Genomic DNA, 68,501 nt, shown 5'->3' with positions numbered 1-68,501 from the left:
GCCACTTGATTCTTCTCAGATTTTAGCAAACACTTCTAACTTCGTTCCTCCCATTCCCCTGCTGAAATTTTGCTGCTCCTCAAAATACCACTTTAAAAAACCTTTCTTGGGCCTCCCCAGTGGTGCAGCGGGTTGAGCACCGTGCTGTGAAGCTGTCCACAGCCTCGGCAGTTGGGGTTCGATCCTGGCCTTGGCAGTGTGGGTTCCATCCCAGCCAGCCGTCGATAATCCCACATGCTGCCGCAGACCTCTCCTGCCGCACACACTGCTCCCCTCAGCAGTGTATTTCAGTCAGTCTGCCTGTTCTGCTCCCTCTCCTGTCTCTGGTGAATCCTCTCACCCTCCCGTGCCTCTGGCCAATACTTCAGCTCTTGTTGAAAAATAAATAAATCGGGCCTCCCCTGGTGGCGCACTGGGGAGCACTGGGCTGTGAAGCTGCCCGCAGCCTCTGCAGCACCGGTTCAATCCCAGGCCACCGGCGAGGGTCCCACATTGGCGCGCAGACCTCTCCTGCCCCACCCGCTGCTCCCCTCAGCAGTGTATTTCAGTCAGCCTGCCTGTTCTGCCAGAGCCACTCTGGCTCTGGTGGATTCTCTCACCTTCCCATGCTTCTGACTGTACCCAGTGCTTGTATAAATAAAATTTTAAAAAGATAAAAATAAAAAATAAAAAAAATTGATAAATCTTTAAAAAAAAAAAAAGAAAATCTTTCTCAGCCAAGGGGCCAAGCAGGAGACACAGTGACTGAAACAACTTCAATGGGGTGTATGGGTGTAGGAAAAGGGGGCTACTTGACTTGAGCTAGTTGTTGCCAAGAGTATGGATAGCAGGTGTGTCGCCAACGCCTTTGATTTTTAAAAAAGATTTATTTATGCATACAAGAACTGGGATACAGGCCAGAGGTTTGGGGGGTGAGAGGATTCACCAGAGACAGAGCGGGGAACAGAACAGGCGGATTGACTGAAATACACTGCTGAGGAGAGCAGCTGGCGAGGCAGGAGAGGTCTGCTGCGCCATGTAGGTAGCTCCCTGGCCCGGGATCGAACTCATGCTGCGGAGGCTGCAGACAGCTTCATAGGTTGTGTCTTAACCCCTTGTGCCACCAGGAAGGCCCTGATTTTTTTTTTAAGTGAAGCCAAAAAAGTGTTTTCTCTTTTTTAAGGTACACCATCTGATTTAGAACAGTAGGCAACTGATTCAAACATTTAACATACATTGTAGGTCAAAGAAAATACCCTGTGTGCCAGATTCAGGCCCCAATTGCCATTCTTGCCATCTACACACACAGTCCCTGTGCCCACCCAAAGGCAAGGCCAGCTACTCAGTCTAGGTCCAAGCATGGCTCAGGCATACGGGTCCCTGATTTCCTACTTCCACATCTTGCACATGCTGTTCCACAGACCAACACTTCTAGCACCTGTGATGTGTTCTTTTCCTTCACTAAGTTTCTACCATCTTAAAAAACACAAGCACCTCTGTCAGCTCCTTTGTGAAGGGCAGAGTCATCAGTCTGTCCTCAGCCTCCCCTAGCCATTGCACCTGTCTCTGTCCCAGAGCCAACAATGGGCTGGGGCTACAGCCCCAGTGGGGCTCCTACTGGATTAGGAGTCTCCTGGGGACACAGCCTCACCCTCACTCTGGACCTCAGCATGGCCAGAATTCAGAGGGGGGCACACAGTAGGCCTCAGAGAGTATATGTGTTAGGCTGACTGAAGCCCCAGGTTTCCCCAGTCTGACGGCCCTGTGGGTCTTAGGAAGGTGACAAGTGACAGTACCTTCCTCTCCATTTGGGATGCAGAAAAAGTTGTTCTCCACGGCGAGTCATTCACTGAATATCCAGAGGACCGTGAAAGACAATACTTTATTGAGGGTGATTAGGAGGTCAGGATTCCCACCCTCGGCCCAGTCTCAGTCCCTTAGTACAGTCTCATGGGTGGAAAGGACCAGGCCTCAGGGCTGCTCTGAGCCACCACCCAGGAAAGGCTGGGCAGTGGGGCAGGAGGGCTAGGGCTCCAATCCAGGGCTGAGGTTCGGGGCAACAAGGGTGATGGTGGCTGCGGCAGGGGCTGTGGTGGGCCAACTCCCCAGGGCCGGGGAGGGGGTGGTGTGGTTACCAGCCAGATGCTTTTCAGCAGGTCAAAGGCTGTAGGGGGGCCCCAGGCTGCTCCAGATGGGGAAGGCAGCGAGGGCAAGTGAGGTGGCCAGGAAGCTTTTGGTGGTGCCAGGCTCGCCCTGTGCGCAGTGGGAGTGCTGGAGGTGCGAGGCATGGTAAAGGTGACTTCTTTTGTCCCCTGTAGCCTTCTCTGCCTCCCCTCCCCTGGGGCCTGCTCAGGGCTATTGATCCAAGAGGGTGTCATCCTCCGTCTCTCAGGGCCCCGAGGCTTGGTCCCTGCCAGAGAAGAAAGAAGAAGGGGGGACAACTGAGCTAAAGCAGACAGAAAAAGGGAGCACAGCGGTAGGAGAGTGGCTCACCTGGTGAGGGTGACTTGCAGCCCTGGAGCACCTGGGTAAAGTCAGGTACACAGCCATGGCAGGCCTGTAAGGTGCCCATGATGGCACCCCTGGCTTCTTGCACTAGGTTCCTCCTGGGGAAGGCTTGTGGTAGAATCAGCTGGCACTGCAGTTCTTCCAGAAGCTGTCCCAAGTCAGGGAACTCTGGGGGACTGGGTGGGCCTGGGCCGGAGCCTCCAGGCACCTGGTTCTCCTTTCCCCTTGACTGTGGAGCTGGTTCTTGGACCCTGCCTGGGCTTGGGGAGAGCTTGGTGGGGAGTGCAGGGGTGCCTGGCTCCAGGGACTCACTACTAAGCAGTCGTGCCACATTCAGGGATTTCACCTCATGGCTGAAGAGACCCCTGTGCTCCCGGCTCAGTCGACCCTGGGTTATGACAACGAGCTTGGGGGCAGTAGGGGCCACAGGATCTAGAAGGGTGACAGGTGGATTCCTATTGGCCACAGGAGGATCCTGATGGGCCAGTGGCCAGCGATTGCCCACCAGAGCCTCATTACGCTCTCGCCTGGTCTTCCGACGGCGGACGCGGCCAGATTTCTCAGGCCGCTGGAAAGGCTGAGGGCCTGGCCGCTGGGGTTCCATGGTGTCCTATAAGACAAAGACAGGTTGATCATCAGGATACAAGTAAGTCAGGAATTAAAAGTAAGTAATGAGGGGCCTCCCTGGTGGCGCAAGGAGTTGTGATGCAGCACTATGAAGCAGTCTGCTGCCACTGCAGCACCGAGTTCAATTCCCAGCCAGCCAGGGAGATGACCCACCTGTCTCACCCACTGTTCCCCTCAGCAGTAGATTTCGATCTATGCTTGTTCTGCTCCCCACTCTGTCTCTGGTGAATCCTCTCACCACCCACACCTCTGGCCTGTACCCCAGTTCCTGTGTATTTATCATATTACATTTTAAGGATTTATTTATTTATGCATACAAGAACTGGGGTTCAGGCCAGAGTTGCAGGGGGTGAGAGGATTCACCAGAGACAGAGTGGGGAGCAGAACAGGTGGACTGACCGAAATACACTGCTGAGGGGAGCAGCGGGTGAGACAGAAGAGGTCTGCTGTGCCATGTGGGTAGCTTCTTGGCTGGTTGGGGATCAAACTCATGCTGCAGAGGCTGCGGATAGCTTCACAGTGCTGTGCTTAACCCCTTGCACCACCAGGGAGAGCCCTAATCTTTAAAAATAAATAAATAAATAAAATAAAAGTAAGTAATGAGAAGATGAGATGGCTGTGGGTGAGGTAGGAGCACGATTTAGAGACAAGCAGAGAGAATACACATGAGCAAAAAGGATTGTATGGGAATGGAATCACAGGGGTATATGGAATCAAGGGGATCATGGTGAACTGGAGAGATTTGCCAGGGAGTACAAGAACTTGATGAAAAGACTAAAATATGGGGAACAAGGGATCACGAGACCAGAGGGGTCTGGAAAACCACAGCCAGATTTGGACAGAGGAGTAGAGGAGATATCGGAGAACGCAGAACGTGAAGCAAGAAGATAGAGAAAGAAAAGCAGGAGAGAAAGACCAAGAAATCCTCCCGAAGTCAGAAGAGCCATCATGGTCTGGGGCCTGGTCGTGGGGGAGGGGCCGAGGGTAGAAGAGGCAGCGTGGGGCAGTTGAGGTGGGGAGACTCAGTACGGTTGGTAAGGGTTGGGCTGGTGGGGGTTGGGCGGGGAAGGGGGCCGCACCTTCTCCTGACTTAAGAAACCCTGCTCCCCGCCCCGCCGTTGTGGCTGAGGGCGCACTGGCTTGTTTTCCACGGTGATCCCAGGTCACGACGCGCCAGGCACTCTTCTGGGCGACACGCAGGGCGTCATGCGCACCACACGCATGCGTGTGCCCCTTTCACGCCCTTTGGCCTCTTGACGCCAGACACGCACGCACGAGGCCTGGGCACAGTGCCTGGGGCCCAGAGTGCCGGTTATAGCCCCGCCCCTCCCATCTCCCGTTCTTCGGAAACCTCCCTCATTTGTCCTTAGGCACCTCCACCCACCAATTGGATGTGAGATCTACTAGGCCCGCCCCCTTCCCGAGTGCTCATTGGCTTGGAGGTCTATAGCTGGGCTTTCAATCAGGCTCCCCAGATGAAGCTCTTGGAGGCTCAAGAGGGAGGAAGGACAATGAAGCCAATAGGGGCAAAGAATTCATCCTTAGAGAATCAGTGTGATGTTGTCGTTGAAAGCGAGACTCTGAAACTAGACAGTCTAGGTTCAAATGCCCAAACAGGCACATTTGAGGCCGTGTGAGTCTCAGTTACCTAACCTGTAAGTGGGCTTGATAAAAGTGGTTCTTCAGGGCCTCCCTGGTGGCGCAGGCCGTTGAACGCAGTGCTGTGAAGCTGTCCGCAGCCTCTGCAGTGCCGGTTCGATCCCCGCCGGCCTCGGAGCAACCCACTCGGCGAGCAGACCTCTCCTGTCTCTCCCGCTGCTCCCCTCAGCAGTATATTTAAGCCACGTCTGCCTGTTCTTTTCCCCGCTCTATCTCTGGTGAATCCTCTCACCCTCCCACACATCTGGCCTGTACCCCGTTCTTGTATAAATAAATAAATAAATCTTTTAACAAAAAAAATGTAGTTATTCATAGGGTTGCGGAATGAGCAGGTAGGATTGGTGAATGAATGAGTCCAGGCTGTTTCTCACTAAGCTTTGCTTCCAGAATGGCCTCTCTTCCTCACTAATGTTTCTATCCACACTTGTCCCCTCAGACATTAAGATCAAGCTATGGCAGGGTATCCCCCATGCCCTAATAAACTATATTACCTATGCAATGTTGCTCATTCAATGTTCACGGTGTTTCCTAGTTCAGATACTCTTCTAGATAACCCCTCACCCTCACACACAGCGCATGCACACACACATCCCCTGTCCCTCCCTTAATCACACCTTCATTAAGGTGTGATCTCAACTCTGTACCTGTATTCATCTCCCACAACACTTGGAAGAAAGGCCAAGAACTGATCCATTCATTTAATACTCATTCAGCAACTACTTGTGAGCTACATAAAACTTGGTAAGTGGGTTATACCAAGCAAATGAACTGAGGTATAATATAAACACAATAAATAATACTCATCTCTATACAGGTTTCCTCTTCTCTCTGAAAGTTGAGCGTTCTTATGAAACCGTTCATAAGTCAAAAGCCAAAATAACACGAAGAAGCTATTACCATTAATCTATGTGGAAAATTTATCATAGTGTTTACCAAACGATAAGAAATAATACATAGGGCCTCCCCGGTGGCGCAGCGGTTGAGCGCTGGGTTGCGAAGCTGCCCGCGGCCTCTGCGCCGCCGGTTCGATCCCCGGCTGCTCCCCGGCCACTGGAGGAAGGTCCCACATGGCGCGCAGACCTCTCCTGCCGCCCGCTGCTCCCCTCAGCAGTGTACTTCGGTCCTTCTGCCTGTTCTGCTCCCCGCTCTGGCTCTGGTGAATTCTCTCACCCTCCCGCGCTTCTGACTGTACCCAGTGCATGTATAAACAAAAACAAACAAACAAACAAACAAATAAATAAAACATGCCTCTATATATATAAAAAAAAAAAGAAATAATACATAAAATCTAAAGTAACACGAACATGGAGTAAAAGCAAAAGTAATATGATAAATACACAGCCTGCATAAAATAGTTCCCTGAGAAGGAGATTGGCAGTGCCACACTTGCTGCTTGGGGTGCACATGGTCTCCATAAAGGGTCACTGCCAAACAAACATGGAATGCTATTTTCCCTTTTTCATCTATGGATTTATTTTGGTTAGTGAAAACAGGTATTAAGGCCGGTCTTTTGTCCAAGCAAAGTGACATAAAACAGGGCCTCCCTGGTGGCGCAAGGGGTTAAGCCGTGGTCGCACTAAGAAGCAATCCGCAGCTACTGCAGCCCAAGTTTGAGCTGACCTCTCCTGTCTCACCCGTTGCTTCCCTCAGCAGTATATTTCAGTAGATCCAGCTGTTTTGCACCCCACTCTGTTTCTGTGCATCCTCTCAACCCCCTGCCCCGCACCTCTGGTCTGTACCCCAGTTCTTGTATGCATAAATAAATAAATATATTTTAAAAAGTGACATAACACAAACTTTCAAAAATTGGGGGATACCTGTATCTCAATATCAAGCTGCCTAGAAGGAATGGATAGGAAGACCCCATCTGGGATTGAAGCTATGGGAATATGACCAGGATGTTTAAGTTATGGGGTCCATACCTAGTCCTCGAGAACAATGAGATCTGGGAGGATGAGGTCAGAGATTAATTTGGGGCAGGATAGGAATGGAGAAAGGCGACCTTATGCGGCCTTGACTACGGATATGGGTTTCAGAGCCCAGACACACCCAAATGGAGTTGTTGGTCACCGGTGAGGGGAGCAAAGGCTGCAGAGATCTGCAAGATGAGCTGGCGGGAGGGGCGCCAGACTGGACCTGGGCCCTGCAACATCTCGTATTTCCTTTCTCTTTCTGCACCTTCTCCTACCCTTCTAGCGGGGCCTGTGATGTTTGTCAGTGCAAAGATAAACCGTTCCGATTTTATGGCGCAAAACCTGGCATTTTTTGAGCAGGCGCGACCCAGCAGTTAATTAAAGTCCTGGCGCTGCCTTAGTGTCTCCTTACCCCGGAGCCTCTAATTTTCACATTTTGCCTTTTTACTTTTCTCTCCCCCACACATTAGGAAATGGGAGCGTCCCCCTGTCGCCAGGTGTGTAGGAGCTACCCCTCAAGGGCTGCGATAATGGACTCGTCCACTCCCACCCCTCCCCCCACCACGTGAATGGGACACACCTCCGCACCCCCACAGCAGGTGGTCCCTTCCGCACTTGATTCGCCCCGCAGCAAATGGTTTCTTCCATGGAAGCAGAGCGCTAGCTTTGCCCCGCCCACTCCCGGCCGGACAGGTAGTTCGCCCCGCCCCGTGACGCCATGGGGTGGTTTTGCCCTCCTCCCCCCGCGGGCACTGGATGGTCTCGCCCCGCCCCGTCCACGCCCCCGCGCGCCAGCCGCCGCCGCCGTCCGCGGGAGTGGCCGGGCCGGGGCGGGACGGGCCGGACGAGCCCACAGCACGGCCGCCGAGGGGGAAGCGAGGCCGCCCAGCGCCACCTCCCCTCCTCAGCGCGGGTTTCCGCCTCTGGAGAGGAGGCGGCGCCCGGGTCCGCCAGTATCCTCCGCCGGAGCGCGGGCGTCGGGACCGTCCATTGTTGCCTGGGGGGTGGGGGGGCGTGGCAGAGCCTCCTCCTCCGGGAACGCTGGGCGCCGGCCTCGCTCGCTCGTCCTAGCAGGAGCTGCGACGCCGAGATGAGCGGAGAGGAGAACCCGGCCAGCAGGCCCACGCCGGTGCAGGACGTGCAGGGCGACGGGCGCTGGATGTCCCTGGTGAGCGACGCCGCCCGCCACGCTCGGGAGGCCTGTGGGGGGGCTGATTGGGGGGGGCTTAAGACAGCAGCTGGTTCGCGCTGCTCTCGCTGATTGGGAAACTGAGGGCTGTTGGGGTGGTGCTGCCTAAGAAAGCTGGGCGGGGTGGGCCCAGGAGAGCGCGTGCCATTGACTCCCCCTTCTGTACGTTCCGCAGCACCATCGGTTCGTGGCCGACAGCAAAGATAAAGAACCCGAAGTCGTCTTCATCGGAGATTCCTTGGTTCAGTTAATGCACCAGTGCGAGGTGAGGCCCATCTCCCGCCTTCTGCCCCACCCAGGCCTGTGCCGCGCCCTCCCTGACACACCTGGACTAGATCTCAGGTCAGGCGGGGCACCGGGTTCCCCAAATAACCTTAGAAAGCGCGCTGGGCGCGAGAATCCCCGTGTAAGGTGCAATATTCCACGGAGGAAATGTGTGTGCGCGTCCCGGGCTTTGTCAGATTGGCTTGGTGTATAGTGAAGCTTAAAAGGAAGCTTTCTTAGGAAATTAGCTCTACGGTGAGGCTCCTTATTGTTTGCTGAAGTACTGCCCAGTACTAATGGAGTTCTGCCGAGCTACAGAGGTTTCCACAAAGTGAAGGTCAACTGTAGTAGCTCTCCACAAGGAATGCTCAGTTATACTCTTTGCACTGAGAGGTTAAACCATAATGGCTTTCCTCAAAGTGGAGGTTCAGAAGTGTAATGCTGTTGGTCCAATACATGACTCAAGCAAAATGGGTTTCCATAAAGCAAGCCTTGCTTCTGTGGCATTTTGTGAAAGTGACACGGTAATACGTTTGCATAAAGTGAGGTTTGATTGTATTGGGGTTTGCTCAAGATGAAATTTAACCATACTGCTTCCATAAAGCAAGGCTCTTCCATAATGACATTTGGTTAACATGCTGATGATGCCCCCTGTGCCCACACCTTGTCCACAGATCTGGCGGGAGCTCTTTTCTCCTCTGCACGCACTTAATTTTGGCATTGGAGGTGACAGCACACAGCATGTGCTGTGGCGACTGGAGAATGGGGAACTAGAGCACATCCGACCCAAGGTGAGCAAGGCTTGGGGGAGGGGGGGCTAAAGAGCCCTCAACTTGCCCCTCATCACTGCATTATGCCTCTCTTTCCAGATTGTGGTGGTCTGGGTGGGCACCAACAACCACGGGCACACGGCAGAGCAGGTGACTGGCGGCATCAAGGCTATCGTGCACCTGGTGAACCAGCGGCAGCCCCAGGCTCGGGTCGTGGTGCTGGTGAGAGTGTGGGGAAGGAAAAGTAGTCTCGGGTCCCTGTCTGGTGGTATAGGGCTTAAGTCTCAGTGCTATCAACTCCATGGCCTGAGTTCCATCCCCAGCCAGGGAGCTGACCCACATGGCAGAGCAGACCACTTCTGTTTTGCCCGCTGCTCCCCTCAGCAGTGTATTTCAGTAAGTACACCTGTTCTGCTCCCCACTCTGTCTCTGCTGAATCCTCTCCCCCCACCCCGCCCTGTACCTCCGGGCTGTACCCCAGATCTTCCACTAAATAAATAAATCTTTTTTAAAAAAGAAAAGAAAAAATGGCCTTGTACTCAGCCCCTGTGGTGTCACAGCAGCTTGGAATAGGGCAGAGACTTTCACACAAAATTTCATGTTGACATTGGAGCCAGTAGGGTTCACAACATGTTTGGGGACCAATTAGCCTCCTTTGCCCCAAGGAACTGCTAAAGAATCTGGGGGTGTTGAAAAGCACTCCCAGGGAAGCTCCAAGGCTTTTAGCTGGGAAATTTTCCTTCTCAGCAGGAGGAACTGATCCCATGCCATCATGTCAGCCTTTTTGAGTGACTCTTGGGAAGAGGCCGGCACCCAGATGATTCTTGCTGAATAGGGTAGCAAACGTGGTGTCATGGACTACACTTCCAGTCCCCCACTTCCACATCCCTAGCATGTTCTACAGTTGGGGGCTTTGTGGTGAAGGGTAGAAAACAGTTTGGCACAGAGAACAGGATGCCCGGATGCCGGTTGGACGCCTAACAAACTCTCTTTGCCCCTCCACAGGGCCTGCTTCCTCGAGGCCAGCACCCCAATCCACTCCGTGAGAAAAACCGACAGGTCAACGAACTGGTGAGAGCAGCGCTGGCTGGCCACCCACGGGCCCACTTCCTGGATGCCGATCCTGGGTTTGTACACTCAGATGGCACCATAAGCCACCATGACATGTATGATTACCTGCACCTCAGCCGCCTAGGCTACACACCTGTCTGCCGGGCCCTGCACTCCCTGCTTCTGCGTCTGCTGGCCCAAGACCAAGGCCAGGGCGTCCCCCTGCCGGAGCTCACACCTTAAGCCTCTGCCTTCCTGCAACATTAAAGGCTCCCTCTCTAGTCTCCTGTTTGCTGCTTTATGGCAAAGCCTGACTGGGTACCTCAACCTCAGCCCTCATCTCTGGGACCCTACAGCTCTTTGGGGTAATTGTTTCTGCCCATGGTAGGCATACTGGCCCATCAAGCACTCTAGTTCTTGCAGACTCGGGGATCGAACAATAGTGCTGTAGATAGGCACTACCAGCCAATCACTGAAGGTGAAGCCAATTTGGCAACACTGCCCTATAGCCCCAAGCTCAGGCAAGAATTCCGGGAACAAAGTGTTCTAACTCCATCCAAGCCCCCCTGAACCTGCCCTTCCGTCTGTGCCATGCCCTCCCTGGAACTTTGGACGCTATCACTTCCTGTGGTGGCTTCTTGATCCACCCACCCCCAGCACTCATCCTCTCCCACAGGGCTCTGGTCTGGACTGTGTCTCCCCAGAGGCTGTGAAAGATGGGTGTAACTCGGGAGACTCCCTCCAGCCTGGCTGCACTGCCAGCTCAGGCCGCGTGGGGGCAGCAGGGGTCACGCTGAAAACCCTCACAGGACTAATGCCTCCCCACCCTGTGCCACCTCTTTGAAGTTGCAGGTCCAGCTGGAGCTTCTGGGTGAGCTGCCCTTCTCACACCGCAGTCAAGCCTACCCCGGGCCCTTGCGTGCTGGACAGCTGAGAAACAGGCAGAGGAGGCAGAACCTGGGCTAGAGGGGTGCCTGATGCAGTCAGAGCCTGGCACACGGGGTTCCTCTGATGTTAGAGGGTGCTGGAAATGCTGCCCCCCACCTCACTAGGGGAAAGTATAGCTCCACAGACATCTGGGGGCAGGACTAGCACAAGTGTGCTAGTCCCCTTCTCCCTTTAGAGTAGGCAGACACACAAGTGTGTTAAACAGCTTTAATCGCGGTCATTGTGGCTTCTCAGCACAGTAAGAAATATTGCACATGATCAACATGTTTTGTTCTGGGGAGGGTACAGGGTGGGGAAATCACCTTCTTAGAAAGTACAACCCAAGTTGGGAGGGCAGAGGGGGTGGGGAGACAACCCTCCCCGAGCCTGTGGCAAAGTGCAGGAGCCCCCACCCCCAAACTAACCTGAGTCCAGCCCCTCTGGGGAAAAAAGGGGTACATGAACTCCCCCTACTCCACAGGCACCTCCCTGTGGCCCACGGCCCGCACTGCCCTCCAGCTTGCAGCCCTCACACGAGCCATTTTGCATAAAGTACAAGTGAAAAGGTCTGAAGGTAACACACTCCAGGTTATATACAGGGGCTCTGTAGAGGGAGACTGTGCCCCTGCTTCCCCTCAGCTGCCCCCCTGTTACTGGGAGGAAGCTGTGGGGGAGGGGGATAGACAAGAGGAGCAGGTCTCATTCCGCCCCAAACTGGAAAGGACGAAATGGCTTTACTGGGGAGGAGGTAACCATTCTGCCCCCCCATTCCTGCCACCTACGTACTGTCCATGTCCTGAGGGGGGTACTATGGGTCCTGGGATCTTCTCAGAGGCCCCTCACCTGCCGGTGGCAGCTGTGGAAGGGCCAGGGGGTGGGGGGGAACTCTGGGGGGGGCCTTCCCAGCCAGGCTGCCCAGGTCCCGGCTCTGGGGGTGGAGGCAGTGGTGGGGCAGCCGGGGCCGTGCCAGAGTCCGAGCCAGGTGAGGTGGGGTCAGGGCCCCCAGCAGGGCTGGGAGTGGGGACAGGAGCAGCAGCGGTGCCAGTGGAGGGCGGTCCAGGGAGGGGGGCCTCGGCTCCTGGGGTCTGCTCTGTGGGAGTGGCCGCCTGCATGATCTTCTGGCGTACCTCCCGGATCTTCAGCTGGAGACACACCTTGGAGGGGAAAATGTCTGCGTAGCGGGCCTGGAAGGCCGCCGTGGCCTGGGCTGAAAGGCAGAAGGGCGCGAGTTGGCAAGGGCCGGGTGTGAGGAGCAGACAAGTCCTGTCCAAGACCCCCCGAGATTCTGAGACAGGCTCACCTGATGGGAAGAAGCCATGGTCCTGGAAGAGCTGCATGACCAGGGCCCGGCGCTGATCCAGGGTGCGCCGCAGGGATGAGTAGGGCACCTTCTCGTATTCCAGCTCCCCGAGCACATCCTCTGCCTCTGTACCTGGGGGCAGAGAGAAAGCAGAGTCATGGCTACAGTGGCCCCCTGCCACTGTCTTGAGGGTCTGTCTGCCCCAGTCCTCAATGAAATCTTCACAGTGGTGCTTAGAGAAAAGACCTGCCCAAGGTCACATAGCAACTTAAGGGCCTGTTAATACTCCCAAAGCCACTCTTAACCTGCTGTCCTTCCTCCCAGGAAACCCACTCCACCTCTCCCCTCTTCAACCCTTTTCCTTAGGCTCCACCCCTCTCGTAGGCCCCAGGCCCCCAACTGCTCCACCCGCCTCAGCACCAGCACCTGTCCGGTCGAAGGTGAAGATGTCCCCCTCACACTTGGCACTCTTGGGGGTATTGGGCTCGGAGCTGCAGCTGGAACGTCTCCTGATCTTGCGCTTAGGTGAGGTGGGGTCCTCAGGGGCTGAGTCTAGGTCTGACCAAACAGGAGCAGGCTCAGTGGAGCAGCCCCCCGCCTGCCCCTCACCTACCCCAAGTGCCCGGTGCTTGCCTACCAGTGGAATTCTTCCTTTTCTTGCGATAGGAGCCCAGGATGGCACGGGGTGAGGTGGCCAGAGACTGCAGGGTGGGCGAGGGCAGCACCTCTTCAGGTCGAAACTCAGGCAACTCAGCAAAGCGCTCTTCGAAGTCCACCTCCGACAGGACCCTGCTGGAGAGCCGGCAGGGTCACCTTCCCGGCTCCTCCTGCTGCTGCCCCCTCTCTCCCACCAAGCCCACACACTCCATCCAAGGCCCCCAAGCCCATGCTCACTTGTCCACAGAGTCAAAAGTCTTCTTCAGGGGCGGGGGCCGCACCTTCACCTTCTTGCCTGTGGTACTAGCTGCCTCCTTTCGCTCGGGGGTGTCCCCGGCGGCCCTCCCACTGCTGCCCTCGCTGTTGCCGCTGCTGTTACCAGAGGCTGGGGCTGGAGCTGGGGCCGGGCTGGGAGGGGTGGGGGGCTCCCCACGGCTCTCCAGGCCTAGTCCAGGGACACGCCAGTCTGAAGATGAGCTGGGGAATTTGCTGGCCTGGGGTGGGGGTGGGCAGGGAGAGGAAGGACAATGGGTTCAGATTAAGAGGGGTGAAACCCAGAAGCACAAAGAGATGGATGCTGAGACCATGCAGGATGCAGAGCCTTAGAGAAGGCCACCCCACAGGGCACAGTGCAGGCAAGCGTGGACAGAAGAGAAGCAGAACAGACAGGCAACCGACCAGGGGGCAGACTCAAGCAAGGACAGGAGCCCCAGGCCCGCTGGGTACTCACCATAGTCTCAGGGCCCTTGGTACTGAGCCGCTCCTCTGCAGGTGGGGGTGGTGGGGAGCTCCGGGGTGTGGGAGCCCAGGTCTCTGTGGGCGGTGGAGGGCCTGGTGTTGTTGGCGGTCCCTCCAGCTCAGACTCAGGGACAGGGGGCTCACGGGCTGGACCAGGTTCCAAGGGCTGCCGGGGTGCAGGGCCAGGCCGCCCAGGGGCACCTGCCTCAAAGGAGCCCACGGGAATGCTGGCGATGGCGGCCTTCACTTTCTGGGGGGCCTTGGGGGTGGGCCGCTGGGCCTTGGGGGCCACTAAGCTGTAGGTCATGGAGCCTGCTGGTGATGAAAAGGGTTCTTGCTGAGCCAGTCCTGACTGGGGCCCATCTCCTGGGTTCCCCAACTCACCCAGCCCTGGGGTGGCCCAGTACCCACCTGTGGCACTAGGGAAAGGACTGGTAGGGGCCGGGGTGGCAGTGGCAGGGGCCGGTGGGCCCTTGGGCAGGATGGCAGCAGCAGGTGGGGTAGTGCTGGTGGCCACGGTGTAGACCAGACCTGGGGGGGCCTGGGATGGCTGGGCCAAGGGTGCTGAGGAGGTGGGTGCAGGGCTGCCAGGGTAAAATGCCGTGATGACTGGACCTCCGGGGGCTGTGCAGGTGGGAGGCAGCTGGGGGCTGGGCACAGGTGACACGCCCACCTGGCCTGGAGCCAGCAATGGGGCTTGGCCTATAGAGAGGAAAACAGGAGAGACAAGGGCCCTAGTTAGGGCCTCAGACACAGTCCCCACAGGGTGCCCAGTTCTCCTGCCAGGCCACCTCTCACCTGAAAGCAGGGGCTGCACAAAGGCAGGGCCACTGGGTCCCAGTGAGGTGAAGCCGAGGGCTACAGAGCTTGTGGGCCCATACGAGGTGACTGTTCCAGCCTGGCTGGATGCAGGGCTGGTGCCCAGGGGCAGCGCATGCCCACCCGCTGACTGCACATAGGTGATTCTGCCACAAGGAAGAGACAACAGGAGTGAGGTGAGCCAGCCCCACCTAAGTCTCGCCCTGGACTGAGGGCTCAACTGCCATTACCTGGTGGAGGAAGGCAGCAGGACCTTCTGAGGCTGTGAGGTGGGTCCAGAGAGCGTGGCGGGGCTGAGGGGGGGCACCAAGCCGCCAGGGGTGCTCACTGGCACAGGAGTCAGCTGGATGATCTGTAGGCAAGGGCACCCACAGGCTGGGGTGAGCTGGGGACCCAGAGTGGGGCGGGGGGGCACCAAGACCGAGGAAAGCAGGTCTAAGCAAAGACAGGAAACATACAATTTGGAATGGAGATAAGGGAGAAAAAGGAAATTACAGCAAGAGGCGAGGACAAGGAACCAGCAAGAAAAGCGTGTAGAAACTGAGGACAGAATGGAAAAAGAACAGGGACGTGAGAAGAGCAGTGACACAGTTCCTGGAAGACCCACAAGACAGAGGAAAAGCAGACACACAAATGGTGGGACACGAGCCCACCACCCAGGAAGGAGATCAAGGGAAAAGGGGCTGAAGCCAGGATGCCCTCACCTTGCTGGGTGGCTGGGCGCCATTCTGCACAGGAACAGAGAAGGGCGGGCTCACCAAGGGCAGCGGCTGGCTGGCCCCGCCACCCCGCACTGACATGCTAGGGGCAGCCAGGGGCACCAGTACCTTCCCAGGCAGCAGCTGAGCTGAGCCACCTGGGGGTGGGGCCTGCACAGGAGAAACCGACTGGGCTGCAAGTTAAGAGGCAAGAGGGTTAGAAGGAAGATGAACAGGCCTATGGCCCCTCTCCTTGTGCTGTTGGGCTCTGGGCTCACCTTTGGGGGGTGGGGCAGAGGGTACTGACTGCAGGATGGGGATGCCAGGAGTGGGTGCAGTGGCGGCCAGGACTTTGCCGTTGGTGGAGGTGCCCGGCGGGAGGGTGAAACGGATGCTAGTGGTGGGTACAGGGCCACCGGGAGCTGCTGCCTTGGTCCCAGGGGTGGGTGCTGGGGCAGGTGCCACTTGAAGCTGCTGGGGCAGGGTGGGCAGGATGTACTGCACCTGGGTGATTCCCCCAGCTTTGCCCAGGGCACCTGGCTGCAGAATGCCCAAGGGCACCGGCCCATTGGGGCCACTACCAGCAGCTGCTCCAGAGCCTGCAGTGGCCCCACTGCCAGGGGCTCCCTGGGCAATGAACTGGACAGCAGGGGGCGCTGGGGCCCCATAGCCTGGGGTGCCCACCAGCAGGTTGGTAACGGTGGCAGGTGCCTTCCCCACAGTGCCCAGTAGGGGTCCAGCTACCAGATGTGGGGCTGGTGAGGACACTGCTGCCGACTTCTTGTCCGAATACACTAAGCTGACACCCAGGGGAGAGCCCCCAGGTGCCCGGGAACCAGTGACTGGCTCAGTCCTGGCACCTGCTGTGTCACTTGGAGACGCCTCTGCCCGGCCAGAGGTGGGGAAGGGCTTAGAAGCAATGGGCACGGGAGTGCTGCTGACAGGCCTCACCACGTTGGTGACCATGGTGGCAGCCGGACGGGACAGGGGGGCTGCAGGGGCCCCATAGGCCAGCGATGGGGCTGGGGCTGAGGGCATGCGGGCTCCACTGCCCTCTCGTTCCTCCTTGTTGGGGGGCAGGACCAGTGTCTGCAGGACACTTCCTCCCCCGCCAGGAGGAGCTGCAATGACTGAGGGGCCTGGTGGCTCCAGGCCCCCCACGCTTTCAGGTCTCTTGCGCCGGAAAGTGGCAGGATCCGTTGGGAGGAATCGAGTGACCTTGGAAGGTGTCACTGGGCCCCCAGCCCCAGCAGGTGGGGGCCGAAGAGGGCCTGCTGTGCTGCCCGGACCTGACTCCTGGGCCTTGAAGGTTCCTGAGCCCATTGAGAAGGATGTGGCTGCTGAGGTTGAGGAGGCAGGTGAGGACGAGGAGGACGGGGTGGGACCATATCCTTTGCCAAAGGCTGCAGGTGGATCCGGGGGCCCCGGAGGCTCAGGGTCCAGAGATGGACGGCAGTGGGTAAAGGAGGAACGAATCACAGGTGAAAACACCTTTCGGCCAAAGCCCTGGGTGGAAGAATAGACACACGACCACATCAGGGGAGCCTAGATACCCACATCCTGCCCACCCCCATCCTGCCTGGCAACCAGACCTGTGAAGCCTGCATCCCTGCCTGCTGACGGCCTCTCTTCATCCCAAGTGTGACCCAGTCTCCATGGGGCAAGTAGCTTGCCCTAACCAGGCCATGAACTCCCGCTCTGTCCATGCGCACACCCAATGAATCCCTCCTAGGAATGTCACTGGACAGCACCAGGTCCCAAATTCTCACCTTGTTGCCCTCTGGGTCCTCCCCAGAACTGTCTCCACTCTCACTGTCCGTCACCCGCTCCTTGCACTTGAGGTCAATGTCGGTGGTGCTGAAGCCATCGTCAGCTGAGAGAGTGGAGGGAGCATCAGAAAGGGGTTAGGTACAGGATACCCAGGAGGAACAATGTGGAGCCCAAGCTCTGGCCTGAGCTCTGCCCCAAGCCACCAGTGAGCAGTGCCCTGGAAGGCTGTTCTGCAGCCCGGGGTGTGCCCACCTGCCCACAGATAAACACACCTAACGCTAGGCCTAATGGCCATGCCTGTGTAATCCTGGTTTCCTGACTGACCGGGGGCTTCCCAAGGGCAGAGCTACATTTACTCAACAAGACCTGGATCCAATCTCTGCCCGCCCTCCAAGTCTCAGCCTACAGGACCCTGGGCCCTGCAACTGCTCACCAATGACATCGTCATCCCCTTCTTCCTCACAGATGACCATGCGCTCCTCGTCACTGGTCATGTCCTCGCTGGCCGCACGCTGGGAACGGGAGGCTCGGGTGGGCAGCAGGGGGGGCCTCCCACTGGCTGCCAGGGCACCTCCCTCACCAGGGGCTGCAAAGGGGCCTGGAGTCCCATATTGGGTGGAAGGTTTTGGACCAGAGTAGGAGGCAGGCCCAGACACCATCTGCAAGGCAGGTGCAGGGAGCCTTCAGTCGGGGCTGTCACCTTGGGCAGCCCTCCCTGTCCACCCGTAGCCCAGTAGCCTGCACCCCAGACCTGAGTCAGTTCCTGTAGTGCCTGGCTATCTACTTCCCCACCATCCAGGCCGTGTACCCCACTGTGGGAGAAGGCGCGAGGCCGGGCCGAGCCAGGTCCCCCAACGGTGTGCAAACGTTCTGCCCCACAGGAGCCGCTCCCCAGAGTCTTAGTGTCCGAGCTTAAGAGAGTCTGGGCTGCGACGGACAGGAGCTCCGAGGACACTGTAGAGGGAAGGGGAGTGCTGGAGTCAGGCAGCCCCTCGACAGCCAGACTGGTCAAACCATCCACCGTGAATCCAGGTATGGGCAGAAGCAGCTGGGAATTTGGGACCACCTGGCGGGAAAGAGGCAGCACCCACCAACACAGCAGCTCCTTTCTACTGGTTCCTGCCCTCCAGGCACGAGCACGTCCTATTCTCAAGGAGGCAGCCCTCTGAGAGTAAGAAAGCCCAGAGACAGGCTTTCTCCATCATAATGGCTAATGACCACTGGCCAAGGTCTCAGCGCCATCATCTCAGAGAAGCGACAACCCCACCCTCAGACTTGTGGGTCTAGACCCAGAGGCTTATTCCAATAAAACACCTCAGAACAATGCCGGCACACCAGACACCCCTACTCGGTACAAGCAGCCAACGAGGGGCTTCCAATTATGTTGGCGAGAGCCAGCCAAGCTGGGATTTAACATCTGGCTCTGCCACTCACTAGGTGTCTATGACTTCAATGATTCTGCCTCACTGAATCTCAGTTTTCTCATCTAAAAATGGGGCATACCTTTAGTAACAGAGATTACACCACACTTGTACCTGGTCAGTAAAAACAGCAGCTGAGAACAAAGTAGCTACCTGGAAATTTTAGTTGTCTGAACCCTCCTAGTTCTTTCATGTGAAATAACAAGTTTTCTTGTGGGTAAAAGTCCTCAAAAGTGACAGGACAGAGTAGCTCCTGAAACAAGGGGTAAGCGAGCAAGGGGGTACAGCTGATGGCTCTAGGGAGAGGGGGCAGACAGGAAAGCCAGGGCTCACTAACCTCCAGGGGCGGCAGCAGTGCCGGTTTCTGACATACTCCTCTCCCTCGGCTCCTTGTGGCCTCCGGCTAGCCCCAGGCTTGCAGGCTTGGCCTCTGAGCTGGACTTCTTCCGGTCCTTATTGCACCACTTCCAGTCTGGGTGGGCCTTAAAGTGAGCCTCTTTCACCTGGCAGGAGAGGGCAGGGACTCTTCACTCAAACATCCCACCAAGGGAAGCCAGGGGAAGAGCCAAGAGCGGAAGCATTACCTGGAAGGCCAGGTCGTGGTACTTCTGCTTCTCCTTGGGCCCCAGGGCGTACCACCATTCTCCTAGGATCTTGCTGACAGTCCGGTTATCCTGGTTGGGGTGCCGCTGGTGGACCAAGGCCCGGTGCCGCTTGCTAAAGATCATGAAGGCATTCATGGGCCTCCGGATATGGTCCTTCTCCCGCTGAAGAACAGAGGCCCAATGGGGACAGTTAGGATTGAGGAAACAGGCTTGGGTGGCCACAGGGTGAGCGGGGGACAGTGGAGATAGGCACCTTGTTGGGGCTGCGTCCATCCTTCTCCGAAGATGAATCTCGTTCCTTAGGCAGGGCACTGAGAGACTGGGTCCGGCGTTTTCCAGGTGGCAGAGGCAACTGAATCTCAGGAGACATGATGGAGAGGAAGCTGTGGTAGGAGCAGCAGAAAAAGTGAGGGCCAGGTCTCAGGCCACCACCACCTCCCAGTTCCAAGTCTTAGGGCACTCACGCATCATCATGGTCACTCTCCGTCTCACTGTCCAGTCGGGGCTCTCCTGGAGGGCCAGGAGCCTCCTCCTCAGTGTTGGGAGGGGGACCCTTCCCGGGTTCCACCACCCCCAAAGTGTGAGTGGGCCCTGGGCTCTCAGGGCATGTGGCTCCAGGGGTTCGCCCAGGGTCAGCATTCCCTGTCCCACCTGGTGGCTGCTCATGAGCAATAGCCGCTGACTCAGCAGGTTCTGGGGGGGCAGAGAGGCAGATCAGAGGGCTCTAGGGCCACCCAACCCCATCTTCATGCCTTCCCACAGACCCTCCTCAACCTCTCACCTTTGCTCTGATTGGAGGCCACTGGATGGCTGGCAGGTTGCTGCGCCTCACTTGGCTGCACAGAGGGGTCGGGCTGGCTGGGGGCCAGGAAGGGGACTAAGGAGTGCCAGGGGAACACGGCCACAGAGCGAGGTTCCACGTTTGTCCACACTGTGGGAAAGAACCAGCTGAGCCACAAAGCAGGAGAACCTGGCCTTGACCCCTAACACAAGTACTTTCCCCTCCAGACAAGGTAGCTCCACCCCTTTCTGACATCCCCATCCCCTGCCCCAGAGCCTCTCGGGCCTGCCCATGCGAATCACTCAAGAAAAATTCCTCTAAAAGGTTTCTAGATTTATAAAAAGGAAAACAGAAGCAGAGAAGGGAAACAGTGCTCACGCCCCACTCCCTCCTCCACCTCTACCAGCCCTGCCACCAGGGACCAGGCCAGAGGAATGACTGGCTCCTGTCACAAACCAGGCCATGTTCGACTGCTATCCCACACTCCCTAGGCCCCAAGATCTCAGCAGGGCTGGGGACTCCCCCCCCCCATCATGTCACATCCCCAGCACCCATGTTGCCATCTGACACAGCCCCTCACCTAGGCCTCACACTCCCTTTCTCTTTCCCGAGACAGATGGCCTGGTTGTCCCCTCCCCTCCTTTTTCCATTACCCACAGAATATGGGGTGTCAGGTCTTTTTCCCCCTACCACGGACCCGAGAGAGCCAGATCTGCCCTTCCTGGGCTGGGCATGAGTGGCCCCAGCTTCTCCCCTTTCTCTCCAAAAACATCCTATTGCCAACAACGAGGCCTCCCAGTCTCCCTCCGCCTAACCTCTGAGCATATCTTTAGTGCAGTGTCCAGCCCCTTGCCCAGATAAAGGGGAGGGTGTGGCAAACTTCTTGGAAGAAAAGTCACAGACAATGGGGCAGACAAGAAAATTGTTACAAATCTCTAATAGGGAAAGCAAACGTGCCAGGTGTTTCCTCTAGGATATGAACAGGAAAGCACTTTTCTTCCCAGGGAGCTGACCCCAAGGGTCCTACCTTGGGCCCCAGGCACTGGGTGGTAGGAGGGCAAGCCCTGGGCTGGGACCCAATGCTGGCTGGACTCCTGGGGCCGGCCCAGGCTAACAGAGGGCTTCCCTCTCACTGCTGGCTCCCTGGGGGAAGTGGAACCAGCAGAGGAGGCCCCTGCCTGGGGGAGACGATGAAGGGAGGAAACGCCCTAGCCCTGGTCTCCATCATTCCGAGCCTCCCCCTGATGCACATCAATCTGACATGGGGTGACCCTCCCCACAGTGGCTTCAGAAGCCTGGATTAGGGGAGCTCGATGTGAGGCACCAGCAATGAGACCTAATTCTTCCAGGAGCTGACAAAAGAAAAAAAGTAGACGACAAGGAACCCGGAGAGCAGTACAACTGCACTGGAATAGACTCAAACACTACAATCCTCTCCCCTTTGCCTGGGACACTGGGGGTGCAAAGACAGTTGGACACCCCCAACCTCATATGAGCCCCCAGGGATCTTGATCCATCCCTTTCTTTACAAAGATCTTTCTCATCAGGGCCTCCCAGTCTTCTGCTGGGTGGGAGAAGAAGGGCCCAGCAGACAATGGGGGAACAGTGCTTTGGTCCTACCCCTCGTGAACTCCTCCCCAACGCACTGCACTCCAGGTTCTGGAGTCTCTCTCTCTCCGAGAAAAGCACATCCCATACTCCAGCCCATCTTTCAAGGTTCCGAGCAAACAGTGCCTCACTCACTTCGCAAGCAGCTCTTTAGTCCCACTACTCAATCACCACCCTTTCCCTCTCTGGAGTCCACTCCTTCCACCAGCAGGGCTCACTCTGCTCCCATTCTCGTCGGTGCTTCGAAGCCAGTTACTCTGCGCCCCTCACCTCTAAGGACAACGGACCTGTTCCACCCCATCACCTAAACACTACAGCTGTCCCCAGGTACTCCCCACTCCCTGCGCGCTCCCACCTGCCGTCAGTAACCACTTGGCCCAGCTGAGCTCTGCAACTTTCCCCGTCACCCCTTCACTCTGCCTCTGTCGTTCTCCTACTGTATCCCCATCACGGTTACTCCGCACCTAAGACCCCGACACCTTGACCCCTGCAGCCCCAGGGCCCAGGCGCTACTGACCGAACATGCCGAGGCCACGGGAGGCCGCGCCGGACGCGGGCACCAGGGGCCTGTGGGCTGAGTACATGGTCCGGCGCAGGGGGGCCCGGCCGGGGCTCGCGCCTCCTCAGCGGCTGCCGCCGCTCCGCCCGCCGCCGGCTCCTCGGCCGTCGCCGCTCGGGCCCGGGGGGAGCTGGAGGCCGTCGCCGCATGCCCCCCCCCCGCAACCCCCCTCCGGCTGCCCCACGCGGGGGTCTCAGCCGGGCGCGCCTGCGCACAGCGCCGCCTGCCTCCCGCCGCCCGGGGGGCGGGGGAGGTCAGAGCGCGCCGGCCCCGCCCCGCCCCCCGGCGCGCGCGGGGGCCGTCACGGGGCGCGCGGCACGGGGGCCATCGGCGCCGCCCCCTCCCTCTCCCTCCTCCCGCGCGGAGCCCAGCGGGCGGGGCAGGCGGGGCGGGGCGCGGCGCGCGTGCGCGGGGGCGGCCCCCCTCCCTTCCCCGCTCGCTGGCTCGCTCGCTCCCTCCCTCGCAGCTCCGGCGGGTAACGGCTCTGGCCCCGCGCGCCCCGGCTGCCGGCGCCGCCGCCCCGCCTTTCCGGGCCCCGGGCCTGCGGCTCAGCGCCGGGTCGACCTCCTGCCCCGGGCGGGCAGACGGACCAGCGTGCGTGCGTCCGTGCGCTCCGAGCGAGCCCCGCGCCGAACCACCGCCGCCTCCCCGCCCCGCCACTACTACGCGCTCCCCTCCCCCCGCCGCGCCTCCCCCCGCCCCTTCCCCGCTTCCCCCGCGGCCTTCCGCGCAAGCCCGGCCCCCCGCGCACGAGCCCATTGGTTGCTGCCGCCGCGCGCGGGTCAGGCCCCGCCGCGCCCGCCCCCATTGGCCGCCCCGGGGGAACGTCAGTCATATGCAAATAGGGGCAGGGCGGGGCGGGCTCCGGTTGGCCCCAAGCCGGCCGGGGGCGGGACCGCAGTAGGAGGGTGGCAGGGAGGGCGCACTGCAGTAAAGGCACGGAGCCAGGGGGGCGGTTCGGGGCGCCGCGCTGCGGAGGCCCCGAAATTGTGTGTGGTGCTGTGTATGCCCAGTCCGCGCGAGGAACAGCTCGCGCGCGGCTCGGCCCTCCTCCCCTCACCAGCGCCTGGAAGCGCACAGCCCCGCAGGGGGACAACTGCGTGACGGGTTGGACCAACCACCCCTGTGCCCTGACCGAGGCTCACGCCAGCAGCCAGCAGCCTCTCACTCGCATACACACAGGTCCCGCTTACAGACTTCGCTGCCACACCCATTATCATTCACACCCCTCACTCAGCCTCGCACTCACACTGTCATGCACGAAGTCACACCTTGAACACCTGCTCACATATGTAACTACTACCTTCACGCACAGTCCACTCCCCACCCACCTTCATACCACTATGGGACTCACTCACCCATCCTCTTCAGGCCACCCAGTCCATACATGCCTTGTCATACATGCTTCCCCAACCTGTATGCTCATCACACATCCACCAGCCCACATGAATCATCACACAAACACAACACATCATAGGGGGAATTCTCTCACACACTTCATCACTACCACTGCCTGTCCGTCACCCCCCCAACATCCCCCACACACAACCACACAATCATTCTACCCACATTCTCCACTTTCATGGAGAAGGCTACCCCCATATAGGCTAACTCCTACAGACGCCATCATACTGACCCCACACTCCATATAAGCTCACCCCAATGGGCACTCACTACTTCAGTACCCTGACCCATCAGAGACCCAGTACCATGGCAATTCACAGTCATTTCAACTACCCTGCCAGATACTCAGCCGCCACTCAGGACTCACAAAGTCAGAGAAGGGACCACAGGGCACCACCACGGGCTGCCCCCACCACTCTAGGCTGGGAGCCACTTCTTCTAGAAAAAGGTGAGGAAGAAAGGAAATCAACACTGGGGCTGCTATGTGCCGAGAGTCTGTAGGTATTATCCTGTGCACTGAATCCTCATAGGGAATTCAGCCCCATAGCCACTAGGGAAGTACACTTCATGATGCCCATTGTTCAGATCAGAAAATGAGGCTGGGACAAGAGGAATAAATTGTGCAAGATCATGCAGTCAAAACATAACTACCCAGGGCTCCAACTCAGGCGCTCCTTCCACCACTCAAAACTTAACCTCAGGGTAGGCGCGGGTAAGACTCACAGGCAGAGGACAGGGAATACAGTCAGACAATGAATGATACAGAGACTGGTGCGCTTCAGAAAAGTCAGACAGCACAAACAGCCGCAGGCAAGGGTCCGGAGTCTACAAGGCAGAGATGTTGAGGTCTTGGATCACCCAAGGGGGCCACTGGGTGAGCAGTCCCCAGTAGAGACATGGGGTCACACTTGGGCAGGTAAAGTTTGCTCAAATGAATCAAGATAGAGCTACACAGGTGGAGTGAGTGACAGGTACAAACCCTTTCCCTGGCATGCCTCCTCCATTGATGGAGCTGAAGGCATGAAGTTGGGACAAAAACTAGTAACCTGAGCCCAGAGGAGAAGAGGAGGTCTGTAACCCTCTGACCTCCAGAGACTGAAGGGTCAGACACTTGGCTGTGAGCCTGAAGGGGCCACCAGGGGGACTATTAGGTGACTGCCCCTCCTCCTTATGCAGCCCCAGACTCAGACCCTCCATTACCTCACTGCCCCAGGGACTGCAATGTGAGGCAGAACTCAAGGCTGAAATCAATGTGGCCGGCTATCTCCCCACCACTGCCCCCTCCTCTCCCTGCCACCGGTGAGTCACCTACTGGCAAATTAACCCCTTCCCCACTGCAATGCTGCCCAGGGGCAGAGCTGAGAGGAACCCTACACACACACACACACACACACACACACACACACACACACACACATTCCCCCTTCTGTGGGGTAAGAAAAAGCCAGGCCTGGCACAGCAGGGAAAGAGGGCCCCACACATCTGGGAGGGCCGCACATCTGGTAGGAGACACATGCCCACATAGGAGGGATGGGAAGAGGCCCTTTTCAGGGTAGGGTGCAGCCAAGTGGGGGCCCAGCCTGGCAGGGAGGGGCCGGAATCCGGGCCGGGAAGGGCCCCCCTGCCCTGGGCACTGGGCCAGCCCTATACTTAGCTCCCATTGTTCAGAGTAGAGGAACCCCGGGTGGGAGTGATTGGGAGTGGAGAGGAGGGAGCAGGTCCTATCCCCAGACAGCTCCATCTCTTTGGCCTTCCCCAACCCTAACTGGGGCCTCACTAGTTGGAAAAGCCTGAAGGGTTCCGCAAGGCAGGGTCCCAGCCAGCCCCATCTGAGAGGGAGAACAAGGCCATCATCTATCATTAGATATCATTAGAGGCCGGTACTGGGCAGAATTGTGGCACAGCCCCCCCCCCCTTTTTGCAGGATAACCAACTGCACAAAAGGTGTGGCCCTAAACAGCCCCCACCGAGTCACCCCACCCCAGCCTGGGGACAGGGAGCCCAGACAAGACACCACCACCACCCCAGGCAGCACAGGCTGAGGCCTGCCCAGAGGCCTGGGGCATACAGCCAGGGATGCTGACAGACCAGGGACAAGCAGACACACTCTGAACTCCTGAGCCCCGTTTATTGAGCCCGCAAGGCACCGCGCCCCCGCCGCCCTCGGCTCCCCACCCAGCTCTTCAGGTCCGGGTCCCCGCCTCAGCTCACCACCCCGGTGTCCCTAGCTCCCCTCACCCGCTCTCCACAAACACACCCACCCACCCACCCCGGGCGGCGTCGGCGGCGGCCAGGGTTGCCTGGGGAACGAGCCCAGGATTGGGTTGGTGCGGCTCGGGGAGGGATGGGGGCCTAAAAATAGCACCGGGGTGAGTCAGTGCGAGTGGGGCTGGGGTAGGCAGGGGGACCAAGAGGGAAAGAGGGGCTCGGGAGAGGCGTGGGGGAGGGTCCCTCGGGATTGGGAGACGGGCGGGAGACGGACGGAGGGCGGGATGTGGGTTTGGGGGTGGGAAGGGGCGGGGGCGCGGAAGAGAGCACAGGCGCCGAGGCTGGGAGGGCTCGGGAGGCGCGGGCAGAGGGAGGCGCCACGGCTCGAGCGGAGGAGGGGGCGCCGCCCTGCGCTCCCCGCGCTCACGAGATTTTCCACTCGCCGCCTGGCTCCCCGCCAGCCCCCGGCGGGCCCCACAAAGCCGCTTTGTGCCGGGAGGGCGGGCGGGCGCCCGGCCGGCCTGACACCCACGCGGGCCGCGGCGGGGCGCGGGCCAGCTGGCACCCGCGCCGTCTGCGGGGGGAGTCGGCCCCAGCCCCGGGCCGCGGCCGCGCAGGGGTTAACGGCGCCGGGGCGGGGGAGCGGGTGTCGGCCAATCGGCGCCGGGGGGCCCGACGGCGCCCAATGGGAAGGAGCGAGGCCCGGCGCCGGGGCCTACCCCCTGGGGCGCGGGAACCCGCACCTCGCGGTGCCGGCGGGGCCAGGGCGCGGCCCTCACGGGCCGCCCGTCCGGGTCGACAAAGCCCTCGGCGCACCCCTTCTCCGGCTGCTTCTAAAGAAAACAGAAGGGGCGTGAATCTTGCAGTCAGGAGGCGGCACGATCGGGCTTTGAACCCGGGTCGATCTGACCTCAGTCAGCTTTTCCACTGAAACGGGGAGATGGGGTTCCCTGGGCCAGGGGGAAGAGGGGACAGGGTGCGGGCGAAGGAGGTGGCCCGGCGGGCTGGGGTCCAGCCGCCTGCGGTGCAGCCGCTGCCGCCGGTGGTAATGGGAGCCAGACGCCGTGGCCGCCGCTAATGCGCCTCCCTCCCGGCCACTAATGGAACCATTAATGCCCGGGCGCCGCGGGCTCCGGGCCGCTCGCCGCCACTCCCCGCTGCGCATGCGCGCGCCGGCCGCCCGCCGCCCGCCGCCGCCGCCAGGAGGCAGCCTGGTCCCTCGCAGCGCCGGTGCCGGGGGCTGCCGAGCTGGGGCGGCCGGGGCTCCTTCCGCCGAGTCTCACCTCTGAGCTAGATCACAAACGCACCTCCGTTCCTCTCCCTGTACCAGGTCGACCTCTTTTTCCCAGCCTAGACGTCCTTCCTCTCCAGGGAAGCCTCAGGGATCTTTGACACCCAGACCAACCTTTTGCCCTACCCTACTCTAAACTCTTGGCTCTTCACTGGTTGGCATTCGAGCCTGGCCTGGCTGGATCTGTCCTCCTTGGCACCCTCCCGCCTATCCTAGGCTCTGGTGTCAGCTCCGGCATCAGCTAGCCACTCAGAGGTCATACACTTCCACCCCTCCTGTCCTTTGCTCCTGTGGCTACCTTGACCTAATTCGCCCTTCCCTTTCTTTGGATGCCCTGAAATCCACTCATTCCCTGTGCTTCAGCTCAAAAGTCCTATTCAAGGGAAAGCCTACCTGAACCTACCTCACTGCACCCCCATGGAGCTCTGCCTTCCCCAGACTCTACCTCTGGCAGATCATCCTTGCCTGTGCCTGCATCCACATGTGCCCTCCCAACCCACTTACCCTGGGGCAGGACAGCTCACCCTGGGCCTGGTGGAGGGGTAAGGGAGGCCTTCTGGTGGCAGAAATAGGGTACATTGTTTGAGACAAAACAAATTCTGGTGGGCAGAATCTGGATATGGGGTGTTAGGAGACCCTCAGTTCCTCCTTTAGCCTCATTTTCCCCACCTGCCAGACAATAGTGAGAGGGTACCATCTGGTCTCTGACGACCTTGAGGTGGATCACATGAGGGACTCAGTTAAATGGAACTGGCACCAAATGTGTCTCCTGAAAGGCAGTGGGAGAAGGGTGTATGGTGGTCTGGGTCATGCCCTCTAGTAGGTGGGTGAGCACAGGAGCTGCTTTCCTGCTTCTCTCCCACAGCCGGATCTCCCAGCGTGGCCTACACAGCCCCCGCCTTCCTGCCTGTCTTGGGAACAGGTGCTTGGATGTAGATGGGTCCCAGAATGGCTCCCAATACCTCTCAGCAGCTTTCAGGAACAGTAGCCAGCAGTTAACTTGTCCAGGAGTGACGGGGGCTCCCAACACTCCCCAAGAAGGGAGTAGGGGACCAATGCTTAGCAACTGTCACTGACTTAAAGGAGCAGAGCACCTGACGTGCACGGGAAGGGTTCTAGGATCGGGGCAGCAAGTCTGTCTAAAGAACGGGAGGAGGTCAGGTAAGAGGCGACAGCTGGCCCAAAGACACAGGATCCCAAGAAAGGGATCCAAACCAAAAGAAGGTAGGATGAAAGCTGAGACAAGAACTGGTATCCAGAGAGGGACTAACCAAGAACGATAAATAGAGCCAGATTCCATAAGAGTCAGACAAAAGTCCAGAGAGTTTCAGGCCCAGAAATAGAGACCTACACAGAGTCGAGCCCAAGGGAGACACTGAAAGACATACAGTGGCTCAAAGATAGGCAGACGGGCAGAGGAGAAGGGACACTGCCTATCAATACAAGGAAACCAGGCAGCAAACAGAGAACTGGAAGGGAGGCCATGCCAGGAATGGGGGGCTGAGACATCTGGCTGGGGCTGCAGGCCTGGGACGGCTTCCTCTCCTGGGGAGGCAGCGGGAAGAGTCAGAGGGAGGTGGTAATGGCAGCTGGCTGGCTGGGCCATGCACAGAATGTGGAGAATGCGGGCTGCCTGCCCCGGCATGTCCCCCAGCGGAAGCAAATGCCTGGTTGGGGGGGGGGGGCAGGAGCAGGCAGGCTGCCCCAGGCCACCCCCTCACACCTGCTGCCCTCTGAATGAGGGTCAGGCCCTCGCATGGGTGGGTTGAAGGGACTGTGGCCTCAATCTGCCACTGGGCACCACCTATCTGGGCACCCTATCTGGGCCTCAGAGAGAAGGCCCCAAGGCACCTACCTCCCAAGGGTTTAGGGAGGCCTTGGGGAGAACAAAAGGGCCTGCTAGTTGGGAATATGAGGGCAGCCCAGATACCTCAGCATGGGTGTTGTCAGGGAGGCGCTGCTCAGAACCGCCAGGACAGGCACTGGACAAGTTCTGACGACCAGGCAGCCTCCAGCAAGGGGCCTCCCTTTCCTGAATCTCAGCACCCCCAGCCCGCTTATACACAACAGGGCTGGTGATTCCTACTTCACAACATGGGGTGGATTTGATGATCTGGCCCCAGGCCTGGGGCTGGGCACAGGGTAAATGCTCAGTCAAGAGTGGTTACTATTATTATCATCATTATCATTGGCAGCACTTACGAGCCCAGGCTCTGGAGTCAAACAGCCTCAGTTCAAAAGCTGCCTCTACCTGTTGCTAACTGGGTGACCTTGGGCAAGTCCCATAGCCTCTCGGGCTACACTGGAACTAATGCTTGTGTTGACTCCTGAGGCGTTGAGGATTCCGTGTTCATGTTCAGTCAGCACGGGCTGAGCCGTGTACCAGGCACATGCAGCCTGGAGCACAACAGTTATCATCACTGCAACTTCTAGCAGCAAGAGTCCTGTGAGGACCTGGATTGAGGCCCAGTCTCTCCTGGTATGGTGACCTTAAGCAGGACTCTTTTTCTGTCAGGGCCTTACTTTGCCTCACCTGGAAAATGGACCGGGCCCAACCTGCTAGGCCTCAGGTCACTTGTATCAGGAACATCTCCCCATGTGGTGGCAGAGAGGGTCTAATGAGATGATGCAGTGTGGGCAATGGCTGGGGCAATGTAAGCATGTGGGGGCGGGGGGTGGTTAGAGTCCTTCTGCTTTAGTTTTTTTATCTGCCAAAGGACAGAAATCCCTGCTGCTATGGAATTTTGCTCTTATCAACTACAATGACAAATGTAAAAAATGCTGAAAACGGGGCAAAAAAACACAGCTCATCCTATGAATGCGTGTCCCTGTAACCTGGATCTGGGCTGGAGCTCCTTGAGGGCAGTACCACTGGGGTTCCTTCCTGTGTTGGCCTCTTCCCAAACCCAAGTCGTAGGCCTTACCAGATCCACACCCTGGTCCCCTTCCCCTCTGGTCTCAGGGATTGGAACTCACCCTCAGTACAGCTGTCAACCTTCCATAGCTCCCTAGTGCCCCAGGACAAAGTTCACAAGTCTCATAAGGGCTCTCTGAGATCTGACCCTTGGTCACCAATAGTCTCACATCCCAGCACTCAGCACTCGCCCTCCAGAGCCCAGACTTCTCAGATTCAACTTCCCTCAACTACTGGCTGTCACCTCAAGGCCTTTGCACAAACTCTTCCCTCTGCCTGAAGGAGTTCTCCTTCAGCCCGCCTTGCTAGGCTCACTTCCATACCCTCTTCGGGTCTCACTAAAAAGGTTTCTTCTCCAGAAAGCCCTACCTAAATTCCCACAGCTTCATGGGCTTCCCCAGCCCAGTCATGATGACTCTAGACAGTCACTGTCTGAAGCTCTGTCTACTCCAGGGACTGTGAGGCCTGTGGGATCAGGGCTGTGTCCTCAGCACCCACCAGAACAGGCTCATAGGGGGCTGGGGAGGGACTAATGACAGGACTGTCACCCTCCCGAGAGTTGCTCTTACAAGGCCCAGCCCAGCCCAGGCTCCTGGCCATCCACACCATCTCAGAGTTGCTGTCTTAGCCCCTGGCCTCCGGCCACACTGGCCTTGCACTTCCTCTCCTTGCTGTGCTCCATCCTCAGTCTTTCAGTGGGCCTCCCAAAGAGGCCCGTCAGCTTCACAGCTGCTGGATCCCACCCATCCTTCAAATGTGCCCTGTCCCAAGGACAGACTTATGTGCCCTGTGCCGAGGACAGCTAGATGAGATTCACACCTGGAGGCGGGTCCAGCACACCCCAGGTTCCCCGCCACCACAGCACTGTGAGTTCTATTGGGCCCAGTGGTAAAAGCGAGGCTCAGTCCTGGTGCTGCCACCTCCCAGCAGGACGACCTATTGGCACTTCAGTTCTCTCATCTGTAACCCAGCACTGTGGCTGAGTAGTCACAAGCCAACCTCTCTGGATTCGAAAGCTAGTTCCAGGATTTACTAACCATGTGACCCTGGGCAAATTACTAACCTGGCCTCAGTCTCTTCTAACCAGCATAATTGCAGCACCTGTCTATTAGGATGGTTGTAAACATATCTGAAGGGGGTTTAGAGCAGGGCTGGGTATGTGGCCGGCTCTGAGAGTTGGGTGAGATAAGCCACGCAAGGTGCTTATCGCCCTGGTGCCTTGCCAGCACTCTGGATACGGGAGCCATCATGGTGATGATCATCTCTGCTTGTCCCATCAGCTCTGTGGGGGCCGGGTTCCAAGCCTGAACTCAGGAAAGCTGTGCTGTCTGATGGACCCCTCAAGAGTACACCTAACTGGAAGCCTCTGAAAACACCTCCTTAAGCCTTCAAAGTCCAGTCCTTGGCTGGTACGTACATTTTTCCACAACATCTGTGCATAGGAGGCAGGCCTCCCCCTGACCCCCTTTGGAGGTGAGGGCTCACCTCTTGAGAAGTCAGTTTGCAAGCAGCCCTGTTCACAGGGAGCCCTCGCCCAGCCCACCCATCTGCACCTCTTACCTGTCCCAGGCCGGCCCATGATGACTTCCTTCTTGGGAGCAGGATGGCTGGTATAGCTGCTGGGCACCAGGACGGGTAACAGGGCAGCAGGTGAGGGGTGGAAGGCCACCGGCTGAAAGGGTGAGGAAGCCAGGCCAAAGGTGGGCATCGGCTGGGCCACTGCCGTTGGCGCAGCTGGAGGCACGGTGATGGGCACGGGGGCCGACAAAGGTGGGGGCAGGCCAGGTTTCCCACTGGCCACCCCTGGAGGTACTGGGGTCTCTCGGCAGCCCCGCCCAGGTCCCCCGGCCCGTGCCTCACCGGCAGTGGCCACCTCCCCTGGGAATTTGGAGGGCAGTGGCACGTCAGGGTTGCGGACAATGACAGGTGAGTCCCGTTGCACAGCAGGCACCCTGCGCACGGAGGGCCCAGGATCTGAGGTCAAGCCGGCAGGTGGGGGCAACAGCAGCAATGGCGAGGGCTGGCGGGATCGGGAGAAGGGTACGGCAGGCGACACAGACCGGAAGCCAGCCGGTGTGGAGGGTGTAGGTGTGTGGGACACCGAGTCCACGCCAGAGTCTAGGCTGTCGCTCTTAGGGAAGTCTGGGGCAGCTCCTCCACCCCCTGTGCCAGTAGCCCCCAAAGTGCCTGGGTGGGGCAGCAGCTCTGTCTTCCGCCGCCCAGGGCTGATGGGCACGGTGAAGGTCAGGTTGGTCTGGAAGGTGGGTAGGATGCCGGAGGAATGGCGCTCTCGTGGGGCAGGCGGCGGCGGGTGGGGGCCCAGGTCTGGTGGCGTCAGCACACCTGCCTTAGGGGTGCTGGCGCTTAGGTGACGACTTCGAACAGCAGTGCGCTGGATGACTGGCGAGGCGGTGATGGGGCTGAAGTTGGCAGGACGGAAGCCAAAGAGTGGTGAGGGGGAAGGGGACGGGGCCGGCGAGAAGGGTGACTGTGTAGACACGGGTGAGAAGGAAGGTGTGCCCGAGCGTGAGCTGCCCAGGGACACCAGCATCACAGCCGCCTCACACTCATCGAATTCAAAGCGGGACAGGTCAGCAGGGGCCACCAGGCGTGGGCGAGAGTCACCGCGGGCTGCCACGCTACTGGCCTCACTGTCCCTGGACGTCTCATCACCCCAGTCAAACTCGGTGCTGCCCTCGCGGGCTGCCACCCCAGCAGGCCGCCCAGCCCCACCGGGGCCACTGTCCGCCAGGCCCTCCATCTCCTTGGTCCGCATGGACAGGTGGCGTGAGCAGTAGCCCCGCCGCTGGGACTCCTTCATGCAGCCATCCCGCGAGCACAGCCGTCGCCACTGCTTGCCGTTGAATTTCTTGCGGATTCCATTGGGCGTGCAGACCACGTCGCCCTTCTTGTACTTTTGCTGTGCAGCTGTCAGTGGCGTACGGGCCCGGGCAGCCGGTGCAGCCCCCTTCTCCAGGGAGGCTACACTGCTGCTACGGCTGCCACCCTGGCTCCCCTCCTGGCAGGGTGAGGGTTGCTCCCCGGGGCGGCCAGGGCCTGTGAAGGCTGGGGACTTGGGTGGAGGTGACAGGAGCTGGGGCGGGGGCAGTGGCAGCAGGGCTGGGGTGCCCAAGGGTGGAGGGTGCTTCTCCTCACTCTCTTCACAAGCCCCCAGGTTGCCACCAAAGCTGATCTTGGAGACCTCGGCATCCTCAGGCTGCTTAGGGTCCAGGGCCGCAGGGCAGGTGGGTAGGTTGGCCCCTGGATCAGCCTGCTCCTCCTCGGGCCCGGTAGGGGGCTTCCTCGGCAGGGCTTCGGGTTCCCAGGGGGGCCGCAACAGGCGCAGGCTGGAGCGGACCACCCACACAGCCTCCTCAGGCTCACATTGTGGTGGCTGTGGGGGTTGTGGGACGGAGGCTGGTGGGCCTGGTTGAGAGTTAGGTCCAGGGCTGAGGCGGACCTTGTAGGCTGCTGGCTTGGTGGCCACCTCCACCACCACGCCCTCACGGTAGGCAGCCACACCAGGTTCCACACAAGTACACACAGCCGTGCCCACAGCCAATGCACCTGGTGGTGGCGTGGCATCCAAAACCACATCCACACCACCGCCGGGTACCCCCTCGTAGAAAGTCAGGGCCCGGTCCCCAGGAAACTGCACACCCAGGTCCTGGCTTCGGCGCACCTGGCGCACCACACCTGGCAGGAAGAGGCCATCCCCACGCCGAGCCAGAACACGCTGGGACCGCAGCTGCCGCAGGTCATAGCCGGCACTGGTGCTGCCAGGGGGCCAGGGGCCTGGCCCACAAGCTTCGGCTGGCTCATCCTCCAGGTCAGCTGAGTGCTCACTGGCTGTGTCGGTGGAGGAGGAGCGGGTGGAAGTAGGTGGCCGTGGAGGCACACCTAGGGTACCGGCCTCCTCTGGGGTCCTCGAGCGCTCTTCAGAGCCCCCAGCTGCCCCACCATTGCCACTGCCAGTCCCATGCTCCTCCACATACTTCTTCTTGGGTGCTCGTGACTTGAATGTGGCGGTCTTGCGGCTGAGTGAGGGCTCCCAGCGGCCTCCCTCCCCCTCTACCTTGGGGTCCTCAGCTGGGCCTGGGGCTGGGTCATCAGGGTGCAGTTCCACAGGCAGCCCCTCAGCCCTAGGGCCCCTCTCGGCCTCCTCCTCCTCACCTTCCTCGGCCTCTTCTGGCCCTGGCTGTTGCTGCTGTTGCTGCTGCTGTGCCTCATCGTCGTCCTCCTCTGGCTTGTCGCCCTCCTCAGCCCCTCGCCGCCTCAGGGCCTTGGCCCTGGTGGCTGGTGGGGACTTGCCGCCACTGCCAGAACTTGGGAGGCCGGTGCATGCCTTCTTCATTGGCTTCATCTTTTGTCCACCTGCAGGGAAAGAAGGCAGACAGGGATCATGGCGACCAGATCAGAAATACCTCCAGATGTTTGCATTCCCCAAGATTTCCCACTTGCTGAGGCCAATACCTCAGCCCCATGATTCCCCAAGGTCTCCTCCAGGCTGGCCCTGGGCACCACCTAGACCCAGTCTGGCACTCATAACCCCTGAGCTAGCCCCTTGGGACACACATCCATCTGCTCCCACTGCAGAGGACACAGCAGGCACAGGCACACACTCAGGCTGCTCAAAGGGGAACCAAGAAGCAGAAACAGGTTACACCTATGGAGTACCCTCTTTGTGCCAAGCCCTGGCCACATGCCTTTATTAACCCATCTCACCCTCCCAACAGTCCTAAGAGGCAGGTGCTACTATCAATTCCATTTTACGCTTGAGAAAACAGGCACAGAGAGATCAAGCAACTTCTCCAAATTCACCCAGCTAGGAAATGGCAGAGCTAGGATCTGAACCCAGGCAACCTGGCTGCAGTCTGTGCTCCTAACCCCGTCAGTGTGCCACGTCACGTGATCCAGAAGGCACGCTTCCTTGCACTGTCACAGTCCAGAAAGCACACACACACACACACACACACAGAGACACATGGTGACAGAAAGGGAGGCGACAGAGAGGTGAGGTTAGCCACCTCCCCCCACCCCTCCGGGCAGCCTGGCATGGCCGGGCATTGTGGGAAGGAGCGGGCAGCCGAGAGTCCCGAGGGACAGCTGCCCACTCCGCTCTGCACCCTGGGCCTGCCAGGTAGAGCCATCTCCCGAGATCCTGGCAGGGAGCAGGCAGGGGCACGTCTGGGGCAAGAGCTCATACCCAGTACTGCCACAGGGCCGTGCATGAGCACACGCACGCGCACAAACACACACACACAGACACACACGTCATCACACAGTGGGGCACAGAACTACACCCCAGGGTTTCGCTGTCCCACTGGATAGGAGCCTGCCCCTCCTCCCACAGCACCCAGCGTGAGACCTACAAGCCCCAGCCCCCCCCCTTCTGGCTTGCATGCATCCCCACCCTGACTGGGCTGGCTTTGGCAGGGTGGCTGTGCTGCCGGCCCCCCTAACCCCCAAATATGCCCTCCAACTCCAGGTGGGGCTAAGTGGGAGAAGGTCAGAGAAAGCAGGACAAGCCCAGCAGGCCAACCTCACCCACTTCCTGAACAGTCATTATTGCCCGCCCCCTTTCAAGCTGCCCTGAGAAAAGAAAGGGGAAAAAACTTTACTCTGAAGTGACTAAGACAACCTGAGAGGCCAAATGTGAGCCCCTGGGAGGGTGGGGAGGGGGAGGGTCCCAGGACTGTAAGCCAAAGACAATCATAGGCACCCCTGACTCAGTCTTCTGGCTACCACGGGACCCCTGACCTCATGCTCTCCTAGTTGGTCGGCTCCCCTGGGGACTGTGCCGTCCTCAGCCTGTCCTTCTCTGGGAGAATCCTGGGGTCCTTATAACAGGCAGTGCCTGGAGGACTGGGGGTTTCTCACACTGGGGCACAAGCAAGTGCTGAGCAGTTGCCACCGCCTTCTTCCCGCTGACCTGCTGGGCCACCGTCCTGGGGACTGAGCTGGCCCCAGTCCTGCCCAAACACAAACCTTTACGTACCCCACCGAGGGCCTACAACCACAATGTCTGGCACCCCTGCACCCTGTTGCCTGGTCCGGCCTCTTCACCCCAGCAGCCCAGTCTTTTCCTTTCCCCTAGGGCCTACTCTTCCTGTCCACCCAGCTCTGAACAACTCCCACCCAAGGCCCATGGGCCCTCACCTCCCTCAGAATCTGAGCAGTAACTCATGAAGCCCAGGTCAGCACCGGCCCTGGCTCTCCAGGGTCTCATGCTCTCTGCTCCCACCAGCCCTCCTGGCACCAGTTTCCCTGCCACTCTCTCCCATCCTGTCACCATCTCTGTCTGTACCTCTCTCCTCACTGGCCCTAGGCCCCCTCCTCAGTAACCGGCTCCCTGTCACTCTCGTCTACCTCTGCCACCTCTTCCTCCTAGTCACTTTCCTGTCAGCCATCTCCGGACCTGTCACCTTCTCTCCTCATCACCTCTCCATGTCACCCCCTCCAACTCTGTCCCCTCCCTCTCTCTGACACCCTGATCTAGTCCTGTCACCCCTCCATTCCTGTTATCCATTCTTTGCCCCGTCATCTCTTTCCGTCACCCTTCCTCCCCAACACTTCCTCCACTCCCTCCCCTTACCCATCCCAGCCCACCTACCCCTTTTCCCCGTCCCCCCTACCCGTCTCTGCCACCTGTCCCCTCTCGTCCCCCCAGCACCCCAAAACCTCCTGCCCGTGTCAACCCTAGCCCCGCCCCTCACCTCGGGCTCGGCGGGGTTTCGGGGCGGGGGGCCGTGGCCCCGGCTCAGTCCGGTCCGGTCCCTCCCCGCCCCCCCTCCGGCTCTCCCTCTCGATTCTCCCTTTTTTTTTACTCCAACACACAAAATGGTGAATGGACCTGCAACAGCTGGAGCAGCCAGCCAATCAGTGGCCACAACCCCGCTGACCGGCGCCATTCTAGGCCAATAGATAGTCGAAGCCAGGTAAACTCCGCCTCTCGTAGACGAGCGACGCTCACCACCACCAATCGCGTCCACCCGGCAGCGCTAGTGGGAGGGGCCAAAGTCCAAGACCGGCCTCCCTCTGGGACCGACACCAACCTAAGCCTACGACCGCCTGATCTGTCTAGGTCCCAGCCCCACAACAAGTGATGGACACCAGCATTAACCAATTGAAGTCCTTCTTCATGACGACGGATGACTACAGTACCCAATCGCCCTGCATCCTACGCCGGAACCCAACCTCTGTGAGGGACAGTAGCCAATAAGCTGCAAGGAGGTGGGATTAAGGGATGGTTCTTCCAATGAGCAGGCTTGGAAGGCGTGGCTTGAGAGTTTGTTGACGGGGTGGTCGCAATGCCTGCTGGGAATGGTAGTCACCTTACGTCTCCGGCCCATAGTAGATAGTACAACGCAGACTACAACTCCCATGTAACAGAGTGCCTGGAGCACCAAAGAACCCGGGAGAGGAGAAAAAGTAGGAAAGGGGAGTTCCTCGTGAGTCTCACTGGACACCAGAAGCATCTTAGACCCAGGGCCCCAACTCACCCGGATTCCCGGCTCTGGCGTCGCCGGTGGCTCCTCTCAGTGGCGGCGGTAGCGGCACGAGGGGGAGGTGCAAGGAGCAGCCAACCGCCACCCGCGAGCCTCGCAGCCAATCATCGGCAGCCGGGGCGGCGCAATGACCTCACCGGGTTCTACTCTCTTACCCCTCCCCCACGTGGTTGTTGCTGCCGGTAGCCCAGAGTAGGGAAGTTTGGGGTGGGGGGGAGGGGAAAGCGAGCGAGTGATGTCACCTTTCCCCCGCTTGATTGGCTGTCGGGTGGCCGCGACTGCGACCAATCAACAGCCTCGGAAAGTCTGGCGCGGCCCCGCGGAAAGCCCTGTTGCCACCGTGAGGGGAGAGAACGCGCGTGTGGGGTGGCGCGCGCTGCAGTGGAGTTCGGGCGCGCGGCCTGGGGCTTGGGGACCCTGGGAGGGGTCACTCACCTCTCCCCAAACTTTGACATTTAGGGCGGCACAGTTTTCTGACAGCCCCCTTAGGCTTGAAGGAGGGTGGCACGAGATGCGGGCGTGCAAAGCTTCGTGGGTTTCACGCTGCATTCCATAGAGAGCTACATTTTGGGGGTGTTCACACCCGGCTGGAGCGAGATTATTTTAAGGTTCACACTGGGGATGAAGAGAAAAGTGTTATGCCCTGTCAGTTTATTACTGCTGATCAGCTGTGGGGTTTACACTAGACGTGAACCTGCCTGCAAGCATCCATACTCTCCCTTAGAGGGTAATGGGGGGCAGTCAAATGGCTGTAGGGGAGGCTTCTGCTACCTGGAATGGGTTCCCCGTAGCCAAATGGGAATCCCCCCACTTGTGAAGAAAATGGACCCAGCCTACTGCAGATCCATACTGTCCCTCTACTTGTAAGAGAGGGAGGTATGGCATCTGGCCAGTTGGTGAGCATCTCTGAAGAAATAAAAGTTGTCCAATGAGGTTCCCTGAGTATGAAGGATTCAGATTACGGGGGTAAGGGCAGGGGAGGGGTGGGTGAAAGGCCCCACCATCCACAGAAGTTATGTGTGGAAACTGGGGGTATATTTTGCTGTCCACAAGGTCTTCACAGTTACACAACTGCTTACACTAAAGTTTCTACTGTCACATGATTATTACTGTTTTCGAGATTCTGAAAGAGAGTTCATGTTGAGTGGGCGCCGGGGTTGAGTGGTTCCCAACTTCCATGTTGAGTGGGCCCTGGGGTTGAGAGAAATTTGACAGGGCAGTCTATACTGTGCACATTGGGCAGATGTTGGGTCTCAGGGGAGTTTGCACGCATCAGAGGGTCCGGTGGCCTAACTTCAGCAGACCCTGGGAGAAGAGGTTCACAGCAGGCACCAAAAGTCCCCTCCCCCACCATGGAGATGTGTGCTGTCCATGTTAACTTTGTCATGGACAGGAAAGAGATTGTACTGTCTCCGGAAGGCTCATACTGGGCAGCAGTTCACATGGCCCATGGAGGTGTGCATTGGTGGTGGAAGATTTCCACTGATTCGGCTGGTGTTTCTTGTTCGGCAGTTGGCATTAGGTGTGAGGTAGGGCTGAGCTCACTCTGCTCAGAGAGCATCCTGCTGTAATGAAAGGTGGTCTCTGCTGTGGGTCAATATTATCTCAGGTCATGATGTGTGTATGATATCCACGGAGGGATCCCCACTACTTATTGGAGTTCTACCATACATGAAGGACACCCATCTGTGGGTATTCACACTGTCCAAAGCCTATTTCTCCTATCATGGAGAAAAGGTGTGTACTGGGAGTTGTACCTTGCCCCTGAGAGAATTACATAAAATGTAATCAACTTAGTTACACAATTCATTGAAATGACATTGTCCTGGGTGTGGGGGGTGATGTCGCACAGGCTACTATGGTCAGATCCCAGCTGGGCTTCTTCCTAGCAATATGACCTTGGGTAAACCACTTAATCTCTCTGTGCCTTGATTTTTCCCTCTGTAAGGGTAAAAGAAACCCATAGCATAGGGGCCTCCCCTGGTGGCGCAGGTGGTTGAGTGCCACGCTGTGAAGATGTCCACAGCCTCTGCAGCACCGGTTCGATCGCGCCGGTTTGATCCCAGCCTGCCGGCCAGGGTCCCACATGGCATGACAGACCTCTCCTGTCTCGCCCGCTGCTCCCCTCAGCAGTGTATTTTGTCAGTCTGCCTGTTCTGTTCCCTGCTCTGTCTCTGGTGGATCCTCTCACGCTCCCGGGCATCTGGCCTGTACCCTGGTTCTTGTATAAATAAATAAATCTTAAAAAAAAAAAAAAAGAAACCCACAGCATAGGGTAAAGATGATGTAAAGAGTTAACATGGGTGAAGCATTTAAGACAGTGTCTCCAGCAGAGTAAATCCTCAAAAGTTATGATTCTTACTCTTTAAAAGTTTATCGTGGGCCTCCCCCGTGGCGCAGCAGTTGAGCGCTGGGTTGCGAGGCTTCCCGCAGCCTCCGCGGCGCCGGTTCGATCCCCGGCTGCTCCCCGGCCACCGGAGGAGGGTCCCACATGGCGCGCAGACCTCTCCTGCCGCCCGCTGCTCCCCTCAGCAGTGTACTTCGGTCCTTCTGCCTGCTCTGCTTTCCGCTCTGACTCTAGTGAATTCTCTCGCCCTCCCGCGCTTCTGACTGTACCCAGTGCTTGTGTAAATAAATAAATAAATCTTTAAAAAAAAAAAATAAAAGTTTATCGCTCCTGGGCCTCTCTGGTAGCACAGCAGGTTGAGCGCAGTGCTGTGAATCTGTCCGCAGCCTCTGCAGTGCTGGTTCGATTCCCAGCTGGCCAGGGAAATACCCACATGGTGCGGCAGACCTCTCCTGTCTCGCCCGCTGCTCCTCTCAGTAGCGTATTTTGATCTGTCTGTTCTGCTCCCCACTCTGTCTGTGGTGAATCCTCTTACCCTCCCATGCCTCTAACCTGTACCACAGTTCTTGTATAAAAATAAATAAATCTTAGGGCCTCCCCTGGTGGCGCAGCAGTTGAGCGCTGGCCTGTGAGGCTGCCCGCAGCCTTTGCAGCACCAGTTCATTCCCTGGCCACTGGCAAGAGTCCCACAAATAAATAAATAAATAAATAAATCTTTTAAAAAAAAGTTTACCGCTCTTGGCCTCCCTGATGACACAAGGGGTTAAGACACAGCAGTATGAAGTAATCCGCACCCACTGCAGCACAAGTTCGAGTCCCAGTCAGGGAGGTGACCCACATGGCGCAGCAGACCTCTCTTGACTTGCCCACTGCTCCCCTCAGCAGTGTATTTCAGTCAATTCGCCTGCTCTGTTCCCCACTCTGTCTCTGGTGAGTCCTCTCACCCCCCCCCCCCACCTCTGGCCTGTTCTTCAGTGCTTGTGTGCATAAATAAATAAATCTTTAAAAAAAAAAGTTTATAGCTCCCTGGAGATTCATGCTGTCAAAACCTTACCTGTAACAGTAGTTTGTCACTAGTCTGTAGTTCCTATGAGCTGTGATGGAATCATGGATGCTTTTGGAAGGATTCCAGAGTCCAGCCTATCTGGTATATTTATCAATCCATCTGCAGGCATCACAGTCCAGTACTTGATGTCCCAGCTGTAACGACTGTCAGCTATGTAATAACCTTGGATCTGTACCCCCTTACAGCCTCATTCTCTTCATCTGAAATATGGAGCTCACTGGAGTATCTACCTTGAATGGTTGACATGAATATGTTGTGAGCTGCCGAATCCAGGGGTTTGCATATATTACATGCTCAAATAATGGGAATAGTGATTTTTAGGTGCCCTCTCCTTCCTTAGGCCCTTAGAGATCCCTCATATTCAGGAAGTCACTATTTTTCACTTTTTATCTGAGATTTTACTATCCATGATGAATGTCAGGCTGTTTTAATATATATGTCTGTTGAAGGAGAGTTGAGTAACTTTTATGGGCAGAGGACAATATAATTTATGAAGGTTACCTTGGCTCAGAGGGTTTATTTATTTATTTAAGATTTATTTGTGTATACGAGAGCTGGGGTACAGGCCAGAGGTGTGGGGGTGGGTGAGAGGATTTACCAGAGATAGAGTGGGGAACAGAATAGCAGACTAATTGAAATACACTGCTGAGGGGAGCAGTGGGAGACTCAGGAGAGGTCTGCTGCACCATGTGGGTTGCTCCCTGGCTGACCGGGGATAGAACTCGTTTGGCACAGAGAGTTTAAATGGGGTTTCCTCCCTGGCTTTGGAAAAGAGTTATTTTACCCATGACTTAATGAAACTGACATGGTGACTTCAGGGTTTATTACATCCACTGGTGAATCTGTAACAGGTGGTCCCCAGGAAAGGGGGAGGTTCCAGGTTTCCTGCCCCACCCAAAAGAGGGTGGAGCTGAGCAAGGAGAGAAGAAGCTGCAGAGAAGGGAAGGGTAACTTTGGGTGCTTGATTTAGAAACTATATCCTTTGCCTTTCCTGTATTGTTTACTAATGGTATTAAAATTATTTTTTTCATTAAAGTCGCATGTTTTGTGCTGATGTGGCGGATGGCAGAACCTATTTAGAGCAGGCAGGTTTGCGGGGTCTGGGGTACCCCTCTCCCTGCCCTGTAACAAGTCCATGCTGTTCACAGGATGATCCACCCACGCAGGCAGACTTGTGTGTGTGGTGGGGGTGTGTGAGGCCACGTTGACTCTGCTACCACAAGGTTCACATGGAGGCACTGCTTGTGAGGGGGGGTGACCTCGTATACATGATCGTGGACACTGTCATGCGGTGTTGACCTAGGTTATGGGAATCAACCCTGTTTATGAGGGTCATACTGCCTGCCAGGGGTTCACACCATTTACGTGGATTGACCTGATACATAGGGTTCACAGAGTTTATGAAGCTTGCACTGTATGTATGGAGACTCAATTCTGGGTTCACCTGTCTATATAGGTTTGAGGGTCATGGTGTGAGGTTCACATTGCTTTGGAGTATTGGGCTATCTATTTGGAGTTTACACTCTCCAATAGGAGTCACACTGTCTATGGGGGTTTATATCAGTAATACCATTATATGACTGTAGGGGTTCTGCAGAATATGGGGTTCAATCAGCTGTACATGCACTCAGTTCATTTCAGCTAAGACATTCTAGGCAGCTCTCTAGCCCACTGTGACTATGCAGGTGCCTCTCATTTTTTTTTTTCCTAATTGTTTCTCTTCTCGGCCTTTTGGCTAAGATCAAACGTAATATCATTTTCCATTTTCTTTCTCCTTTTCCTAATAAACCTGTCCTTAAAAAAAAAAAGAAGATGTAGTCCAGGGGGCCTTCCTGGTGGCCTATAGGTTAAGGTTTAGTGCTTTTACCACTATGGCCTGAGTTCGATCCCCAGCCAGGAAGCTGACCCATACGGCACGGCAGACCTTTCCTGTCTCACCCACTGATTCCCTTCAGCAGTGTATTTCAGTAGATCTGCCTGTTCTGCTGCCCACTGTCTCACCCTCCCCACACACACACCGCTGCACCTCTGGCCTACACCCCAGCTCTTGCGTGCATGCCTAAATAAATCTTTTAAAAATAGGGCCTCCCTGGTGGTGCAAGGGGTTAAGACACACCCTATGAAGCTATCTGCAGCCACTGCAGCACGAGTTCCATCCCCGGCCAGGGAGAAACCCCCATGACGCAGCAGACCTCTCCTGACTAGCTTGCTGCTCCCCTCAGCAGTATATTTCAGTCCATCTGCCTGTTCTGTTCCCCACTCTGTCTCTGGTGAATCCTCTCACCCCCCACACCTCTGGCCTGTACTCCCATACTTGTATGCATAAATAAATATATCTTTAAAAAAAATCTTTTAAAAATAAATTAATAAAATCTTTAAAAAACAATGGAGGTTGTGGGTTTCTGAAATGGAGAAGAATGGGTGTGGGAGGGAGATGTTGGGGTGAGGCCATTTTGACTTGACAAATCAAGAAATCCAAATGATGGCCTTGCTGAGGCATTTTGATGTACGAAATTGGAGTTCACAAGAATTCTGGGCTGGAGGTAGGCATTTGAGTGTGAGTGGCATGGAGATGGTACATGAGCCACAGAGCTCATCAAGGAAATGAGCATGGATGGATGAGAGAAGAGGACCTGTGACTGAGCCTGGGGCCCTTCAGTATATCAAGTGGGGAAGATAAGGAAGGGTGGCACTCTAATGGGGTTACATTTTCTGTTTGGGGTGGTCATGTTTAGATCTATAGAGAGTGGGTCATACCATTTCTTTAAAAAAAAAAAGATTATGCATACAAGAACTGAGGTACAGGCCAGAGCTGTGGGGGGTGAGAGGATTCACAAAAGACAGAGTGGGGAGCAGAACAGGCAGATCTACTGAAATACACTGTTGAGGGGAGCAGCAGGCATGTCAGGAGAGGTCTGCTGCGCCATGTGGGTAGCTCCCTGAGCTGGGATAGAACTTATGCTGCAGTGGCTGCGGATAGCTTCATAGGTTGCGTCTTAACCCCTTGCGCCACAAGGGAGGCCATTTCTAAGGATCATACCATTTCTTTTTTTTTTTTTAAAGATTTATTTTTATTTATTTAGACAAGCACTGGGCACAGTCAGAATCGCGGGGGGGTGAGAGAATTCACCAGAGCCAGAGCGGGGAGCAGAGCAGGCAGAAGGACCGAAGTACACTGCTGAGGGGAGCAACGGGCGGCAGGAGAGGTCTGTGCGCCATGTGGGACCCTCCTCCGGTGGCCGGGGAGCAGCCGGGGATCGAACCAGCGCCGCAGAGGCCGCGGGCAGCTTCTCAACCCAGCGCTCAACCGTTGCGCCACCGGGGAAGCCCAGGATCATACCATTTCTAAGGGAAGTCTGACATTCATGGGTAGTAAGGGGTCATGGTTGCTAAGAGGGCTGATTGGTGAGTTGTGATTTTTATTGTCCCCATAGTTTTCTTCCAGGAGCGGTGTCTGTGAAGTGCTGTGGCTTCTGTGAAGATAGTTCTGTCCATGCCTTTGCCTGACCACCATAGGAGAATTGTTATCTGTGTCAGGACAGTAAACCAGACAAGAACAAGGAGGTTCAGAGGAGTGAGGTTCATCACACACCTGTTTTAGGGATATCTGAATTTTTCATAGCAAACAGGGTATTTGTGTTTTTGCGGTTGACATAGCTTTGGTTGGACAGTAGGTTTGCAAGGACTCGTCAGCGGTTGATGACTAGTTTCTGTTCCATGTTGGCAATATCTGGATGTTACACAGTGAACAGTGGGGTTCATCATTCCTGAGGATGGGTCTCGGTAACTCAAAAGACAATTGAACTATGTGAGAAGATCCAGACTTCTGTGGTAGTTTCATGGGGACCCCTGAGGTCTTATAATATCCTGTGGACAGGTCTGCACAAGCTGCCAGGGGTCATGTTTTCAGGGGACATTTTTGGCAGGGACCCCCATCCTCTAGGGATATTTCAGACTTTCCCATGAGCCATGCCCACCAACTTTGATTGGGTTTCATAGAAACAGTGGGACAGCGCTAGCCAACTGGGTGGGGGTGGGATTATGCCATGAATAGGCAATTTCACACAGTTGATGCCGTGTGTTTATGGTCTACAGTAGGAGTCTGTTGGGTGAGGGGTGCTTACATTGTCCACAGGGTGTATAGTTCACCCTGCTAATAGGATTTATGGCACTCTTACTTCATATCTCAAATTTCTCACAAACACCTAGTCAGGTAAGGCATATTAATATCCACATTTTACAGATAAGGAAGCTGAGGCTCAGAGGTAAACTCACTTGTTCTACTCACAGACAGGAAGTAGCAGAGTTAGGGTTGCAACCCAGGTCTCTGTCTTGCTGGTGGGAAGGTGGACGTCTTTGAGGCTGTTTCAGACCTGTTATCTTTGCAATTTTGCAGGACCCTTTTCTTTTTTTTTAAAGATTTATTTATGCATAAAAGATCTGGGGTGTAGGCCAGAGATGCATGTGTGTGTGTATGTGTGTGTGAGAGAGAGAGAGAGACAGAGACAGAGGAGAGAGAAAGAGAGAGAGGATTCACTAAGACAGAATGGGGAGCAGAACAGGCAGATGTACTGAAATACACTGCTGAGGGGAGCAGAGGGCGAGACAGAAGAGGTCTGCTGTGCCACGTGGGTCAGCTCCCTGGCCCAGCATCAAATTTGCACTGCAGTGGATGCTGATAGCTTTATAGTGCTGAGACTTAACCCCTTGTGCCACCAGGGAGGCCCCCAGGATCTTTTTTTTGAGGGGGGAGGGCAGTAAAGAAGGTAGGAAGTACAGTGGTTAAAGGGTGGTGATTTGGTGTTGGAGAGATCTGGGTTTGAATCCTGGCTCTTAACACTTGCAGGGTATAAGTCTGGGAGACTGATGCCCCTTCTGAGCCTTGCTTTCTTTATCTGTGAATGGGGATAACAGTGGCAATTCCCTTCTTTGAGATTTTGTGGGGATTAAATGAGAAGATGCACCAGACAATGCTTGGCCCTGTGCCTGGCACATCATGAGCGCTAGGAATTCGGGAGCTGTTATTAGAACAATGATGATGATTATTATTGCTGGACCACACTGCTCCCAGAGGGTTACAATATCCGTGGGGGAGCTGTACTGTCCCTGGGCAAGGTTACATAATTCCCCAAGGGGGTGCTGCTTCCCTGGAGGCCTTGGTCTCCCTGAGGAGAAAGGACGGCCGGAGACTTCTTCTGAGGCACCCATGAAGGGTTGGTTTAACATAGCCAAGAAGCCAGGTACCTGGGTTCCTAGGTCGGGCTGAAACCCTAAGAACCCAGAACCTGACCCTGCAGGCTTTTCCAGCCGGTGGACTGTCTGACTCTCCCCGCCCGGTTTATGGGTTTCAGTCTCTCTGAACAGCCCCCCCCCTCCCCTTTGGTACCTCAGGGTCTTTTTGAGACTTTGTTTCCAGGTTCTGCCTGTGAATATTGCTTCTATTTGCCCTCTATCTGGCTGCGCGCTTCCGCCGGCCTTCTGATCAGCGCGGATTTCCTATTTCCCGAATCTTCAGGCTCCATCCATCCCTCCGGCTGCGGAAAACGGAGACTTAACGGTCCTACGCGCGGCCTTCTGCCTTAAGCCCTGCCTTCCTCTCTCCTGGCGACCCCTCAGTGCCCCTTGAGCGCACATTTGTTCAGACTTTGGTCGCCCCCTCGCATCCTGGCCCCACCTCCGGAACCCCTAGCCCTGGCGGTGGAGGTGGGGTATCTCCGGCGCCAGCCGCGCACCCAGGACAGCTGCAGCCTGGGGATGGAGGGGGCGCTCCCGAACGCATTCTCTCTGGTCACTTCCTCCGCAGCTGGGATTGGGGCTATCTGGAAGGTCAAGACCCCATCCCCGGAGGAACGGAGGGCACAGCACAGCACCTCCCCATTTCCGATGCTGGGAAATGCTTCCCACCCATTCCACCCCACCCCTGGTCAGCTGCCCCCACTGAGGCTCGGGGGTGGGGGGGCAGGCAGGGTAAGGCCAGACTAGGAAGTGTAGTGATCCTGGGCACCTTCTAAGGTCCCGACCCTGCCCCCTGCAGAGAAGATCCTGCCTCTTCCCAAAAGGCCCATGCCCCCGCCATACAAAAGTTTCTGAACCCCCCCAAGACGGTCCCCCCTCAGTTCTTACAGGTTCCCAAAAGAAACTCCGGATCCTGCAGTGGGTAGGAGAGGAGGAGGGGCGGCAGGTCGCGAGTGCCGAGGACTTAAGTTATCTGCAGACTTGGAGCCTCCGAGAAGGGTCACGACCCCTTGGGACCCCCGCCCCATCCCATCCCCGCCCCCTTCTTCCTTCCTCCCCTGTCGCGCGGCCCCTTTAAGCCCAGAGCCGGCCGGTCCTCAGTGGCTGCGAGCCGGCGGGTGTGTGTGTGAGTGCGCGGGGAGGGGGCGGGCGCAGTGTCTCCATGGCGACGCGGCGGTGACGTAGCCGGCCGGGGGGCGTGGGCGTCCCGGCCCCGGAGTGCGATATTAACCCGGGAGGCGGCGGCGGGGAGGGGAGAGGCTCTGAGAGGCGAGGCCGGGTGAAGCGGCGAGGGCGGCCCGACGGGCGCGGGACGGGACGGGGCAGCGCGGGCGCCGGGAGCTGCGGCCCGGAGTCGGGGCGCCTCGCCCCGGGCCCCCAAGCATGAAGACCCCGGCGGACACAGGTGGGGGCGGGGGCAGCACGTGTGGGGGAGACTTGTTGCCCCGGGAAACCAGGCAGAGAAACTTTGGGGGGGGGTTGAAGGGTTCCGGGGTAGCCCGAGTGATCCCCAGTTCCGGGGGACCCCCAAGCACTCAGGACCTGTTGCTTCTTTCGGCGCGAGCTGGGGGTGCTGCATGGGACCCCCCAATTTCACACTCCCAGCGGAGTGGTGTGGGTGTTGCTCGTCTCGGTCCTCTCCCTGCCTGGATCCCCCAAACTGGGCTCTGCTCCGCTCGCAGGATCCCGGGGGCGGCGGGGTCCCTACCCGCCGTTCTGTCACGTTGCACTTCGGGGGCCGGGATGTGTGCGGGGCGTGGGGGGCCCTGGCCACGGGGCCCGCTATTCCCGGCTCCGCGCTGCGCGGTCCGGCCGGTGACCTTCACCGCGGCGCTGGCCCCGCACGATCCCCGGGGGCTCCGGGACGGCCCGCGGGAGGAGGGCGTGCGCGGGGCGCCCCGGCCCCGGGTCCGGGCTGCGCCGCCCCTCCCCCGCCCGGCCCCGCCGGCTCCTCGCTCCCCCGCCCGCGCCGAGTCGCAAAGTTCCAAAGCGCAGCCCGAACGTTCGAAAAAGGAACTTTTTGTTTCCGACCTTAGAACGCGCGGCTTTAAGGTGGCACGGGGGAGACCGGGCACCCTCCTCCCGCGCCGCGGGGCGCCGGGGCCGGAGGGGGTGGGGAAGCCGGGGGGCCGCGGGGGCGCTCCCCCTCCCGCGCCCGCCCTTTGAGCGAGCGGTCTCCTCCCTCCGCCCCTCTGCGCCCCGCCAACTTGCTCCTCCTTAAGGGGCCAAGGCTCCCCTCCCCCCGCGGCGGGCGGGGGGCCGCGGGATTAACCCCCCTCCCGCTCGGACTTTCCCCCCTCCCCTCCCCCGCCGCCCCCGGGCTTTCGCGGGCTGGACTTTGCGCCCCGGCGCGCGGGGGGAGGGGTCCCGCCGCCCCCTGCCCGTCTACCCCGTCGGAATCCGGCCCGGGGCGGGGACGGGGGAGGGGGAAGGGGCCGGGCGCCGCTGTTCAAACTTGTTTCCTTCCCCAGGCGGCGGCCGGGGCTCGGGCTCCCGGGTGCGGGTGTGTGCCCCGACCGGCCCACCCACCCTGCCCCCCGCCGGGGGGGCGGCTCTTAAAGGGCGCGGAGCCGGGCCGGGGCGCCTGGGGCCGGGGCCGGGGAGGGGGCTGGGGGTGGGGCAGGGGTGCGGCGCGCTGTAGGGTCAGTCACGTGCGTCCCTCCGGCTCTCCCCGGCTCCCGCGGGCTCCGGGGCCTCGGGGGTGGCCGGGGCCGGCCTCGCCGGGGAGGGGGCCGCGGCGCCCAGACAACCCCGCCTCGGCTCCCCGCGCCGCTCCTGCCCTTCGCCTGGGGGAACCGGCTGGGCCGCTCCCCGAGCCCCGTCTGGGGCGGGGGCGCGCGCTGTGGGGGTTCTCCGGCTGGCAGAGGGGGCGGGAGGCCGGCGAGGGCCTCCCGAGCCGCCCGTCGGTCTGTCGGGCCGCCCGCGCCGCGCGCCCGCATCCCGCCTGCATCCCGGCCGGCTCCCGGCCGCGGCTGTTCCCACTTCCTGTTTTCTTCCCGGCGCTGGCGCCACCGAGGGCTGCCCGGAGTGGGGGAGGCGGTGGGCCCCCCAGGAGGCTGGCGTGCTCTTCCTCTCCCACTACCCCTCCCTTCCGACCCCGCCGTCCCTTAAAAGTTGGGCTGTCAGTGAATTTGGGGGGTGCCCGGCAGTTGTGCGCCCTCCCCCCGCAGGTTGCCACGGTCTGTCTAGGAGAATCCCTGCCCTGCTTCTGTGGGAGCCGGTGTGCCTTCTGGGACCCCGCCATCCCAGCCCTTCCTGTCTGTCTGCCACCATAACTACTCAGTCTTGAAATGTTCTGAAGCCTTCTGTGTCCGCTGCTCGCTCCCTGCCTCACTGTCCTCGGTGCACCGGAGGTCCCACACCCCCAAGCTTTCTTGGTGCAGGCCGGTGGTTCCCGGTTTTCAGCACGTGGATCCATACACAACACACACTCACACATGCTCTCCTTGCCCGTGCCTGGCTCCTGGCTCCAAGGCCTGGGGAACAGAGCCCCATTGAGATACCCTGACGTCACCCCCCCCATCCATCTCCCCCCAAAGCTAGGAACAGGCCGTCATGTATGCTGGGGATGGGGTGGGCCTGGGAGTAGGGAGGGACCCTGCAGAAGTGGGATCCAGGGTCCTGGCCCCAGAGGGGGGTTGCTCAGGGAGGGGACTTAAAGAGGGATCCTGGGACAGCCCCCCAATGCAGCTTTTGCAGAGCCCCCACCTCCCTTCCAGTTCCCTTTGTGTTGCATGTAGTCTCTCTCACTCCTTCTCTTCTGCAAAGTTTATTTTTAGCCTCCTGCTCCCCCGCTCCCAGGACTGTCGCTGCACACACGTTGCCTGGTTACCGGGACAAGGAGGCTGGGGCGGGTGGGCTGGGAAGGGTGGCTTTAATTTTGGGGGGGTAGGGTGGAAGTCAGTACACCCCCCAACCCCAAACTGATGTCTCAGGGGCCATATCCTCCCCCCCTCCTGCATCTGAGAGCCAGATTGGGGCTTAGGTGGGAGGAGCATGGCGCTTGGAGTCCTAAAGGGGGCGAGGAGCTTTATGGAGGGGTTGGAGGGTATATGGAGCTGGTGGTTTGGTCACTTGGCTTCTCAAGGACCTCTGGGCCCTGATAGACCCTGGGTCCTGTAACAGGAGGCTAATGGGGTGAACACCTGGATTCCCAAGAGAGGGATGAGGCTACAGATGCTGGGGTCCTTGCAAGGTGCTTTTGAATGGAGCAGGGGCTGCTAGAATGGATGAGACCCTGAGACTGTGACTATTAGAGGTCACGTCCCAGGGGCCCAGGGTGTGAGCTTGTTTGAATCTGGGGATTTGTGAATGAGGCGGGGAGTAGGTGGCCATCCCTGTCCATCTAAGGCCAGGGGCCAGGGAGTCAGGTCCCTGTGGGGAATGGAGTCAGCTCTGCATGTAGAGGGGATGTGCCCCGTGTCCCCGAGGGGAAAGGTCCTTTTTGGATTCTAGACTGGACTGGAGTCTTTTGGGGGAGGCTCGGTGTTGCCCCTAGCCTTGGTTCCTGCTCGAGCTGGCGCTCGGGCCAGGGCAGTGAGGCTGACTGTAGCAACCTGACTGGAACTTGGGACCCACGCATCTTTAGCTGTCCACCTTGGTCTTCTCCATTTAGTGGCACCAGGGCCCCTGCCTGGCCTCCCCCTTCTTCTCTTCCTCCCTTTTCCCTCCTCCCACCCCTCCATTACCGGCTGCCTAGTGCTGAATTATTGATGGCCCCTGATTACCCGGGGGTTTGGGAAATGACAACAACCGCAGCCCCCCACCCCAGGCTGCCCACCCCCTCTAGGGACCAGCCAGCCCACCACCAACCTCTACCCAAGGTTAATGCTGGGGGCGGGTAGGCAGGTGGGCAGGAATGCTGGGGATGAGAAGGCAGAAGGGGGAAGAGGTGACAGGCTTCAGCAGGGCCTGTTCAACCTTCTGGCCTGAGCTGGGGCCCTGCAGCCAGGTGGGGCCAGTGTGCCCAGGTCTGGGGAGGGCAGTGCAGCGGAGGGTCCAGGGCTTGGGGGGGCTTCTCTCAGACAGTCTGAGTTTCACTCTCCAGGGAAGACAGAAGCCTCTGTGTGTGCTAGCGCTGACCTCATCGTCAACCAGCCACCCCACCCCTCCTGGTCCTTTTAAGAAAAAAAAAATTCCTCCTCTTGGTCCTGGGGTGGGAGAACGCGTTCTGGTAGTCTTGGGAGGGAGACAGCGAATGTTTCTAGGAGGGCACCAGAGGAGCTGTGTGTGGGGGATGCGATTGGCTCTGAGTAGGAGTGGGGGGGCTCTGATGGGGAGCTCACCCCAACCTGTCTGGCCACGTGTGCCCCTTCCTGCCCCTCCCCCACTGGCAGCCTTGCCCGCCGGCCTGGCTTGGTGCCTAGCCCCCTGGCACTGGCCCCGGGACCCGCCGCCGACGGTTTCCTGTTTCTCCCGGTGTCGCTGGAGCAGGCTCCAGCTTCCCCTCCCCCCAGCTCCTGTCTAGCCCCCCTCACATGGACAGATGCACACTGTTTCTCCCTAACCCAGGTCCTGATTTGGCTGAAGGGAGACGGATTTCCTCAAGTGCAGGGTGGGGTAGGTGGTGGTCCCTGGGGTACAGTACCCAGAGGCCCCCCCCCCCACGCCTTGGCATCCTGACCCAGGCCGCCCCCCTGCCTCCATCCCCAGGGTTTGCCTTCCCGGATTGGGCCTACAAGCCCGAGTCGTCCCCGGGCTCCAGGCAGATCCAGCTGTGGCACTTTATCCTGGAGCTGCTGCGCAAGGAGGAATACCAGGGTGTCATCGCCTGGCAGGGGGACTACGGGGAGTTCGTCATCAAGGACCCTGACGAGGTGGCTCGGCTCTGGGGTGTCCGCAAGTGCAAGCCCCAGATGAATTATGACAAGCTGAGCCGGGCCCTGCGGTGAGGAGGGCAGATGGGGATACTCCTGGGTGGGGAGCACCTGACCTACAGGAATCGGCTTGGGGTTTGACCCTGGCTCTGCCAGAGCACAGCTGTGCGACCTTGGGCAAGTCCGAACCCCTTTCTGAGCCCATGTCACACACAGGTGACCTGAGGTGAGAATACGCTCATGGGTGTGGCCTCTGGTCTGACTCCAGCCCACAGGAGAGCTGGTCCCCACCCTCTGGGCACCCATGTTTCTCGGTTGCCCTTTGGGAGCAACACCTGATGCTACAGCAGAGTGTGGGGGTCTAGAGTGTTTCTCGGTTGCCCTTTGGGAGCAACACCTGATGCTACAGCAGAGTGTGGGGGTCTAGACTTGGTCTCCCGTGACTGACCGCCCACTGGTGTTTGTGCACCCACAGCTATTACTATAACAAGCGCATCCTGCACAAGACCAAGGGAAAACGGTTCACCTACAAGTTCAACTTCAACAAACTGGTGCTGGTTAACTATCCTTTCATCGACGTGGGCTTGGCTGGTGAGTACCAGGACTGGTGGGCATGGCCTCGGAGATAGGAAAGGGTCCGTCTCTCTGGCCAGGCCCAGGGCTTTGACACCAACTCTCCCCTTCTCTGCCAGGGGGTGCGGTGCCCCAGAGTGCCCCGCCAGTGCCATCGGGCGGCAGCCACTTCCGCTTCCCTCCCTCCACACCCTCCGAGGTGCTCTCCCCCACCGAGGACCCCCGCTCGCCGCCGGCCTGCTCTTCCTCCTCCTCGTCCCTCTTCTCGGCTGTGGTGGCCCGACGTCTGGGTCGCGGCTCGGTCAGTGACTGTAGTGATGGCACGTCGGAGCTGGAGGAGCCGCTGGGAGAGGACCCCCGGGCCCGTGCGCCCGGCCCTCCAGAGCTGGGTGCCTTCCGAGGACCCCCGCTAGCCCGCTTGCCCCATGACCCTGGCGTCTTCCGAGTCTACCCCCGGCCTCGGGGTGGCCCCGAGCCCCTCAGCCCCTTCCCTGTGTCGCCTCTGGCCGGGCCTGGCTCCCTGCTACCCCCTCAGCTCTCGCCGGCTCTGCCCATGACGCCCACCCACCTGGCCTACACGCCCTCGCCCACGCTGAGCCCTATGTACCCCAGTGGCGGTGGGGGCCCCAGCGGCTCAGGGGGTGGCTCCCACTTCTCCTTCAGCCCCGAGGACATGAAACGGTACCTGCAGGCCCATACCCAAAGCGTCTACAACTACCACCTCAGCCCCCGCGCCTTCCTGCACTACCCTGGGCTGGTGGTGCCCCAGCCCCAGCGCCCCGACAAGTGCCCGCTGCCACCCATGGCACCTGAGACCCCACCCGTCCCCTCCTCAGCCTCGTCCTCTTCTTCCTCCTCTTCCTCCCCATTCAAGTTTAAGCTTCAGCCGCCCCCGCTGGGACGCCGGCAGAGGGCAGGTGGGGAGAAGGCTCCGGCGGGCCCTGACAAGAGCGTGGGCATTGGCGGTGGCGGCGCTGCCGGCGGGCTGGCTGAGGGGGTGGGGGCGCTGGCCCCCCCACCGCCACCACCACAGATAAAGGTGGAGCCCATCTCGGAAGGCGAGTCGGAGGAGGTGGAGGTGACTGACATCAGCGATGAGGATGAGGAAGACGGGGAGGTGTTCAAGACGCCCCGTGCCCCGCCTGCGCCCCCCAAGCCCGAGCCCGGCGAGGCACCCGGGGCTGCCCAGTGCATGCCGCTCAAGCTGCGCTTTAAACGGCGCTGGAGTGAAGACTGTCGCCTGGAAGGGGGTGGGGGCCCTACTGGGGGCCTCGAGGATGAGGGCGAGGACAAGAAGGTGCGTGGCGAGGGGCCCGGGGAGGCCGGGGGGCCCCTCACCCCGAGACGGGTGAGCTCTGACCTCCAGCACGCCACAGCCCAGCTCTCTCTGGAGCATCGAGATTCCTGAGGGCTGTGGGCAGGGGACCCCTGTTCCCTCCAACCCCCCAAGCTTCTTTTGCTGCCTTAACCCCTCCCCCCCATTCCCTGGAGGTGAGGGCAGCCCTCTAGTCTCCTCCCTGCCTCCCTCCTCTCCCCTCCCCATGTTTTGTATACAACTTTTCATTTTTTTTTTTTTAAATGGTGAGGGTGGGTGGGTGTCCAGGGCTGGAGGCTGCCCCTGTTTCTGGGAGTTTCTAAGCTGTGGGCAAAATGGTGGGGGGAGGAGGGGGGGTATTAAGGGGTCACCTCCACTCTGGGGAATTTATATTGAACTGAGGCTCTGGCCTCAAGGCCCAGGAACTTTTTTATTACAATCGCTTAGGAAGTAAAGCCTTGTCTCCCTGTCCTCTGCCTCCTGCACCCTCCCCTCCCCCTCCATCAGCACCCCACCATCCTCAGCCCCAATCCTGCCTTCCCTGCCCCTCCAGGGGCCATGAGTGCCTGGGTTTCTCATATCCCACAAGGTTGCAGCAGGAGAGGGAGGGACATTTTATGATGAACCAAAAATTCCATGTTGGGGGGAGTAGAGGGTGGAGGAGGGTGAGGGGTGCCGCCCATAGGCCACAAATCTCTACAAGTGCCTGCTATCCCTCTCCCACTCCCCACCCCAGCACCAGTCCAACCCCTTCACCCCCAGCTGCTCCTAGGACTAGCCCATAGACAGGCGGGTGGGGGGTGGGTAGGGGGTGCCCTGAAACCAAACTGGAAGCCCCCTCTGCCTCCTAGCTGGGGCCCCTGGGGTGGGGGTCTGTGGTCAAGCCTTATTCTGTATTGGGGATGGAGGGTGGGGGGGGGAGGGAAGTCGGGGGACTGCTGGAGAATGTATTCAAAACAATAAAACTTTGGACCTTTGGATGCAGTGATCTGTCCTGGGTGCAGCTATCACCGGCTTGGCTTGGATCAGTGGCCAGAGAGCCTGACCCCACTGTAGCAGATCACCTCCAAGCCCGGGAAATGGTGTTATCTGGGGGGGGGGAGGGGGGGGAGCATGTAAACCCCAGGGCCTGATGATTAAGGTCTTGGGCATAGGTCTAACCTCTGACTGCTCCCCTATTCCATCTAATGCCCCATGACGCTTGTCCTTGGAGGCACTTAGACTCCACCATGCCATTGCCCTGAATCTTCCCATCCCTGGAAATGCCTTTCCTTTCGGGCTCTGATTTTCTACTCGTGCTCCCGTGTCCCTGGTGAAAGCCAGGAGCTCCTTTCTGCACTAGGTCTAGTCCTGTTCACCTCACGTCTTAGGACCACCAGGAGTTGTTTGATGTCAAGACCTGTTCAGTCTCAAGACCTAGACCTTGCAAGGTGCCTTAGTGACGTCGAATGGGGAAAGACACTTCCCACCAGTAGGTTGAAAAGGGACTGGCTTAATTATAGGGGCTGCTGACTGACCTACCTTGTACCCAGTACTTTAGTACCTAGTGAGCGGCTACAGTACCCACTTTTGACATCCAGCAAGGCAGGGCAGGAGCCTCCGGTAAATGACCTGCCCAAGGCCTTAATCCTGTCTCTGAAGCCCAAGTTCTTTTAACTCCTGAGTTTTCCTCCTGAAGCCAATATGGATGGATATAGACTGGTGTCAAGATTGTAGGATCTTGAGAGATGAACTGGTAAAGCTAGAAGCCAAGGATGGGGGAGCTGGATCAGGGATAAAAGAACCTGAAAAAAGAAATCCAGGGCCTCCCCGGTGGCGCAGCGGGTTGAGTGCAGCGCTGTGAAGCTGTCCACATCCTCTGCAGTGCGGGTTCTATCCTGACCGGCCACGGAGATACCCACATGGTGCGGCAGGCCTCTGCTGTCTCACCCGCTGGTGTCCCCTCAGCAGTGTATTTCAGTTAGTCTGCCTGTTCTGTTCCCTGCTCTGTCTCTGGTGAATCCTTCCACCCTCTCACGCATCTGGCCTGTACCCTGGTTCTTGTATAAATAAATAAATAAATAATAAAGAAATCCAGACGAAGTGCCCTGAGAGTCCAAAACCCTCATGCAGGTGAGAGGCCTGAGGCCCACAGAGGGGAAAGAGTTCCCCAAGGCCAGACAGCTGCTAAGAGATGTGGGGATTGAGGACTCCAGGCCTGTTGGACTGGCTTCACCATGAAACCCGACCCTGTGCTCTGAGGGGGAAGGAACTGGCAACTGCTACCCTGTCTCCATTCAGCTTCATTTCATGCCAGCCCAGGGTGGGTGGTCTTAGATGATGTCGGTTGGCAGCGAAGAGAGGATCCAGGGCTGGGGGACTGGCAGGAAAACGGCTCCTGTGGCGGCCTGTGGGCAACTGCTCCCTCTCCTGGGTGATGTAAGTCACTCCCTGGGGTGGGGGCCGCTGGGCTATTTCTGGAAGTTGGGATGAGGCATGTCTCCTGGCAACATAGATGTAGCTGAGTTGGTGGTGGTGGTGTGATGGAGAATGGGGGATGTCATCACTGTGGAGGGGGAAGAGGGGGAGGACCCTTCAAGAACTAGCATTCTCAGCCCTGATTCCAGTGCCTTCAAAGCACCTCTCACCAGATGGATTAAAAAATGCTCAGTTCCAGAACTCTCTGGATCAGGCCGTGGCCCAATCAGACTTGTCGCCCCAGATTCTGGATGACTGGGTGGTCATTTTGGCATCTGGTCTTGAAAACTCCAGAGGCTCCTCTAATCTTTAATGACCCACCGAAGTCTCCTCAGACTTTAGGCAAAACCACACCCTTGTTTCTTTCCACATCCCCCGAGATCTCTTTCCATAGAGAAAGCCCTCTAGAGATCCCTGAGGACGCTTCAACGGTTAATTCACCCCACTTCACGCCTACAGCCCCAGCATCCCACAGTCCCCCAAAGTCCCTTCCTCATGCTTCAGACTCAGAGACGTCTTCAGTCACGTTTCTCAGTTTCCTACACGCCTTTTAGAGACACCACGAGTTTCCTCTGCCGATTCTCCACTGGTCCCCAGGAGCTGTTCTCAGGTGTCTGCAGCCCAGCAAAGACAGTTCTTACTGACTCCCCTCAGCACCTCAGACACCGTCGGTCCCTCAAACCACGACCCGCCCTAGCACCCCTCTGCAGCCATTCTCAGCCCCTACAAATAACCTGGTAAGATTCCCTCAGGTCGTCGCCCTGACTCCCACGGACCCCACACCCTCGTGGCGGTTGCCCACGCGCGGCCCTCTGCGCATGTCTCCGGGGTTCAGGCCGTTAAGTAACTGCCGCCACTCCGCCTCGCTCTGCTGCTCTGGAGGGTTTTCTCGGTCCAATTGGATTCCCCAGACTTTGGGACTCGACTAGGATTTTTGCTTTCCGACCCTAAGCTGCCGTCAGAGGGCAGCAGGCACCCCTGGCCTGGAGAACTACAATTCCCAGCAACCCCCGCTCCGAGCCGGTCGCGATGCAGACACATTCCTCGACAAGGGAGCGGAAGTGCGTCCTCGCTTTGCCTTCTGGATAATGTAGTCCCCAAAGGACGAGCGCTGGATTGTCATGCCACCGGGGGTCTGTGTCCCCTGGAAACTGCAGTCCTGAACAGACCGAGTGGATAAGATTTTCTTCAGGCTTCAGAAAGGGCAGGACAATTAATATGAACACCGACGCGGATTAAAGTGAAGTCTGGAGACTCCATTCCCATCATTCCAAAGGAGAGGCGGGGCCGAGGGTGATTTTTATTGTAGTTCGAAGTATTTCCGGGAGGCAGACAGACACACAAGAACTCTGTCTCCCAGAGCCCTTTGGGGCTACTCTATTAATCGATAAAAATGGGGCCACCTAATGCGTGCACACTACCCGAGTCTTACTAACTGCCAGCTTCTTTATTTGGGCCCTCCAGGATCCTGTAATTTAGGAAGCGGGAGGTTGCTAAAAGCTTGAATGTGGGTTCAATTTTATTTTCTTCTTTTAACGCACCCCCCCACTGCTTGAACAACCCAGACTGTATCCAAAGAATCCAGTGTTCTGGGAAACTGCCCGGAACTTTGTTTCCCAAATCGTTTGCGGAAGCCGAGGGCGGTCTCTCCCTCCCGATTTGTGTAAACTTGGAAACGTAAAAGGAATACTTGGACTCATTTTCCAGCAGTTCCTGATCGATTTCGGCGCTTGGGACCTTGGAGGCGGGAAGGAAGGCGTGGAAACACCCTTCAGTTTTCCCGGGAGACTAACATCCTTCACTTTTCACTCGCACGCGCCTAAGGTACTCTTTGGACTCCATTTCCCGGCAAGCCTCCGCAGTCTCGTCTCACAAAGGGCCAGGATCCTGACTGGCCTATTCCCTAGCACGCTTCGGGCTCAGGGTTGATCCCCTCCCATTCGGTCAGCGAGGGAGGCCGGCTGGAACTCCAGTTCCCAGAAGACACCAGGGCTCTGTGTACCAACTACTCTGAAGCTACGGTGTTGACTACATTTCCCGGCAGGCGCTGCGGCCTAGTTTTCGTACCCACTTCGCTCCCCAGCCTATCTCCGGAACTGCAGAATCCAGTTGGGGGGTGGGGGTGGGGGTGGCGTTCAGGGATCACATGGGACTCCATTTCCCGGCGTGCTTTGGGAGTCGCTTTACACCCGCAATGCGGTGAGGGCGTGGCGTCGAGTCCACTTCCCGGCTTGCCTCACGGCCCTAATCTACGGGTCCCGGCGCAGACTCAATTTCCCAGAGTGCACCTGGCGCCGATGGCCATCCATCGCCAATCGCTTAAGTGAACGACTGGACTCTGTTTCCCGGCGTGCATCAGGCTCCATAGCGCGTGACGGAGTGGCTGCGACTAAAATTTATGAGGCACGCCTCTGCCTCCTGTTGTCGCAGTGGAGTGAGTGCGATTCTGACTTCGCTTCCCAAGGCGTTTCAGAGCCCACTGTCAGCACAGGTGGCCGATAGATTGCCCAGGTCTCTTTCCCGACTTCCAGTGCGACCGATTTTCCCCGCGGTGGCCGCGGAGACCTCTGTGGACTCCACTTCCCGGCGTGCCCCGCGGCTGTCTGTGTGGGCTGAAGGCCGTGACGGCGGCGCGGAAGGCCGGCGGACTGCATCTCCCAGCGTGCCCCGCGGCGGGCGCTGGGCCGGAGCCGGAGCCCGAGCCCGAGCCCGAGCGGCGCGGCCTGGAAGAGGCCGGAGCCCGGGGGAGGCGGCGGCAGCGGCGGCGGCTGGGGCAGCCCGGGCAGCCCGAGCCCCGCGGCCTGGGCCTGCGCTCGGCGCCATGAGCGGCGGCGCGCCTTCGGGAGGCGGCCCTGGGGGCTCGGGCCGGGCGCGGACGAGCTCGTTCGCGGAGCCAGGCGGCGGAGGCGGCGGCGGCGGCGGCCCCGGGGGCTCGGCCTCCGGCCCGGGCGGCAGCGGTGGCGGAAAGGCGTCGGTCGGAGCCATGGGCGGAGGCGTGGGGGCCTCGGGCTCCGGGGGGGGCCCCAGCGGCAGTGGCGGAGGAGGCAGCGGCGGCCCTGGCGCGGGCACTAGCTTCCCGCCGCCCGGAGTGAAGCTGGGCCGTGAGTACTGGCGGCGCCTGGGGTGGGTGGAGATCGGGGCTCCCGGAGCCCCTCCAGCGTCGATCAGGGGCTCCCAGACCCCCGGACGGGAGCTTGAGGTCACTGTCCTCGCAGCACTGGGGTTTGCGCTCCCTCCCTCCCTCCCAGAGAAAGCCAAGGGGCGGGGGGTGGGGGGCGCCTGCCATCCCTTGGAGTTTAAGGTGAGAATAATCCTCGAAGAAACGGGGGTCACAGGTTCTTCATCTTGACGTGTGAGACCTGGGGTTTTTGAACCTTAAAAACAGGGCTCTTGGGTTGCCATCCATTAAAGAACAGGAGCAGGGGGCGTCTCTTGCGTCCAAACGAGGCTTCGGGGTTATTGTTCCCAAAGAGGACAAGAGTAAGATCACCACTCATAAAGGGGGGCTCTTAATTTGCTCCCCTTTAGAGGATGGAGATGTGGAGTGAATGTTACATGGAAGCACGGTGTGTCCCCAAAGAGCAGGGCTTTCCAAAGTTGGTCCCTAGGTCATCGTCCCTTTTAGCGCGGGGCCTGATGTTGTTACCCACCCTGTAGTAGGTCAGCTCTACCCTGATGGGGGAAATGAATGGTTACTGCTGTTTAGGAGTCATGACAGCTTGGGGTTACTCTTAAAGCAAAATCATAGTCACAGTTCTTCAAAGAGCAGCTTTGGTGGGTCATTTTTCACAAAAATGGAATGGGGGCCACGGGGGTCACAGTGCCCCATAGAATAGGGATCTGAGGTTGTGCCCCTCTTATTGAGGTAAAGTGTCATTTGCTTTGAAAAAATAGCAGTGTAGAATCATCTCGCTCCAAAAGATGTCACTGGCTCCTGAAAATCGATTTGGTTTATCAGTGATCTCTTCGGGGAACCATTCGTTGGTTCCTTGAAGAAGAGGGGTCTCCAACCCTTAGTAATGGCGCCAATGTTTACTGTCATTTGGAGAATGTGAATTGACTGGATAACTGCCTGGGAATAGAAATCAGGCTGACCACTCTCACCATGGAGTGTTTGCCCATTAGAGACCCCACGCGTACAGGAAGGAGTCTGGGGCTCTGGACCACACAAATGAGGAGTCGGGTCAGTGCCTTTTCTAATCCCAGAGTATTTTGGATAAGAGGTAACTGTTCCCCAGAAGTGAGGACTAGGGCACTAGTGAGGCTTAGGCACTCCTGATTACCAGGAGGAATCATTAATTTCTGTCACCAAAAAAAAAACAATGGTGAATTTACCAGCTCTGCCTGGGAGGACTTGGAGGTCACTCTTCCCTCAGTTGTAAGAAAGGTTAGCGCTTTCCTGAAATAGAAGCACCTCAGGGCTTCTACTCGCTAAAGTGGAAGAGGTTAGGTCAGGCAGGGCAGTAAGCTGAGAGGATGGATTCAACCTCTGCGGGGGCAGAATGTTAGGGTTTTCTGGAGGGAAGAGAACACAGGGAGGCATCCAGCAACCACCTTTCCTCAAAGACGAGAAAGGGACAAAGAGACACACAACCCTCCCCCTCTCCTCAGCCCAAGCCCAGCTTCCTGTAGAGGATCACCACCCACAGCGTGAGGATGAGGTGGTGGCCAGAGGAGAGAGGTCAGTGGGTCTCGTGTCTCCTTTATTCCGCAGGTGACTGTGGGAAGGTGACCACAGTGGTAGCCACCCTAGGCCAAGGCCCGGAACGCTCCCAGGAGGTGGCTTACACAGACATCAAAGTGATTGGCAATGGCTCCTTTGGGGTCGTGTACCAGGCACGGCTGGCAGACACCAGGGAGCTGGTGGCTATCAAGAAGGTTCTCCAGGACAAGAGGTTCAAGGTAGTTGGACGAAATGGGGACGAGGAGTTTGGGGGCTGGGCATGGCTGGCCAGAGATCTCCAGCAAGGGAGCTAGACTTGGGGTTCCACAGGGTATCTGAGCATGAGCCAGAGGAGAAGGGGAGAAAGAAGGGAATGCCTTGTGTGGAAGGTGAGGATGTGGATTCCAGGGAAAACCCAGAGATGAAGCTGACTGGGCTTGTGCTCTGTGTAAGTGCTTTACAAGCGAGTTCTTGTGTAATTTACGCAAAGCACTCTAAGGGTAGCTACTGTTGTTATTCCCATTCTAAGTAAGCAGAAACTGGAAACTGAGACTCAGATAAGAGAATTGCCCAAGGTCAAGACTGGAAATCCAGCAGTCTGGTTCCCAAGCACTCCACTGGGTTACACTTCTGCACCTAGAGGAAAGGAAGCTGTGGGGTGATGAGTCTGGTTACGAAGGTCGCCTTCTGCCCCAGGTGCGTGGCAAGTGCTGGATGTGATCCAGCCTGCCCTGTGCTCACCCAAGCACGTGCTTCGACGTGGGGCTCTGTCCTCCTGAGGAAGGGGCGGCCTTTCCTCGTTCGGGCAGAGGTGCCCTCAGAGCTGGAGGAGGCCTGTGGATGAGAAGGGCATGGAGGTCCAGGGCGGACTGGTGTGTGAAGGAATTGTGTGAGGGAGCACAGGTTAGCCCATATGGGGGAGGACTGAGCCCAGGTTGGGAGGGAACCAGGTCCGGGCCTGGGTCTTGGCCTTGAGGACTCTTAGGGAGGAGTTGGGTGTTGGTCAGAATTTGGTTAGGGTTGAGTCCCAAGGGGGAGGGATCTGAGACTAGGATTTATGAGACCTTAAAGGGGACAGAGAACAGGAAAGAGGCTGTGGCTGGATTCCCTTTGGGAGGATGGAAATTGGGTCTGTAGTGTGGGACTTGGGATCAGGCTTTGCGGCCCAGAAGCTCTAGGGACAGCTCTAGGGAGGAGCAGACTGATGCCCACCACTTGCTCTTGTCACCTGTGCCATGTGGGGGTGGAGCTCATGTAGTCACATTGTCTGACTTTTCAGACAAGCTGGAGAACTGGATTTATACGTGCTCATTTGATTTTCAGATGTCAACAGTAATGGAACATTTTTTAAAAATGGGCTGAAGAGAGCACATCTGTGTATGAGGGGAATGGGTTGGGGTAAAGAATTGGGGCTGCCCCAGAGGGGCCTTGGAGCTGGGACCAAGGGAGTAGCTGCCTGGCTCAGTGGGCAGGAATTGGGGAGTGGGCGTGTAGTGAGGGGTCATAGAGCAGGGGGGCAGAGAGAGTGGGTGTTCTGAGGCTCTTTCTCTTTGCCCCCAAGAACCGAGAGCTGCAGATTATGCGTAAGCTGGACCACTGTAATATCGTGAGGCTGAGATACTTCTTCTACTCCAGTGGGGAGAAGGTGAGATCTCGGATGTGGGGGGAGTAGTCTACCTTCACCCATTTTCCTGCTGGTCTTTCTCATGACTGCCAGTCCTCCCCGCCACTGCTCCCCACAAACCTTCCCTTCCTCCTTCTTTGCTTTTTTCTCACAACGCCTCACACCTCTTCTTTGCTCTCTGCAGAAAGATGAGCTTTACCTAAATCTGGTGCTGGAATACGTGCCTGAGACGGTATACCGGGTTGCCCGCCATTTCACCAAGGCCAAGTTGACCATCCCGTACATCTATGTCAAGGTGGGCAGGCAGGCTGGTAGGCAGGCAGCCAGGGCCTCTGGACCCTCCTGCCTTCTATGGCTGTCCTCACCTCCCAAGTTTTTGTTGGTCTCTGGAGGCCTAGTGATACCTACCTTTGTCCCCATGCTACCAGTGATGGCGTTTGCCAAACGCCCGGTAAACTCAGGGGCCCCAACCTGAGGCTGTACTGAATGACTATGGCGGGTTGCTCAGGGGTCTGGGGAGGCTACAGGACACCTGCAGGCTCTGCACTGGTGGGGTTGGCTCAGCATCGGGGGTGGAAGGCAGGAGATGCTGAGGTTGGAGTCTGGACCCCCTCACCTTGACAGAGGGGCTGAGGAGGAGGTGGGACTGAAGGACAGTCATCGCCCAGAGCCAGGAATACATCTTCTCCCTGTGCCTGTGCAGGCTCATTCCCCCTGCCAGGTCCTGTGTCCCAGGAGTTACCCTTGAGAGGTGTTGGAATGAATGAGTGAGTGAATGACTCCATCCATCCAATAACAATAAGGAAAACAGAGGTGGGAGCAACTTGCTGTAATTGTTGGGAAGGTGGGTGGATTCAACTCTGCTGGCGGTTGAGAGGGGCCCAGCTGCTCTTCCCGTTGGCACCCAGTTCCTAGGTGAGCTGTGGGGCTCAGCCGGGGCTTGTTGCTGGGAGGGGAGTCCTCTGGCAGGCGAACCTGTCCTGTGGCTGTCCTGCTGGCCCCAGTGCTGGCCTATGCCAGAAGCCTAGTTGACTGAGACCCAGACCTTGCTCCTGCAGTGCTCTTAGTGTGGCAGGGTAGACAGGTGTCACAGTGAACTGGAACTCTAGGAAACTGCCATACTAGAAGGAACACAAAATTCTGGAAACAGTGGCATACCCCCCCCCCCCCCCCCCCAGGCCAGACTGTTTTAAAGATGAGAAGGCTCAAGGAAGGCTTCTGGGAGGAGACATTTCTGGTCAAGGGCAATGGGAACAGGAGGAGGAAGGGACCCTGGAAACAGATCTGTGTGCAGTGGAGAAATCAAGTGATCACATCCAAGGCACTGGGCTAGGCCCTGGGGATGCTGCAGTGATGAAAACACAAAGCATCCTGCTCTCTTGGCACTTCCGCTCCAGTCAGTGGGAGAGAAAGTGGCAGGAAAACCCAGCTGGAGAGGGGCTGGCTCGTGGGTGGTTTTGGCTGGCGGCTGGAGGAGGCTGAGCCCTTCCTGTAGCCAGTGGTTTGGGTGAGGGGGCAGTAAGTGCCTGACTCCCCTGCTTTCTCTGCAACAGTCTGTCTCATTCTGCAGGCGTCTGTGGAGGGGTGTGATTGCGGCCAGAGGTGGGGACAGCTACATGGGCGCTGGCAGGCTTGTTGCAGATGCACCATCCTGAACTTACTGAGACAGAAACTCAGGGGCTGTGTAGGCAGTCCTGGCCCTAACTAGCCCTCCTAGTGATTCTGGTGCGGCACCCCAAGCAGAACCCAGGGGCCAGGGAAGGGCTTTAAATTAGGGAGAGCGGGCCTGGGGTGGAATAGGGTGTGTGCTGTGTGTGTGGGCGTGCTGGGCTGCAGCTCCGCTGAACCCTGCCCGCCCCAGGTGTACATGTACCAGCTCTTCCGGAGCCTGGCCTACATCCACTCCCAGGGGGTGTGTCACCGTGACATCAAGCCCCAGAACCTGCTGGTGGATCCTGACACGGCTGTCCTCAAGCTCTGCGATTTTGGCAGGTGGGCCCGACTTGGGAGTGCTGGGTGGCTGTAGGGGCGAGGAGGGACCCCACCTCTTGCTTTATGTTTACTCCTACCCGCCTCTTCCCACAGTGCAAAGCAGTTGGTCCGGGGTGAGCCCAACGTCTCCTACATCTGTTCTCGCTACTACAGGGCCCCAGAGCTGATCTTCGGAGCCACTGATTACACCTCATCCATCGGTCAGTTAGGGAGGTGGGGGTGGGGACCGCAGTCATGGCAGTTTGTTCTTTCCATGTGCTGACTGCCCGGCCTGGTGATAAAAGCTTAACATCTGTTCTTTTATCCAGTCCTCACAAACTCTGGAGGGCGATGGCGTGTCTGCCTGTGTTCCTGACGAATAGTCTGAGGCTTAGGGCACAGGGCACCTCCTGCAGCTGCACCACGGGCACTGGGCAGGGCCTTGCTTTGAAAGCTGACCTGACCAGAGTCCGCCGCAGCTCTGGAACCTCCCAGTCAGCCTCTGTTCTCAGCCAGGGGGAGGGACTAACTGTGACCTTGGGGGAGTCAGAGGCGAGGCTTTGTCACCTCGAGGGTGTGACCTGCTGCCACCTTCCAGACACAAGAGGGTGTGAAAAGATTTGGAAGAGAACTTCCTTCAGCGGTGTGATAAAGCTGCCTGACCCTTCGGTGTGAACTGGTGCTGTGGGGGTCAAGGTGTACAGGCCAGGGAGGGGTGGGAATACCCGACTGCAGCTGTACCTGTGGGCAGAGGCTAGCAAGTGAGGCAGTCCAGTGCTTAATACTTTAACTCCCTGAAGCCCACGGCACACAGGTACCTGGCCTAGGCCCGATGGCCTGTCCTGCAAGGTGAAGGGCAGAGAAAATGCTTATTGGGGTCCCTGCGCAGAGAGGGAGTTGTACTGGAAACAAGTCTAGAAGGAAGGAGCAGTGGTTTTGACTGGTCTGGAGATTCAGTCAGGCTTAGTGTTCTTAAGCCAGATATGACCTTCAGTGAGCCCAGAGAATGGGGTTCTTCTCAGGGTGACTGATAGAAATGGGTGTGAGGGAATGGGTGTGGTGGCCCTGATCATCCTCCCTTCCCTTCCAGATGTGTGGTCAGCTGGCTGCGTCCTGGCTGAGCTTCTCCTGGGCCAGCCCATCTTCCCCGGGGACAGTGGGGTGGACCAGCTGGTGGAGATCATCAAGGTGAGGGCAAGGCCAGGTGGGCAGGGATGGGGATAAGGGATGGGGGCCTGTGCTCAGATCCTCCGCTCCCCACTTTCCCTACAGGTGCTGGGAACGCCAACCCGGGAACAGATCCGAGAGATGAACCCCAACTACACGGAGTTCAAGTTCCCTCAGATTAAAGCTCACCCCTGGACAAAGGTGGGGCAGGGCTGGGGTCGCAGGCAGCATGGCTGAGGTCCCCATTGGAGACTGACTGGTCTGGGGACCTGGCCACAGAGGCACGGCTTGGGAGCCGGTCAGTAACTCATCAGATTTCAGTTTCCCGAGTTTTCCATACTGTAACAATTGAGGACCCACAGTAAATTCGGAAGTCTTTCGGTGGGGGGAAACAGGCTCATGGCGAGGGCCATTCAGTCATGGGACCGGGGAGGGCCGAGATCTACATTGACCTTCTTTCGGTGGGCAGACCTCAGTTTCCCCATTGGAAAGGGGGTTTGTGGAAAGCCATGGTCCCTGTGGCAATGAGGCGAGTACACCAGCACTGGGGTGTCTCACTCTCGTGACCTCCCCTGCCAGGTGTTCAAGTCCCGAACACCGCCTGAGGCCATTGCGCTCTGCTCAAGCCTGCTGGAGTACACGCCGTCCTCCAGGCTGTCCCCGCTGGAAGCGTGTGCCCACAGCTTCTTTGACGAACTGAGATGTCCCGGAACCCAGCTTCCCAACAACCGCCCGCTTCCGCCCCTCTTCAATTTCAGTCCTGGCGGTGAGGGCACAGCCTGGGGTCTGAGGCTGGAGGGGCAGCCAAGATTGTGAGAAAAGCTTGGTGTTGGAGACAAGGGCTGGGGGCTGGGCGGGGGCTCTCAGGGGGGGCTGGGGAGAAGCCCCCAGGTTTGGGGAGGGCCCAGCCTATTCGCCTACGCTCTGCCATCTTGCTGGTTTTTCATTCAAAGAGTCCAGCTGCTGTACGTCACCATGAAGGTGTGACCTGCTCCCAGGGCCTCTGTGTCTCTTCCTGTTGGTCGGGATGACGGTGCCCACCTTCAAGGCAGGGAGAGGGGGCGGGAAAGGGTTTGGAAGATAACCATCCAAAGGAGGCTTTGCCAAATAGCTAGGCCCCCATTTGGTGTCTCTTATTAACCCCAGCTGAGTCTCCAGATACCCGGCCCTGTCCACTGACTGAGTGTGTCCATTCCTGTCTCTAGAACTCTCCATCCAACCATCTCTCAATGCCATTCTCATCCCTCCTCACTTGCGGTCCCCGGCGGGCAGTACTCCCCTTACCCCAACCTCACAAGGTAAGTTGGGGCCACTTACTGTGGGTTGAAGCAGCATTTCTCAGCCTGGGGGGTGGGCGTGTTCTCACAGCCCTGCGGTTCCCGCAGATATCTGAAACACTGCTGTTTGCATGGTGTAGAAAGCCTGTTTTCGGCCATGGGAATGGCCCCCTGTGTGGGACATGACTGCCTAGATCTGGAGAAAGGTGTTTGGCTTGTGTAAACACACCCAGCCGAATTTGTTGCCCACATGTAAAAATTGGGGCCGTTTTGTTGACAATGCAGATTTCCAATTTCTGTTGGAAGAATATCATACTTGGTAGCCCTGTCATCGAGCTGAGTTCTAGCTGTCCCCTCTTCTGTGGGGCCTGGCTCTCTGGCATATCACTCAGCCTGGTACCAGCCTGGTCCTTTGGCATGTGGGCTTGCCTGGACCTAAAGTGACAGCTTGGAACTTCCATGTGGCATTTCCCACTGACTTTCTGCTCTTGGTGGTGGTGGTGGAGGGGCCTCCGAAGAGCTGGGCTAACTGTCTGCTCCCTCTCCCCAGCAGCTTTAAGTGAGGCTCAGACCAGCCCGGACTGGCAGTCCACCGATGCAACAGCTCCCCTCACTAGCGCTTCTTGAGGGCCCCACCAACAACCCTTCCATCTGGGAGCCCCAAGTGGGGAAGGGGGGGGCCATAGCCCATCCAGCTCCTGCCCTGGCTAGGCCCCTAGAGGGCAGAGGTAAATGAGTCCCTGTCCCCACCTCCAGTCCCTCCCTCACCAGCCTCACCCTACGGTGGGCTTTTTAAGAGGATTTTAACTGGTTGTGGGGAGGGAAGAGACGGAAGGACAGGGGGTTGTGGGGGCACAAGGACCCCGTACCCCCTTGGTCCCCTACCTTACCCTCCCCCCAGGCTTCCACCTCTTCCAGACCCTTCCCTGCCCATGTCCCTTGTAAATAGAACCAGCCGTGCTCATCTCTTCTTTCCTCCCTCGGCCCCCGGGTGTAAATAGATTGTTATAATTTTTTTCTTAAAGAAAATGTCGATTCGCACCGTCCAACCTGGTCCCTCCCCTTCTACAGCTGTGACCCCTTTCCTGTCCTCTGCCCTTTTGGTTTCTCCCTCCTCTCCCCACCCTGGAGGGCTGGGGGGCGGTGGGGGAGCTCCTGATGTCTTAGTTTCCACAGTAAGGTTTGCCTGTGTACAGACCTCCGTTCAATAAATTATTGGCATGAAAACCTGCTCCCTGTCTGGCTGCCTGTTTCCACAGAGGTGAGGGAGGTGCCGGGGCTGTTCTGGGACAAGAGTGGGCTGACGCTTAGGCAGGGGCGGGATATATGGAGCACAGGCTGCCTCCCCCGGGGCCCGAGTCCCGGCCCTGGCACAGGGGCTCAGCCTTCCTGCCTTGGTTGTCCCCGGCGTGACTGGGGCTGGCTTGTCCGCTGCAGGTGGGGGAAAGGAGCCTGTCCCGGAATCCAGCAGACACCTGTTTCCACTTACAGAGGGAGGCCCTGTCACCCCAGGTGATGCTGAGAGCACTGGGTGGGCATCACCAGAGAGGTCAAGGCCATAGTGCCTATGGCAGCACCAGACTTCAACAAAGGACTGTCTCACACTCTGAGCTGTCTGCTACTTCAGGGTCCAGAGGACACAGGATGAGACAGTGACTCAGATCAAAACAGCCTGGGTGTAGATTCTTAGAGGGCCTGGGTTCCCACCCGCGCAGAGGCTGTCCTGGAATCCCAGCAGATGCCCAAAGCTCCATTTCTCTGTTAGGTGGCAGCGCACACTACATGGCCCACCTCTCAGGGATGCTGGGGAGCAAGAGAGCATG

At 58.2% G+C, this 68,501-nt stretch overlaps 5 protein-coding genes across 9 annotated transcripts; 3 read left to right on the top strand and 2 right to left on the bottom strand.

Annotated features, from left to right (window-relative positions):
• Positions 1–1,916: 1,916 nt before the first annotated feature.
• Positions 1,917–3,091, bottom strand: PRR19 (proline rich 19; the record flags this gene model as incomplete). The annotated part of the gene is made up of 2 exons (XM_084257999.1): positions 1,917–2,389; positions 2,473–3,091. 2 exons carry the CDS (start codon positions 3,089–3,091, stop codon positions 1,917–1,919), a joined length of 1,092 nt encoding a protein of 363 aa, XP_084114125.1.
• Positions 3,092–7,774: 4,683 nt separating this feature from the next.
• PAFAH1B3 (platelet activating factor acetylhydrolase 1b catalytic subunit 3) lies at positions 7,775–10,202 on the top strand (the record flags this gene model as incomplete). Its single annotated transcript, XM_084258008.1, has 5 exons — positions 7,775–7,854; positions 8,051–8,140; positions 8,814–8,930; positions 9,009–9,131; positions 9,915–10,202. Exons 1-5 carry the CDS (start codon positions 7,777–7,779, stop codon positions 10,200–10,202), a joined length of 696 nt encoding a protein of 231 aa, XP_084114134.1. The 5' UTR covers positions 7,775–7,776.
• A 1,523-nt stretch (positions 10,203–11,725) lies between these two features.
• CIC (capicua transcriptional repressor) lies at positions 11,726–34,027 on the bottom strand (the record flags this gene model as incomplete). 5 transcript variants are annotated; one of them, XM_084257961.1, is made up of 20 exons in its annotated part: positions 11,726–12,093; positions 12,187–12,318; positions 12,613–12,744; positions 12,824–12,978; positions 13,081–13,337; positions 13,574–13,896; positions 13,993–14,283; positions 14,380–14,546; positions 14,631–14,752; positions 15,105–15,292; positions 15,377–16,604; positions 16,868–16,971; positions 17,302–17,527; positions 17,620–17,822; positions 18,627–18,792; positions 18,874–19,056; positions 19,148–19,277; positions 19,359–19,587; positions 19,676–19,825; positions 31,220–34,027. In XM_084257961.1, the coding sequence occupies 20 exons, from the start codon at positions 34,020–34,022 to the stop codon at positions 11,726–11,728; spliced, it is 7,557 nt and encodes a 2,518-aa protein (XP_084114087.1). The 5 variants fall into 5 exon arrangements, with proteins under 5 accessions (XP_084114087.1, XP_084114088.1, XP_084114089.1 ...); XM_084257962.1 differs by having other exon boundaries at positions 13,574–13,893; XM_084257963.1 differs by having other exon boundaries at positions 12,824–12,975; positions 13,577–13,893.
• Positions 34,028–51,469: 17,442 nt separating this feature from the next.
• ERF (ETS2 repressor factor) lies at positions 51,470–53,612 on the top strand (the record flags this gene model as incomplete). Its single annotated transcript, XM_084258001.1, has 3 exons — positions 51,470–51,702; positions 52,107–52,222; positions 52,324–53,612. Exons 1-3 carry the CDS (start codon positions 51,671–51,673, stop codon positions 53,610–53,612), a joined length of 1,437 nt encoding a protein of 478 aa, XP_084114127.1. The 5' UTR covers positions 51,470–51,670.
• A 5,185-nt stretch (positions 53,613–58,797) lies between these two features.
• Positions 58,798–67,305, top strand: GSK3A (glycogen synthase kinase 3 alpha; the record flags this gene model as incomplete). The annotated part of the gene is made up of 11 exons (XM_084257995.1): positions 58,798–59,077; positions 60,691–60,878; positions 62,201–62,284; positions 62,448–62,558; positions 64,125–64,255; positions 64,349–64,455; positions 65,325–65,422; positions 65,507–65,602; positions 65,981–66,167; positions 66,607–66,699; positions 67,232–67,305. 11 exons carry the CDS (start codon positions 58,798–58,800, stop codon positions 67,303–67,305), a joined length of 1,449 nt encoding a protein of 482 aa, XP_084114121.1.
• Positions 67,306–68,501: the final 1,196 nt, after the last annotated feature.

This window comes from Talpa europaea (genome assembly GCF_964194135.1).
Source record: "Talpa europaea genome assembly, chromosome: 16".
Classification (NCBI taxonomy): domain Eukaryota; kingdom Metazoa; phylum Chordata; class Mammalia; order Eulipotyphla; family Talpidae; genus Talpa; species Talpa europaea.
The sequence above is the reverse complement of the archived record's forward strand: the minus strand, read 5'-3'. Positions and strand labels throughout refer to the sequence as shown.